Source organism: Lissotriton helveticus, chromosome 10 (genome assembly GCF_964261635.1).
Source record: "Lissotriton helveticus chromosome 10, aLisHel1.1, whole genome shotgun sequence".
Lineage (NCBI taxonomy): Eukaryota > Metazoa > Chordata > Amphibia > Caudata > Salamandridae > Lissotriton > Lissotriton helveticus.
Window position 1 is genome coordinate 854,949,546 of NC_136071.1, and position 72,089 is coordinate 855,021,634.

Sequence of the window (72,089 nt, forward strand, 5' to 3'; positions counted from 1 at the left end):
TTGAGATAGCAGCGCGTCTCTCAGCGCGTCAGGAAGGCGGGGCTGCTGCCAGCGGGGTCTGCTTCTGCTCTCGGCTTCGGCAAGTATGGCTGCTCCGTCTTGTCACCACGCGTGTGTTTGCATAGGGCAAGGTCGGCAATATTTATACCTTAAAGGTGCCGAGATTGACGTAAGGATGGACATAGATACGTCAATAAAGATGTCATACGACTTGCTCGTTAGCACATTCTTTACTAAAGTTCTCTGTGAAATCAAAACAATGGCCGCACGGATTTTCCAGGTTGTCATAGGTTTGATTTGTTATGAGAACGTCGTATGCCTTATCAGGGGCTGGAGGAATGTCGCTTGTCTAATTAGATCTCAAGCGTTATGACCTAATCAGATAACACGTTCCTGTGCCGGAGTGTGACTGCGTCAGATAACGGTATCTGCATCATGGGGGTTTTCTTGCCTCATGGGCTGACTGTTAGTTAACTTGATAGTTAGTTTAACCAGAATAGGGTCAGGAATAGGGGGACTGATTCAGAACCTATAGAAATACACGACAGTATGACATTGTTCTGCATTCTGTCCATCAACTGTTGTTTTTGCATTTGTCACCCCGAGTGGGACGGGTATGCTCAGACGTGAGTCCCGTGCTCTCCACACCACTGGAGTCAAGCTATCCTGGCTGAAGACGGCTGATAGCCAGAAACCGGTCCTAGGATGCTTGATTCCGGTCCAAGGAAGACATGGCTTGGCAGTTCGGGCTGGACTGTTCCCCTGAGGCACAGGGTCAAGGCTGATTTGCATATGGCATGTCTGAATTGGGGTGGTGTGGTGAGCAAAAAAACGATGGATTTAGGCCCAGATCTCTGTACTGGGGTGAATGTATGACATTGTTCTGCATTCTGTCCATCAACTGTTGTTTTTGAATTTGCCACCCCGAGTGGGACGGGTATGCTCAGACGTGAGTCCCGTGCTCTCCACACCAATGGAGTCAAGCTATCCTGGCTGAAGATGGCTGATAGCCAGAAACCGGTCCTAGGATGCTTGATTCCGGTCCAAGGAAGACATGGCTTGGCAGTTCGGGCTGGACTGTTCCCCTGAGGCACAGGGTCAAGGCTGATTTGCATATGGCATGTCTGAATTGGGGTGGTGTGGTGAGCAAAAAAACGATGGATTTAGGCCCAGATCTCTGTACTGGGGTGAATGTATGACATTGTTCTGCATTCTGTCCATCAACTGTTGTTTTTGCATTTGTCACCCCGAGTGGGACGGGTATGCTCAGACGTGAGTCCCGTGGTCTCCACACCACTGGAGTCAAGCTATCCTGGCTGAAGACGGCTGATAGCCAGAAACCGGTCTTAGGATGCTTGATTCCGGTCCAAGGAAGACATGGCTTGGCAGTTCGGGCTGGACTGTTCCCTTGAGGCACAGGGTCAAGGCTGATTTGCATATGGCATGTCTGAATTGGGGTGGTGTGGTGAGCAAAAAAACGATGGATTCAGGCCCAGATCTCTGTAATGGGGTGAATGTATGACATTGTTCTGCATTCTGTCCATCAACTGTTGTTTTTGCATTTGTCACCCCGAGTGGGACGGGTATGCTCAGACGTGAGTCCCGTGCTCTCCACACCACTGGAGTCAAGCTATCCTGGCTGAAGACGGCTGATAGCCAGAAACCGGTCCTAGGATGCTTGATTCCGGTCCAAGGAAGACATGGCTTGGCAGTTCGGGCTGGACTGTTCCCCTGAGGCACAGGGTCAAGGCTGATTTGCATATGGCATGTCTGAATTGGGGTGATGTGGTGAGCAAAAAAACGATGGATTTAGGCCCAGATCTCTGTACTGGGGTGAATGTATGACATTGTTCTGCATTCTGTCCATCAACTGTTGTTTTTGCATTTGTCACCCCGAGTGGGACGGGTATGCTCAGACGTGAGTCCCGTGCTCTCCACACCACTGGAGCCAAGCTATCCTGGCTGAAGACGGCTGATAGCCAGAAACCGGTCCTAGGATGCTTGATTCCGGTCCAAGGAAGACACGTCTTGGCAGTTCGGGCTGGACTGTTCCCCTGAGGCACAGGGTCAAGGCTGATTTGCATATGGCATGTCTGAATTGGGGTGGTGTGGTGAGCAAAAAAACGATGGATTTAGGCCCAGATCTCTGTACTGGGGTGAATGTATGACATTGTTCTGCATTCTGTCCATCAACTGTTGTTTTTGCATTTGTCACTCGTAAGAGTCAGGCAGAGAAATTAAAGGAAGTGTAAAGCACAGAGGCGGCTAGTATTTACCAGTGGGGGGAATGATTTTAACATAAAAATACACTTAACAGTCTGCCGCTGCCGCCACCTCCTTCTCTCGGTCCTCTTTGCCTACAGGGCAGGAAGCACCCAGCTCCCAGCCTCTCCATAGCCAATCACAACGCTGCAATTGGCCTGAGCGCCGTGGATCGGTGCTTAGCCAGAGAATGGGAGGCTGGGTATGTTCTCCATGCAGACTGTAATGCAGCCTGCATGGAGAACAAGCAAAGAGTGCATGACCATTTCAGCAACCCAAAGCATCATGTGCACTAGGAGTGGGCAAACCACTCCTCCACTGCCCTGCTCTGTGAGCAGAGCAGCCCCTCACCACAGCTGAGCAAGGATCGACCGTGTCTCGACCCTGGGGATTAACCACTTGGCTAAGGACCTTCTTGCTTCCTTCCTGGCTAACCGCACCCAGTCTGTGAAACTGGGCGCTTTTTACTCGCCCATTTTCACTCTCCCGTGCGGGGTGCCCCAGGGATCATCGCTGAGTCCGACACTATTCAACATTTATGTGTCAGACTTGGCGAGGGTCATCAAAGCACATGGGCTGAGTTTAACCACCTATGCAGACGACACCCAGTTGGTTTGGCCGTGCATAAGGACGGGGCAGCGGTTGCTTCTAGATTCCAGGAGGGTATGCTGGCCATAAACTCCTGGATGTCGAATAACTGCCTAAAATTAAACTCGGACAAAACCGAGGTCATGACCTTTGGCAACCTTTCCCCTGGATGGTCTTCCACCTGGTGGCCAAGCGAAATTGCCCCCCCCCCCACCAGAACCTGTTGCCAAGGTCAGAAACCTCGGGGTCATGTTCGATGACAAACTGCTATTCCATCATCGCGTGAACACAGTGGTCTCCTCCTCCTTTTACATGCTAGGGAAAATTAAGAAGTTACTCCCATATCTACCAGCATCTGCAGGAAAAACCCTCATAACCACCCTCATTTTTTCCAAATTGGATTACTGCAATGCCCTTTTTCTTAATGCACAAGAACTGGTCTTAAATAAACTTCAATCCATTCAAAATGCGGCAGCCAGAGTCCTACTCGCCATTCCTAAATACAACTCCACCACTGCAGCCATACGTCAACTTCATTGGCTGCGGGTCAGAAGTAGGATTAAATTCAAAGCACTCTGCATTGCCTACAAAGCCATTCACAACTCAGGACCACGGTTCTTGAGGAATGCTTTTCTTATTTACACCCCCAACAGACCCCTCCGTTCATCTTCTACCTGCCTCTTACCAGTCCCACGCACCAGAACCTCGTCCTGGGGAGACAAACGTTTCCTACTGGCTACTCCCAATCTCTGGAACACCCTTCCTCTGTCCATCAAATCTAGTCCCACACTCACTATCTTCTGAAAACATCTGAAAACTTGGCTTTTCAATCAATGACCGCCCTTCGGCGTTTGTCTGTCCAACTAACAATCCTATGCGCCGAGACACCTCAGGGTATTTGCGCGCAATACAAATCACCTAAACATTAACATAAAATTAAAATGATAATAATAATGAGTTATCATTTTATTTTTACCTTTTTGACTTTCTCAGTTGGGCAATGTGCCACCGCCATAGTGTAGGAGCCGCCACTAGTAAAGCGTTGAAGAGAGAAATAGAGAGAGAGAGAATACTTTATTGTTTAAAGTTTACATAAAACTATATACAATAAATACTTTAAATAAAAGACATCACAAAATACTGATTAAAAAGCACCATTAAAAATCAACACATTTTTTAAGAATTCAACACAAAGTTAAGCATTTTTCTCCCAGAGCTTAAACGCCTGCCTCAAAGAACTTTACAATGTTACCCACCACTTTTAGAGAAACACCTTTAAAACACAATAATAGAGCCTCTGGGATTGTTCTCATTTCCGCAGTAATAAGCATTGGTTTTAAATATATTTTCTTCACGTCTAGTAGGGCTGGGCATAGGCACATTATATGTTTAATGGACTTTTCGGCTAACTTGCATGTCCCACATGACTTATCAGTGTAGCCCTTTAATTTTCATGAACCATCAAAAGCCTTGAAGGGGAGGTAAAAATCTGAATCTCAGAAATGCTGTCTTGTCCTGAGCTCGTACATTAAAATCAAAGTAAGCTTTCCTTAAGCTAGAAAATGTGTCTATAATGTACCTGCTATGCTTATATCGGGAGGGTTCATCAATGTCCCTTCTCAAGGTTAGGCTTTTCACTCCCTTTTTTCAAACAAATTTGTGTGTGAATCTAGGCATGGATGCTAGTGTCGCTATTGAGGGAAGCTTATATTCTTCCAGTAGCTCTTCTGTGGATTTAGGAGACAGAACTAGTAGGAAACGGGACAAACCTGGGCCACAGGAAAGATGGATGTAAGAGAGATAGAATACAGAAGGGAAGAGTCAGAGGGAAAGATGAGTAAATAAGTAGGGCTTTGAGAGGCGGTGGATTTAAGAGGGTCGGTATTAACAAGACAAAGTAAGATGCTCTGGGAGGATGGGTGGGGAGGTGGATGTAAATGAAGCAAAACAACGAAAGGAGTTATGAGGCTGGGGGAGAGATGAGAGTTGAAGGGGAGTGTACGGATAAGATGTGTGTATATATGAGAGACAGAACCAGTAAGGGAACATAAGCATAGTGGAGGCAGAAGTAATGGTAAGAGGTGGATGGATGAAAGAAGAACCTCCTCAAAGATGGTAAGAGGTAGGGCGGAGGGAGATGGGAGGGGGGAGGTGGAAGTTAGATAAGCAGAACCAGCAAGAGAAAGCTGAAGCATAAAAGTAAAAGCCTGAAGGGGAGGAAAAAAATACTTTAAAAATGTTCAGCCGACTCAAAATGTATCAGCATCTTTGTTGTTGCCCCTTTCTTGAAAATCCTAGCAGAAAAGAAGTCAACTTCTAAGGGGCCGATTCCGATCTGGGTCAGAAAGCTCTCCGACCAAGCCGGAATCGGAGTGTTTTTCGACCGAGCCGGACTACTGCAGTACGACCGAGCGAGTACGATGCGGCCGCATGCTGGCGGACTCGGTTCGGTCGGACTCCCATAGAAGTCAATGGGAGCAGGTTCCCTAAGACGTGTACATGGGCTCACATTGACTGAACGGGTACGTCTCGCACAATGGCGCCCCCTGCAGTGGGTACGTGTTGGTGCTATCCGCACCGTACATGCCGGTGTTGGGGAGACCCTTGGGTCTCCCCCTGTGTCCGATTCGTAAGACTGCGGGTGACGGGGGGTCTGACGCAGACCCCCAAAGGAAGCTTCCCGTACATTTTACGAGCTGGAAACTTCAGCTCGATCCGGCTGTCCGATGGGTGCATCGTACTGGTCCAGTCGGAAATCGCCTCCATTGCACGACACGGTTTGCTTACGGACGAGCCGAAAGGAGCGGTTCGGACCCAGAAACGATTCGGACTGTGATTTTGTGTTTATCGCATCGTACTTGCTCGCTCGTACAGCTGTACGAGTCGGGCGGAGAACACGCGTACGGCTCTTACTTTTTCTGGCCGGATCGCGTTCAGAGCCCTTCCGAGCAAGATCAGAATCGGCCCCATAATCTTTCATAAAAGGTAATATGCTCATTCACAATCAGCCGGTTGGGGTCTGACAAGGTTTGAAGCGATACAAAAGGGGATGATGGACGGAGCATTTGAGCAAATCAAACACTCACCCCCAGTAAACTGATCTGGGTTTAATCCATCACCATGCTTTAGCCCACTCAGCCACCCCAGTTTAGACATGGCCATATGCAAATCAGTCTGACCCTGTGCTTCATGGGAACAGTCCAGCCCGAACTGCCAAGCCATGTCTTCCCTGGACCAGAAACAAGCATCCTGGGACCGGTTTCGGATTCATAATCCTCATCAGCCAGGCTATCTTGAATCCAGTGGCCAAGTGAGCAAGGGACTCACGTCTGAGCATACCTTGCCACACTTAGGGCGAACAAAGCGATACAAAAGGGGATGATGGACATGTCTGAACTGGGGTGGCAGAGTGGGCTAAAGAACGGTGATTGATTAAACCCAGATCTGTTGACTGGGTGTGAGTGTTTGATTGGTTCAGATGCTCCGTCCATCACCACCCCCTTTTGTACCACTTTGACAAGGTTTGAAGCAGCATCTTGTGTTGTGTCTGATGCTTTTTGGATGACTCTTGATCATGAAGTTAGAGCTGCCTTATAATTACTAAACCTTAGTACCACATTTGAGGCTATTTCCCAACTAGTGCTTATAAATCAACTAGTACAACCTAGAATTTAAGGTATTCCTCCGGTGTGGCATACCTCCATCCTATTTGGGATATCTGATACAATCCACTCACCGCCTATTTCTGTTTCATACTAAACCTCTGACTTGTGGAATTTATTGGGTCTGCACTCTTTAATCTTTTTCATTTCCACTTAGCCTTACTCATACAGTTCTTTGGTTTCTTGTTGATATCTTGTGCATATTGATACCCAAACATCATTTCCTTGAACTGCAATCTAGTCTCTACCCAAGAATGTGTTTGGACTTGTATACTAGCAGTTGATTTCTGAATGAAGACTAATTCATTAAAACCTTACAGTGACAAATCAAGGGTCCTTTTTTCTACAGGATCTCATTTCATATGGTGTTCTCTTTAGTGGCTGGTGGAGCTGGGTCAACTGCCCACATTGGAGGAGTCAGCAAAAAAATCTTGGATTTATTTTCCAGCATCTTCTCTTTTTTCAGAACAGATTAAAAATGTTTTAACCACTTGCTTTTACTACATCCATAAGCAACACAAAATCATCCAATGTTCCCCTCTCACTACAGGGAGGCTGTTGTACAGTCAATTATCTTCTCACTAGATTATGAAAATAACCTCTCTCTTGCAGAAGAGTGCTAAGCTCCTCATCTGAGCCTGCCCTAACGCAATTTCATTTCTTCTCACCTTTCTGCTGGGTTTTTGGTTTGGAACTCTTTATTTGCTTGGCACTATCCATTTGTCACTGTGCACTGAGCTAAAATGGTTCTCGCTTTCTACAGCACTCCGTACGCTCATTTACAGAATCTTATACTCTTTCCCAACCAAACTCCTGTGCAATCCTAAAATTTAGATGGCATTTGAGGCAGATCCTTCTCCTTTCCAGTTGTGCGAGAATGGAACTCTCTCCCTCTTGAGGTATAGTGTAACACCAATCTTTTGGAAAAACACTTTTAACTGTCCTTTCTCCACATTAGTAAAGTCTCCACCTCTCCTCTGGACATCTCTTACTGTCAGGTTAGCATATCTTTTTCATTCATACCATTCAATAAAACAATAAAACAATAACTAAGTTTAAGTCATTTAATGTATTTCCACTTAATAGGAATTTAAAAAATATGTACGTATTTTATTAGGATTGATTATTCAATTTGTAACCGTGTTACTGATATCCAATGCAAAGCGGCTTCAACAGTGCCATATAATTAAAGGCTATTTGCTATTACTTCCTATGATGTCCTTTAAGGGTAAATCTAATGCAAATTATAGGGGCCTCGCATGTTCCTATTATGCCTGGGGCCCCACAAATCCCATGACTGGCCCTGTTAATTAAACTCTCTAGATTCTGAACTGCTTTAAATCACCCGCAAGAGAAATGAAACCGTTCTTTTTCATGTCTTGCTGTAAACTTCTGTGCCCTTCCTAAAGGAAGACTGGCGTAAATGGTATCTGCAAGGCTGCCCTTTTATAGCTTCAAGTACCTGCAGAGACCCTTTTTATCCCGAAGTGCGCCCTAGCCTCCAGCAGGTATTTCTCCCCTCTGCATGTCTCGTGCGTGCCTGAACCGAGTTGCTGTTTTTGCTTCCCTGACTCCTGCTGAGAGGACCTTCCACACACTCACTGCCCTGCCGGATGCATGTTCTCATAAAACCCACTACAGCCGGACACCCTCTTGGTTATTGGTTCGTTAAATTTCTCAGCTCGGCTGCTGCAGTCTCCCAGCTAATGACGCCATCACGTAAACGCGTGAGAGTGACGTCAGGGAAACCCTCGAGTAAACTTTGGCGTCGCGTGTATGAAGGAAGCACTGACAAACTAAACGCCATTTTCAGTAAGCAGCAAGTTAGTCATTTAAAGTTAGGATTTTAATTTTAAAATGATATGAAGCAGCAAACAGGTTCAGTATACCACAGATTCTGTAAACTTTGCTTAGACAACTCTGCCTGGTGTAATAGTTGATAAGACGGTGTTCTGACATGATTTTTATACAATAAATGAAAATGTCCGTAACACATTCTAGAAAAGTCAAGAAGACGAGGGGGACTTAGAACACTGGCATGCATTTGTGTTAATTTTAAACGAAACACGCCAGAGAACCTGAGCTGGCATTGGTGTAGCTAGAGGGCTATTTTAGTGGTTACATGTCCTTTCACCACTTCTGGCGTCTTGTCCAACAGCACTGTCTGTGTGCAAATACGTGGGTTATAACTGAAACTGCAAGCCCCAGAATGCATGAAAACAGTCAGCTAACATGCCCGGGCAGGTAGATGTCACTCATAAAACGAGACCTCTTAGTAGGTGTGTTGCCACTCTTTAGATTGGATACAAAGTTCTACAACGTGTCCGATGCTCCTGGTAAATGAAGCGCGCGCGGATATATTGACCTCCACTGTGAATTGTTCGTGAGAGCTGTTTTGCAACACTGTTTACCAGTGAACATATGTACGTTTCACTGTTTGCATTGCAGGACCCCAAACAACAGTTTGCCTCTGTTTGTTTAGCTACTTGCCATTGTAATAACCACCACCCGTTGTATATTTTCCTAGAGTGAATTTGCAACTTGTATGTATGCAAATCTAAGCACCTAGTATCTGTAGACTTCTGTTCTTGCTACCATTCGTATGTGAATTTAGAGTTTTTCTGTTTTTCATCTTGTATGTAACTCATGTACTATGAAGTCTTTATGTAATGTAACTGGTCCTTTTGTTAAGCGCTCTGGCACATTCGGGTAAAGTTCACGCTATATAAAATTTCAATAAATAAACTTGTGCTACGTGACACAGCCTTTGAACAGAATGGCTCTGGGTACTGCCACGCAGTTTTACTTGAAGGTGGAAGCCAACGTGCCACATAACATTGTATTCTTGTCTCGTTCGTACTCGTGTAGCTGCTGCGACAGGCATGCTTTGGTACAATGAAATACTGTGGGTTTGATCAAGGAAGGTTACCGGAATAAACCGAGATTATATTACATCAATTATTGTGTATTCGCGCAAAGTAGGCGGCACTCGCAGGCTGTGCAGTGGGTGTAGAGTGTACATCAACATATTTACTGTCCTTCTGTCTCTCCATCGCATGTAAACCATCATTGCATTCGTCACCCAATCTCTCAGTATACCCTATGTGTCTCTATGCAGTATGCATGACGTAGACCGCTGTGCAATAAGTCTTAGCATGATCGTGTTTCAATCAACCCACCTTTTATTTTGTTAAAACGCAACTCGCAAAGCCTTCTTCTAATGAATGAAACGTCCTGCAATAAATACTTTCCCATGCACGTTTTAAACACAGCCCCCTTTCAAGAGCCAGACATCAAACGCTACGCAGAATTTCATTATCACTGCTCACAACAACGGGAGGCCGCCCTCGCAGACTTTACAAGAGCTGCCAGCCCGTGCACACTCGGTGCCCGTTCCTAACAGTGGCTACCGGCTATGCACATGTTGGCTTCTAGTTCTAACAATCACCTGCCCGGCCCTCTCTTAAATGCACTGAACCTATGAGTTATTGCAGAAAGATCCGGACCGTTAATACTCTCCCCAAAATTACGTTACTTACTATACCTCGTTCACTCAGGGAAACATAGCGCCAATAAATACATTGTAAAAACAATATATATATATATATATATATATATATATATATAGAATCGTTGGAGTTTTAAGTACCGCCTTCACCAGCCTTTTTCTGAAGTGACAAGGCTGAAGAACAGTGGGAACTGTAAGAATTCTTCAGGGGAAGTGCATGCCAACTATTATGTTAGCCGATATGTGTATAGCGCTGTATTGCGTGTATGGCTTCGTGGTGCTATTGAGAACCTGTTTTGGAGGGTTCATCGTAAACTGGAGTCTGTTTTCATGTTTAAGTAGCAGTACCCGTAGTGTTGGCCCGTTAAGATTTTGTGCACATGCTTGGCTGTGTGTTACCAAAGCCAGAGACGTTTTAAGGCATGGACAAAGTAGTCAGTTTCCCAGGTCCGCCCATCTTCCAAGGGACTCCCTGGAAAAGTGAACATTCTGCGTATTTGGCCTCTGTCTTTTATGTCTGTCTCACTGTCTAAACCACCCCCACTCTGCCTGTCTGTATCCATTATCCTATCTCTCACTACACCGTGCCATTTTAAGGATTTTTCTGGTTGCCGGCAAGACATATTTCAATGATTTTTGGGTAAAGTTTAACATGTACATTAGCATAAATTGGGATTACGGAAGCTTGAATCAGCAGGAAATGCATAACACATTTCAGTGTTGTTCTGAAAAGGGGGCCCCCTAGCATATGTTTTGTCAGAGCCCCCTAAATTAAAATCATGTGACACTGGCCCAGACATCCCTTAATAACTTCATTAACCCAATTTAACGTCGTCACCCCATAATCATCTGTGACCCAACCCCATCCAAAATGTCTCTCAAGCGTTCGAATTAACTTTTTTCCGGCAACGTCGACTCTCACGAAGCCAGAAAGAAAAGGCAACATATTACCTGCAGTCTAGTGGCGCTGCCTCGCCCTTTCATTTTTCTGAGGTCGATAACTGAGAACGACTTCGTTGGTTAATGATGCGTAATATTAAGCGCTATACGTCAGTTCGGTTTGACATGTACGCAATATAAATGGTCCTTATTGTGATTTAATTATTGTTTTTATTGCTACCACAAAGCACCGACAGGATGTCTGTTCTCAAATTACTGCCTTGTCACCAGGACTATAGAGCAAGACTCTGCAACGGGGGTAAGTACGAGGTAGTGCACACCTAATGACATTTGGTCATAAACTACACCTCACGTTTTAATTCTAGGCTGTGAAATACGCTGAGTGGCGGGACGATGGGAAGGCAATGTTCCCTATAATTTTAAAATATGTCAGAGACTGGGGCGAGTCCCCGTATACGAAGCTGACCTGAAGACGTATATAATGCAGCATCCGATGCGCATCAAAAAGGAAGTGCTGCATTATTTGCCATGGTAAACATGCGGATTGGAGCGCTACTCGGTCTGCTCATGGGCTTGAAGCGCTATAATCCTTCTATAATCAAGTGTAATGCAAACTAAAGATGAGCATAGACCGCATTAAAAACTCAAAGCAGATGGGAAATAAAAATTGGGTCCTTTTATACACAAAATGTATTTGTGACGCCGATCTAGTGATCTTTTAAAAATAACAAAACTTCGTTGATGTACCCTACGAATTCTATTTAATTTTGACGAGCAAAATGACGTGACCACCTTGAAGCTAATGTTCACATGCGAGCATATTGTAGAATTGAGTGTGAATCTCACTCGAACTGAGTGCGAGCTCTTCAGTGCGGTGGCGTCGGAGTGTATTTTCCCCTCAAAAGCAGGCAAAGATGAATCGTGCAAATTGTCAACTGTTTCTGTGAAAGGGACGCACTTTCGTGCCTGGTAAGTACTTGCACTTTTTCGCGGGTGAATTGCCGTTGCCCTGAGGATAAAAGAAGAGTTCTATATCTTGCCACGGCGGAAGCCAAGTGTAATCCAAAAAGTTGAACTTGACCTTGAATGTGACCACAGACAAAACACCCCTGACGCAAAACGGCTGCACGGGGTCGCTGCACACGAGCCAAGACTGTGGGGTGGTGGCTCACCTTTCACAGCATAGTGACACGCAGAAAAAAGCCTACACTTGTGAAAGAAGAGCTACTGGGGAAGCCTTGGGTCTGCCCAACCGGACAATGACGTAACAAGGTGGGGGGAGTACATGGGCTCTAATGCAAGCAAGAAAGATGGATGGACCCACATCTGCTAATTCTGCAGTGCAAACAGTGGCGTAACAAAACTTGGGGACTGCGGCTGAAAAGTACATAGAGGGAGCCCCCCCTGCCCGGCCCACCACTTATCACTTTTGCTGGGGTGGCCCCCTGGGGCTACCATCCTCACATCCCCGCTGGGGCTTATGTTACGCCATTGAGGGCAAAACAACGATAATTGGAGCGTAGTGGGCGCACCTCATGCCCCCCGAGCCTCGGTGCCACAATACCTCCTGCCCTAATGATTGCTGTGCCCCTGTGACCAGAGAGAGGCCGGCCCCACACATCTGGGATGGCACGCTGCCGCCCTCAGGTCAAGAGGTCAGTTATATGGGGACTGGCCGCGGAAACAGGAGCCCGGCGGGTGAGTGACAGCGTCATATGCTGATTACTGACAACATCCAATTTAGGTCATTGGCAGCAACGAGAACACGACCAACGCTCATAGCATTTTAGCAGGCATCCGGAAGTCCCACCCCCGCCCTGATATATGTGGCGGATGTCGTATCATCGGCAAGTGCAAGCGGACAGACCTGTCAATCATCGTCCAGTCTGAACAAGCTATTCCCATATGTAGTTGGAAAGCAGGTTATTCCGGGGATTACTTCCCGCAGAACAGCAGCCATTTATAGCTCCTCGATTTAACACCACTGAAGCCTGCTAGATTTGCACCTGAAACCGCAATGGTCAAACACGCACCCTGCAGTGCACACATTAGTCCACCGGCGCACTCGTGTGCCCGTCACCAGAGACGGCATGGCCAAGTGGCCAGTTGCCAAGGGCCCCACTCTCCAAGGGGCCACGAGGGAAGGTGATCTTTCTGTCTCTGTCTCACCCTTGTCTATTTATCTCAATCTCTCACCTTTTCTATTGCAAGTGCACATCTCGGAGGAAACTGGAATGTGTTTGTAACTTCAAAGGGGAGGTTGCCAAAGAAAACAAAAGTTAGGAACTTTACTCCTTTCAGGGGCGTAGCTATCACTGGTGCAGCAGGTGCAGTGACACCGAGGCCCGAGGAGGGCACTGAACCCTTATTGTTGCTGTATTTCACAGTTCAGGCTGGGCCCAGAGTGGCCATTTCCAACCTAGCACTAGGGTCACATGACACGCCGGCAATGCCAGTGACCACTTTACCATAGCGAGGCAGGTCTGCCATGGGGTTTGACGTGTGTCAAATTTGCAGGTTTTTCTTTTTAAAGTGTTTACACTTATGAAGTCCAGCTACCAATCCAGTATCGTGAATGCAAATCAGAGCAGATCTCGCTGTAAAAGCCTTCGGACATGTTCGTTCTGTTGTGCAGTGACATAAACACGTCAATTTCCATCCTCGACGAACACCATGCCGCCCCAGGGAGACTTTTTCCTTGATGCCAGTTAAGGGCCTTTCAGTGCAAAGAAAAGAAACGTTGTCGTTCTCTCGACCCAGCGCTGTAGCTCCGTCTCTAAGGACACCCGAAGACCCCTTTGTTGATTGTGGCTGGTGGAGTTTTTCAGATATTTTACCAGGTGACAAAAACACATTCCTTTTGCCTAACACTGCATAGTCAGCAAGCACCAGCAGTATGGGCGATCCGTGGCCCCCTTCGTGTGATGCCCCTCGATTGTTTATCAGGCGGACGTCCTCCGCAAAGTCGCATCAATCAGGGTTCAGAATGCCCCTTTGAGTAATGACACCTGGCTGAGACATTGGACATATCGCGACATCCTCACTTCAGCGTCCCTCTATAGGAGCCATGTAGTAAAAGTAAAGCATGTTTCCATCAGCCTAATCGGCATTCCCCCAAATCACTTACACCAGGTTCAAACCACGCCCCTTTGATGTTATCTGGTTGGGTTGGTAGAGGATGTTGACATCATTTTCCAGATGGATCCTTTCACGAGGCCTCCAGTGAAAGAAAACTATGTTCTCTGTGCCCAACACGGCATCACCAACACACGCCGCCAACAAGAAGGATTCTAGAATGTTCCTTTGATGATTGATGTCTGATTCGGTTTTGAAACCATTGATGACATCATTCACTGTACTGACCCTTAATAGGTATGTATCTCCCCGCCCACCCTTAAGAAACGGTAGAGATATTATTTCTTGTGACTAATCTGGCAAACATGTTTAAGTAATGAAAGACATACTAAAATAAATAATATATACATATGATGTCATCTATAGCAGCAGCAGCCCCTCTTATGAAACAAGTATGCAAAGAAGAGATCTGTCACCACCATACACAGTTTCTATGTTTATTATTTTCTTGCCGTCACCAATTGAACCGGAAACCAAAAATAACACCATGACGTAACGTTAACGGAGCTAGAGGCCGGCACAGAAGTGCCCGGTGACCCCCACTTGGTGGTCTGGGGGTTGCAGCAGCTTGAAGCGCGAAGTTTCGGGTAATAGTCCCAAGGTCGGACTGGCCTACAAGGCATCGGCAGTGCCCGATGGGTCTGACGGATCAGTGAGTGGGGCGCTTTTTTTGGGGCTGTTTGGAGGTCTGTTTAATGGTCTGGCGAGCCGGTTTTGATTTGCTTTCTCTGATATTAAAACAAACATTGCCTGCAACCAAGGTCAAATCCACGGTGTCTCCCATACACAGCGTGCCTTTACAAGTTCAAAACTACTGCAAACGTTCCACTTTTTTTTTTTTTTTTTTGCTAATTGACGAATGCAGGGCCTTTTTATTTTGGTGCCGGGACATATTTTCTCTCCCTGCCCCACCCACCTCCTGTGTGTGTCTGAAGGTCAGTCCCATTCACCTGACCAAGATAGCGTACCAGTGGAATTACTTAAATCGCCTCCCCCGCCCCACGAATGTGGTAGAGGGCACTTGAGACTACTATATTGTATTTATATAGCGCTTACTACCCCAGACGAGGCACTGTATCTCAAATACAGTAAAAGGGCTCGGGTGAATGGGGCACCTAGAAGGAGGGCGGTGCCAGTGTCGCAGGGGCCGAAGGGGCCTACGTTATGTCCCTGAGAAGAGGGATCTTGCAGCACTCTGGCAGGGGAAGCCACCCCGCCCACCCTCCACCTTGCAGGAGAAGACCGTGGTGCAGTGGCAGGACGCTCCCGCTAGAGGTCTTCAGAGTTAATTGATTTGAGCGCAGCTTCACTTCCGCGAATTTCTAGGGCGGCCTTGGACTTGCTTACTTAACTCCCGCCGAAGTTGTGCAGGCGGCTGTGAAAAGGAAGTAGGGAAAAAGACAGTAAAAAAAAATACACTGTTTTGCGCAGGACCACAATCTCTCCGGAGTATTGCTCATGCACGAGGAATCCTTTTATTGCCCTCGACGTGTTTAAATAAGGCAGCCGAGCTGTGCACACACACCTCGCACTGCACTTTAATCAGCAGCAGCCAAGGACGTCTAGGCCGTAAACAGAGATGCGTCCAGTCTCTGCTTTAGAGCCGTCTCTGGGTCAAGGATCAACACGTGCAGCGAAGCACAGCGCGAGCCACCCGGATTGAACCTTAAACAGGAAGCAGGAACAGAGAACAACAGGCCATCTTTGCGGAACCCCATACGCCTCATCTGTAGGTATGTGGGTGTATTGGTACATATGACCACACACGGCCTTATACGTGTATATATTATTGTGTGGCAATGAGATAATACTTTTCTTTTAGTTATCAATCCACAAGTATACAATACATTTGTTCGCCGACATATTACCAGTTACATTAATTTCACACACAAGTAGGTGGGGCCGCACGACGAAATTCTGTTTATCATACCCAGGGCCGGCTTTCGGGCAGTGCAGTCGCACAGGGCGCTGGCCTCATGGGGAGGCACTGTGTTTAGCAATAACTTCTGATTGGAGAGATGAGGGGCATTTATGCCCGGTGGTAGTGAGGGAATCCGAGGAGGTGGTCATTGGGTGTGTCTGCGCCAGAAATAAATATCTCACTCGGCGCCACCAGTACTAAAGCCGGCCCTGATCATATCTACAGCTAAGGGGTGTCCCACAATAAATATGATGTGATAGCATGTGTATGTTTGAGGATATATGATCCATATGTAAGTATAATAAGATGTATACATGTGCTTATGTACCTCTTTGAAAAGTTTACACACACAAACAGACACACTCTTATGCCATGAGAGTGAAAATAAATGTGGCCCAGTGACAGTTTGTATTTAGTGCAACGGTACTAAAAAAACACACATTCACACATTTCTTAAAACAGTGCAAAGTTCCAATTCAAGTTTATTTCCAGAGTATATTGACAGGGAAACACACTTTTTACTGCCTACAGATTGCATGCAACAGTTACTTTCCACAGGGAATACACTCTTAATACTCATAGAATCTCTTCAAGTGATTTTACCTTAGTGCACATATTTAACCCCTTGGATCCTAGTTTTGGTGAAATACTTTTTGTTAGAAATAACTACATTAAAAATGCCATGGCTCAAACCATTTATGCAAAGGCGCAGAGTGTGCTATGGTATTTATTACCTCTGTTAAGGGAGGGGCCTCTCGGCCCACTTGAGGCGTACGCTCCTTTGCATCATGGCTTGTCCCCACACCCAACTCAACGGTTGTAATAAACAGCATATCACACTCCATGCATCAATATGTATGTATGTATGTATGTATGTATATATATATATATATATGTGTGTGTGTGTGTATGTGTATGTGTATATATATATATATATATATATATATATATATATATATATATATATATCCCATAACAAAGCGCTCCTTCCGGGAAGCCGGTCCTGTGGGAGGTGGCATGTAACACTGGCGGAGAAACCAGCAATCAATCCAGACTACGTAAGCAAATAGCCACGCACTCAGGAAGCCAGGCAGATTCGATACCAAAGTTGATTTATTCCTTCATAAATCCATACGTTAGATTTATGCAGGAATAAATCAACTTTGGTATCGAATCTACCTGGCTTCCTGAGTGCGTGAATATTTGCTTACATTATATTTATATATATATATATATATATATATAAACGCACGTTTCTGTGTCCAATCTTATGGGTTGCAGAAATAAGAAGGCAGGCACACTGGTATCCGGTTTCAAAATTTAATAGCACCAACCCCCCTCACCCCTTACAGACGCGTTTCGCCTTCGCAGGCTTCGTCAGTGTAACACAGTGTATGGTTAAAGTCGCCATTTATAAAGCCAATTGTCCTATTCACATTAATAAACATAAAAGAAGGACAACAACTCTGCAAAATTACAGTGGCCATCTTGTAACGTGCAAATTGCATTCACATTGTCGGCTTGAAAGTGGCGAGTGCAGTGAAAAGTGCATAGTGCGTGATTAAAAACATATGGATTAACCATTCTATGTACAAGAATTCATTTTGTGTATATGATATACCCAGCGAGAATAACTTTTTGCTATATTGAGTTTAGTAGCACTGAGAGGATATATTTCTTTCATTTTCGATTTTTTCCTCATTCATTAAAGTGCAGCAGTGTCTTTATCACGCCCTGAATGGGCAATTCAATAAGCAATACAGACAGTTCTAGTAAGGACAAATTCGCTTCTGTTTGAAAACACTTTTTCTCTATATACAGATTGGCAAAGCAAGTAGATGTTTTTCACTGATACCTGAAGTACCGGACTTACAAGTGGACCCAAAGTTCTTCATTGTTATTTAGCCCCCAAGGAGTCATGGTTTTAAGACTGATAATATACTTTGACTCTAGTACTCGAAGGGATTTTTCCCTGTCCCCTCCTCGTTCTAATTTGGGTACCTGATCCATGCAATAAAAACTAAGTTTTTCCCATTTACTTTGATGGTGCTCAGCAAAGTGGCGGGCAACGGGATAAGATTTATCTTTATTTGTAATAGCCCGCATGTGCTCAAGAATTCTTAGTTTTGCTGGTTTTATTGTGCTGCCGATGTATCGCAGCTTGCAGGGACAGGTTAGGCAATATACAGTATACTCAGAGTTACAATTGAGCAACTGTTTGATTTTGATGTTGGGTCTTTTTTCCCCTGTTCTATTGGGATACTCCTGTGCTTTGCTACTGAATTTGCAAGCCTTACATTTAAGACACGGAAAGAAACCAACTATGTTTGTCACCTTGATGGGTTGGACCGATGATTTAAAATGGCTGTGGACCAGGTGGTCTGCCAACGAAGGACACCTCCTGTAAGTTATCAGGGGTCTCTTTGGCAGACTGTTTTTCAGCGTTTTGTCAGCAGTTAGTATGTGCCAGTGTTTTTGGAAGATGTTAACCACATCTGACGATTTGGTGCTGAATTCTGTAATCATTCGCACCTCGTCGGGTGCCTTCTCTTTCACCTTCGGAGTTAGGAGATCCCTCCTATTGACCCCAGAGGCTTTAGTTTTTGCTTGTTTGAGGAGTTCCTTGTTGTACCCTCTATCCTCAAACCTCTCTTGTGCTTCCCTTATGGCGAGGCTGTAATCACGGTCCAGAGAACAATTTCTCTTTAGACGTAGGAACTCGCCATAAGGTACATTTCTCACTAGACTTTTGGGGTGATAATAAAAAAAAAAAAAAAAAAAAAAAAAAAAATATATATATATAGATATATATATAGATAATCCAGTATGGCGCAGGCTTACTCGAGGCTGCAGATACGGATACGAACCCAAATTTTAGTGCAAAAAGGTGATTTATTCAGCTATGGTGTTCCCAGTCATCACAACGTGTTTCGCGCTTCACAGAGCGCTTGATCACATGTTATATATATATGTTATTACACAAAAAATAATTGTCGCGGAACTCCTTTTGGTTAGTTAGATGTTTTTATTTCAGATCGTGTCTTTCTCCTACGCGTTTTGAACCGAAGTTCCTGATCACTGCAGTATTTTACATTTGTCCCTTTTCAATTTTTACTATATATACCTGTGCTGTGCACCTAAATACCTCTCATGGTGCATTGTGGGCAAGGTAGTGTTATTTACCATTGCTTCAACAAACTTTATTTAGGCAGGAAACTGTTTTATTAAACTCGCGTATCCATAAACAGTGATGTCACGCCGCAGAGGCCATTTAAAGTATTACAATCATATTGCGTGGATATTTGCTTACGTAATATATATATATAGACACACACATGTATATTAACACTTCTCACTAAAGCTCTCTGTGTGAGCGAAACGTGTAACTGTAATTAAAACAGCTGCTGTAGTCAAATCCTTCGAGTGATCGCATTATTTTTGATTGGATTCGGACATTTGGCCGGCACATTCCGCCGGATGTTGCGATCCTCTGCACTGGCGTGGAGGGACAGAAGGAGCATAACACGGAAGGATACATATCTGCGCAAGTGGAGCAATGGAGCGTGCCCAGGTATGGGCTATCAGGCAGCCCACCAACTGAGCGCCGGCACGCGAGGGACACTGCTGATATGCAGACCGTGACTTCATGGGAGTGTTGGTGCAATCTCGCCAACCTATGACCCAGCGATTCGGCGTCCTGCGGGTTGGAACGTTATGCAGGGACTCGAGGGGCCAGGACTTGAAAAAGCGACCTCATCAAGTTTGCCGAGCCCCACAACGCCTACAAACGATGAGAAATAACTGCAGTTTCCCACATCACGCCATCCCAGACATACAGCATTCTGGGTGTTGGAGTTCTTTATCATCTGCAACAGGGCGGATGATCACATGGCTGGGGAGGCGTTTGTGAGCATACCGCTTTAAAAGCTGCGGACATTCAATTTCGGCAACACGGACATGAGGCGCGGCAGCAAGAGGTGTCTGAAGAAGGAGCAATCCGAAATGCATTATACCTACGCTGTCCAGTTGCCATTAAACAGCCTCACCTGTAATTCCCTGCTTGTGGCTCTTTCCTTTCACACTGCTGGAGGGCGGATGCTGATATATATATATATACACACACACACACACACACATATATTAACATTTCACACTACATTTTGGTCCTTTAATTGCACAAAATGCAGTGTTATAAAAACCCATGTTCGACAGGAACCATGAAATATTGAAAAAACATAGGGGGTCAGTGTGAAATATGCCCCTACACCACACTGCAGCGCTGTACCATTGTCAAGGCCACTAGAATTACAAAGGCATGGGGAACCGCCATTTGTGGCAAAGCTATCTAAATTATGCAGCAACACAAATGTTAATTATATAGCACATTCTCTGAAAGATTTAATTTCAAACGTTTTATCAAGAAACAACATTTTGGTTGAAAACTGCAAATTATGGAAATTATATTGCAACTTATGTGCCAAATGAAACATAGCAAATCATGCAGAATGCAGTAAACTCTGCAGCCACATAATCACATAAATTCACTGATCCTCACTATTGCATACTGTTTTACTAACAATTTATTAAAGAAAGGTAAACAAATCATAAACATACTAAATCCAATCAATTCCCACTGTAAACTACATTTTGAAAAAAAGAGATTGTTTCATGCTAACTCCCTCAAAATAAATATGTAATATAAAAAACTAAAATACCAATGGATAGTGTGTAATATGGTCCTTTATTGACATCTCAGGGTTCTGGTTACATTTACAAATCTCTTGGTCTCATGATTTATAATGACACCAGAATCACGCAAATGAAATACTGGACAATATTACCCAGTTACACATTATGTGTCATCTAAATGTTATTCAATGGCAAAAGCCAGAGTGTAGTCATGGTTAGCTCAAAGTTTAAATTATAAAATCATTTTTTGTTTTTAATATAAAGTTGGCACCTATTTTCTAAAAAACGTTTGTACCATTCTAGGCATGTGCCTGAAACGTTAAAAAAAGTCAATCTGATTTGTTTTCAACATGTAAAAATTTTTTCAGTTCCATCAAGTGTAGGAGATAAAGATGCAGGGGAAAAAAGCGACACTTACAATTTGAACTCCCATAAGATTATTTACTTTTCTCTGAAGAAAACACGGTTGAGCGGAATTTCACTAAACGTATCAGAAAAGTAGAATTTCACGTAAAAAAGTGCCTTTTCGTATTTTGTTGTAAATCAGTTCAGTTGTTTTCCACTGAGGCGGTTCAAATCCAATTAAAAAACAAAAGTATGCTATGGGAATAAGGACATTTTTTCTTCCGTTGTTCATTTCAGATTTATGCATTCAGATGTGGATTTGTGGATCTGCCGTGCTCTGATTGGCTGACCATCACAGAAAACATTTGTTGATGCCGCCATTACCCATCATGTTGTACTGAGCACAGTTTTGGGAAAAATAGCAACAGAGAGCATAAGGAGCCAGGGTGAGTTCCCCCCCCTGATTTCAAGGTCGTGTGCAAGTGGTCCCAAAATAACTCCTGGCATTAAAATTAATATTTAAAACATGATTTTTAATGCAGTTTTCACAAATCCAGAGCCCAATTTATGAACCTCCCTGAGCCACACCCTAGATGTAACAGATGCAATTACAAATTACATAAATTATTTTTCAGGTCAGATTACCTATCACATTAATATCAACATTATGAATGAAACCAGTATGAATATAGAGTTATTTATTGATCTGAGCATTTGTTGTTATTTAAGGACATTATTTTTGTGTCGTTACTGATGGGTATAAATATTGTGAGGTCATAAGCATTGCATGAGGAGTGTTATGGATTACAGAACTAACTTTAACTTGTGAATTTCAGTGGTATTTTGATTTAATTTGTAACCACAATTGTACTTTAACTTTGTTTCATAAAATGCATATATGTATGTACACATCTCACAGAACTTGTCTATTGCAATATAGGATCATATTGCACACAATTACACATTATCTATCTCTATCTATCTACCTATCTATCTACCTATCTATCTATCTCCACTCAGTGAAAATAAATATGACCCAGTAACCTGGTACGCAAAACAACTATACCACTAAACCAATATTAACACAGTTATCACCACAATGCAAAGATCAAACGCAAAGTTATTACCACAGTATAGCGGAAATTACTGAGGAAAAACGCAGTTTAATACCTCACAGGTTGCAGGTAACAAACGTTTTGCCCAGGTAAACAACTTGCTAACAGACAAATGCCCTGTTCAAAGGGATTTTACCTTACTGCACAGATTGTACATCTTTTTTTTCCGGGTTTGTTTAAATACATTTTTCAAAATAAGTATATAAGAAAAAATGGCATGGCATAAATTATATATGAAGATGTGCATAGTGTAATATGATGCTATTTATTACTATTGTTGATAGAGGGGAACAGTTTCACTTTATACATATATGTGTGTGTGTGTGTGTATATATATATATATATATATTTTATACATATCTCTCTCTCTCTCTCTCGCTCTCTCTCGCTCTCTCTCTCTCTCTCTATATATATATATATATATATATATATATATATATATATATATATATATATATACACACATATTTACACATATTAAACACACCCGACTTGGCGTGCTTAAGCCTCTCGTTGCGGCGGGCTCCTGGCGGGATCGCCACCCCCTCAAAATGTACCGCTCCTGGTATCACACAATGCTCGTTCCACAAGAACCACAACCGGGCCCCAAATAGTGTGCAATGCGGTATTTATTAGGCACACGAAAAACAAACCCTACGCGTTTCGAAGTATAAACGACTTCCTCACGGGTGCAAGAAGTTTATACTTTGAAACGCCTAATAAATACCGCATTGAGCACTATTTGGGCCCGGTTCTGGTTCTTGTGGAACAAGCATTGTGTGATACCAGGAGCGGTACATACATTATATATATATATATACACATATATATATATATATATATATATATATATATATATATATATATATACATACACATATATATATATATATATATATATATATATATATATATATATATATATATATATATATATATATATATATATTCCACTCATATATATATTCCAAATGAAATCCTCCCGCCTGCTACTCCTGGAGGAAACAGCCACACCAACACGGCAAGATTTTGGGTATTCTTTTTATTCAAGAAACAAAACTGACGCGCTTCGATCTTACGATCTTTGTCACACATATATATATATATATATCTAACACGTATATAGTGAGATAGTGTGCCTACCAACATATTAACATGGAGAGCCGAACCAGGAGCCTGGTTTGGCTCTAAGAGCCCATGCACAAGCTAAGTCTTGAAAATATTTGGTTTGTGAATCAAGCAACAAGTATGTGAAACTATAATAAAGTCTGTTCAAAATTAAGGAAACGTATTTCTTTAAAACGTGCCTAGCATTTTACTTTAGTACATCAGATGTCTTACCAGTTTAGGTGCTTTTATTGTATGATCTGCAAAGTTATAAAAGCCTATATTTCAAGGGGACCCAGGAATTATGATAAACAGTTTACAGATTAATGCAAAGAGATATATTCACAATGACAATTTGTCCTTCGTCCATTGTTTAATGAACTGCCAGTACTTTAATGTAATCAAAACTTGAATATTTTAATTCCAATATTAGTTGCACACTACAGAGAATCACTTCAGCAATCCCTCCCTTCTACAGCCACAATGTGTTTTTTAAAAAGCAAAGGGCTTTTTTTTTCTTCTAAACCTCCATAAACGTACCTACATGATTGAGACTTTTCTGGTCTTTTTTCTGCCGAAAACTAAACTGTGCGGTCTGTTACTTCACATACTGTTTTCTTTTTTTTAAATTAAATTTTTTATTTTATATACCCATAAAATCAATTACTATACATCGATTCGTTATTTCATACAGTGTAAGGTAGTGCTTTGAAATTTCCTTAAATATATACATATAATATCTCTTAAAATGGGTGTTATGATCAGGTGTAGGGTAAAACTTATCATACATATTGTAACCCGAGGGGGATAACAAATATCCTGCTTACAATACAATAGAGGAAAATTGTTACGTTCAAGTTTACGGGAAGACCGATCATGTATAGTATAGTGAAGAGGAGCATAATAAATATAATACATTATAGAATTTAAATAAGATGTAAAATAGCACATGCATAAATAAGCACATACTGTTTTCAATAGACATTTCCCTTCTTTAAATAGATTACTTTTACATACATGCTAACTGCCACAAAATAAACATGTTATATCTGAAATACTTAAGGGGTAACCAGCGTAGTATGATCCAATATTATCATTTTGGTGTCAGGTGACAATTAAAAAACACTCTGCTTTAGGCCACGTAGTTTTATGATGTTATAAGAAACCCTTGATGGCAACAGCGGACCATGTGACACTTTTACCCATTATGTATTGTGTGTGCATTGGTTTACCTTCTTTTTTTAACTTGGTTTAGTAGACGACTAATGAACATTTTTTTTCAACCTGAAAAAATATTTATCAAGCACATTAAGTTGAATACTGTACTGTACTATTCGTTTCTCTGTGATAAAAAGAATAGAACATTTTATTTGCATGTATTACTGACAGGGTTTTAGTGGAGACAATTTCAGCTGTTTATAAAGCATCTTCTGTCCTCAGGTGATGGGTTTGTTTTCTTCTACTCTTTGCAGTGTTCAAGTACCAAATGGCTGGCTGGGTGCTGGTAGGATTTTTGGCTTTTGGTTATCTTTGTGGAGAATGTGATTGGACAAAGGGCAGTCATTAAGCCGGGCCTCTGGCTTGAGTGTTTAGTGTAGTGTCATGCTTAGAGACTAGTTAACAGGTTGATAAAAACTTGGCCTAATTTTGCTCTCCCTATAGGTTTAAATTCACAAGACACTGAAACTATGTAATTCTTATGGGAAATGCGTCTTTGGTATGAAATCATTCCTGCAGCGTGTGAATTTCAAATTAGTGAAAATGCTGCGATTTGTGAAATAATGTTTTGTCTCCGATTTTGGCAGTTAAATTTGAATTTTCGTGAAAAACGGTCAAGGATTTCTGGTGCAGAACGTGTAGTTCTACAAGCACATTTAAAAACAAGATTCTCTCTAGAGCGCAACAAAGTGAATTTAATGCTGTTACTTCTTCCTCTCCATTTAAAAAAAAATATTAGTAGAATAAATAACCTACACTTGCAAGTGGACTTGAGTAACAATGGATGAAAACTGAAATGCAAATTAAAGCGTGACACATATTGAAATACATCAGGTTTACATTTCCTAAAAATACTACTAAAAAAAAATTAACTGTACCTTAAATCACCACCTCAGCACAACACGATGCATTATTAAGAAGTACTCAGTGGCTTTGCTCTAAGTGATGTTGTTTAGTACTTTTGGGATTTTATCCTTTGTAAAATTGTTGTGGTCTTTTGTTTTAATATATACAGAGGTGTGAGGGTATATATATGTATATAAATATAGTTAGATTATTATTTTAAGTGACTGATATATCCAAACCAGGGGTCTCCAACTTTTTCTGTAATAAAAGATCCTTATATTCAGTGAAAATCATCCTGAGCTACCAATACTAGTGTTGTAATTGTGACAACATCGGACAAGGTTACATTAGTGGTTAGCAAATATAAGATTACAAGAAGTATTCACCCTAGTACATTATGGGTAATACAAAATAGCTAGAGCTGCAACACCCCCTGGCACCAATGAAATAATGTTAGTAATGCGCACACCCAGCGCTGCATGATTTATCACTCAAATATGAAGCGTGGCTCAGTGGTTAGAGGCGGCAGACCCGGAAGCTGAGATCAGCCGTGGACCAGGGTTCGATTCCCCGCCTCGGCGGGTCTCGGGCTCAAAATTCCACGAACTCGACAATTCTCGCTCCGGTGCCTACTCGACTCACGGGGTCACACTCTGCGACTCTGGGCAATAGCTTGCTTAATCTCCACTACGGCCCCTCGCGGCGGGATGCCTGGCTTTCACCTTGTGGATACCCTGCCGGGGTATCTCACAGGGGAATACCAGGACGGGTTCCCTAAGCAAGCGCCTTGATACCTTCGGGTGATACGTGCGCTATATAAGTCGCAATACATTTACATTTACAAATATCAGCTTTAAATATACCTTTGGAAATTTACCAATTTGTCACCCAACATCACCATATGAGTTCTGAAAATATACACATTTTCTTCTGCCCTACACACTTTTAAATTTTGACATAAATATATTAGTTTGACACAGGAGAGCTACTTACAGTTAACTTAAGAGCTACCAATAGCTCACAAGCTAACACACGACCCAGGTATTTAAAGTCAGCTGCTATTTTCAAACAATTTTTAAATGAAAGTAAGCCTGCCACCCTTCTAGTTTTCAGTTTAATACACTTTGAAGTTGATGGTTATTATTAATATCTTTGTCCACTCTAAAATGTTAGTTAGATCATCTCAATATTACCATTCTGCTCAGCTCTCCTGTGTCTATCTATTGCATCAGTCAGGTCTGCTGCACGTCCTGTCTTACAACATGGCGTACCTGCACATGTGGAGTGACACAAAAAAAGCCTGCGAGCCTGAGTGAAAAGATTTTGCATCAAACCAGAGTGTGCCTTTGCAATACTGCAATGTAGTGCATACGTTCAGATGAGTGTATATTGTTGGGTTAATGATTAGTTTGAAATACAATATTTTGTACTATGATATTTTGCATAAAGTGCCTTGAAGTGCTTACTGTTATGTAACATACATTATAGTACGTGCCGGTGTTTGTCTCCATATCCTTTAGGCTTTCAGGACAAATGTAACTGGGATGGAGAAGAAGAACCACAGTAAAACTGTTAAAAAACACACAATTTGTCTATTAACCAGAACCTTCCGCGATAGGAAGTTTTTAAAATTTGGAGCAGATGCGGACATTTCATTTGTATTTTTAAGCAGAATCAAAAAATAATCACTATTAATGCTCACCCTCTGACACACATACATATACAAACACATAAACATCACATACTTCACAAGACACATAGGTAACAAACAAAAATTTGTTGAGAGAAACATAGGAATACACACATGCAACCACCCAAATATAGATAGCAGCCCACAAATACATACAAATGTGGCACACACATGCACAACCACACACACACAAATATTTCCAAAGTCCCTCACATGCGGGCGCACACAGTAACTTAAAACATGCAACATACGGGGAGACACCTAAATATATGCACACAGTACTTACTCATGTAAAGATATACACGCAGACATAAGCACATTCGCACAAACTCACAAACTTACGAGTACCAAAAACACAAGCACACATGTAAGAGTGTACATACGAACACAAATTCATACACAGACAGGCACATATGCATGCAAGCAGCAAATGCACATATAAACCACACACATACAAGTACTCACTCACAATTGAACTCCCCAGGAACAGCTTGAAAGTGCATCTGTTTCTGTGAACATTTATAAAGGAACAGGCGATGAGGGGTTTACGACCAATATCCATTTGAAACATAGTTTCCTTTGATGCCCTATATAAATCATGGATTCAATGTGTTTTGACCTGTATTGTGAATATTTGTGTGTGTTTGCATGTACACACACACGAATAAAACTACACAATGCGTTAATTACGTTACAAATCATTTAAATACATTTTATTTTTCCAAATGCATTCATTGCATGCCTAAAATGTATTTATTGCCACACTTTATAATTGTTAGATCATTATTGATGTTCTAGGGTAGCTATAAAATCTAGGACAGATAACTCTTTGAACAAATAATCAGTATCTGGTGATTATTTTTTTTCATTTAAAACCACCAATAGAATATGGTGGCGCTATTATCCTAGTGTGGTTATATTTGTCACATAAAAAACAGGAGGTGAAGATAGCCTATGTGGTTTATATAAAGCTGGTGTCGATTTTTTAAACATTTATATGTAACGCAAGACCGTGGGGTGCACTTTCACGGCAAGGGCCTCATATTAGATGTGCTTTTTTAATTTCACTTTTTGAAATCTGGTATTATTAGTTGATAAAATAGTGAATAATTGTCCGTTAAATAAAAAAGAAAAGAATTTAACTCGTTACCTACCATTTTGAATACTTTTAATCTCTCCCTCTATAAATCCACAATCAAAATCCACCGAAAATAAACCGTTATATACCCAAAAATGCAACCAACAGACCTCATGTGCAGGGTTAGATTGGTCTATAAGGCAATCCGGCAGGGCCCCGCGGACCGGGCTGAAAGGTCAGCGCGTGGGCCGGCATTTTGGCTGTTCCTGATCCTGCTTTACGGTCTGCGGCGCCGTTTTATACTGTTGATTTTCCTGATATTAAAACAAATATTTCCTGCAGCAAGGTCAAATACATGCAGCCTCCCTCGCATATCTTACAAAACGTTGACCTGCAATGTGTCTTTACACGATCAAAACTGTTACAATTCCCAAATGTCAGCCACTTTCTTAGCTATCTGATTCGCTAATGAGGGCCACTTTCATTTTGGTGCCGAGGCCTTTCTGTCCCAGCCCGACCCTGCTCACGTATAGATTGCGTAACATCTTAGTTTAAAAGTTCATGCTTCTCCGTAAAATAAAATAAACCGGCCCGACGACTTTTCCGTCTCTTCTCTCCTTTTGCTTAGTCTCAACAGACCCATAAAGCGGGGTAAACAACTGAACTCTGGTCCTGCTGTTCTCTGCCTACCAGACGCATGTCTCTCCACCCAGAGGGTCCCCGCCGTCAGTTGTCTGTGTGCTTCGGGGGTATGGAGGAACCCCAAGGAACCTCTTGCTAATTACCGAGCCTGGACTCCTATTAGAAGTGTAAGCGCGGTTTATTGTCGTCTGCCCGCGGTAATCACGCACATGCCCTGCCCAGCCCCCGCGAGCAGGCCTGCTGCCGCCTTTCATGCAGTCTGGGCCTGGCCTATTACCTGTGCAGCCTCCGTTATGAAACGGCAACGAGAGCGCCAGTAAAACCTGCAGATAATTAACTGCTACCACTCGGATCCGTGTAATGGGCACAGGCCTTACTGTAAACGTGCCCTTTACACCTCCCTTACTGTACCGAACGTTAATAAAAGGGGGCGGGAGCGTGAATTGAAAGGTTTGTCTGGGGCCGCCTTTATGCATTTAATAAGATCCCCTCAGCATAATCCTGCCTTTTACATCTGCGCCGCCTCCCTTTTAAACCGGAGCCCTATAGAGCGTTTGTAGAAAAGCATCAAAACAATGTGCATTGCCCCGGTGTGGGTGAGGGGCCAGGCTGGTGAGTGCAAAATGGAGAGATTTTATTCATGTTGCTGCTTTGCGGAATGAAGCATTTGAAGGAGTAGGTACTGATGCTACAGCTGAAGCATACATTATAAAAAATAAATAAATAAAGGACCTCTGCGTTATTATTTGACATCAACTTCGTGTGGTTATGATCACATTTACTATTACCAAACCATCTCAGGGCATATCACAAGGCAGATGATACAGCTGGTGGTAATTCGTAATTTCCGGGCAAGTGGAAGATACCACTCTTTTCAAAATGAGAAACTACCGCAAAATTTACTTTGCTAGGTTACCAGCGAGAGAAAAGTTACTGTTGACTGAAAATGCACTGCAATCAATCAATCGGGGGAATTGTAAATGTAAATGTAAATGTAGTTGAGCTTATATAGCGCACAGCTACCCGCAGTGGGTTTCCCGGCGCTTGCTTAGGGAACCCTTCCTGGTATTCCCCTGTGAGATAGCAGGGTATCCACAAGGTGAAAGTCAGGCATCCCGCCGCGAGGGGCCGTTGTGGAGATTAAGCAAGCTATTGCCCAGAGTCGCAGAGTGTGAACCCGTGGGTCGAGGAGGCACCGGGGCGAGAATTATCGAGTCCGTGGAATTTTTAGCCCAAGACCCACCGAGGCGGGGAATTGAACCCTGGTCCAGGACCGATCTCAGCTTCCGGGTCTGCTGCCTCTAACCCCTGAGCCACACTTCTCCTATAGGGGTTAGAGGCAGCAGACCCGGAAGCGGATAAAGGAGGGAACGTAGTGGTCATGAATAGAATAGACTACAATACAGAAATTTTCTCTCAACTTTCTGACAATTCTTGTTATGAAGCTATTCCCAGTAATCCCATGGGTCCTGTAACAATACTAATCAACAACCATCTGAGAGATTGGAAGGAGGCAGGTTTGATAAATGATGCGGAATACATGTTCCTAAAAGTCACACGTCCATCTTATCCGTGGCTTTATACCCTGCCGAAAGTCCATAAAACCGCTTCTTTTCCCCCTGGGAGACCAATTGTATCGGGGATTGGGGGTCCGACAGAAAGACTTTCCCAATACGTGGACAAATTCCTGAATCCACTGGTGAAAAATTTGCCATCCTATATACAGGATGCCAAACATATCTTGAGTATTTTAACAGACATCACATGGCAACCTGGATTGATACTGGCGACCCTTGATGTGGTCTCGCTTTATACCTCCATTGAACCAGACCTAGGATTAAGAGCTGTTACTAAAGCATTAAACACTAGACCAATCACACTGCTTGAACACACCAAAATGCTGATAACAATGATGGACATCATTTTAAATCAAAATTTCTTTGTATTTGATAAAAAATGGTACAGACAAACTAGGGGAGTAGCCATGGGCTCAAGGTTTTCCCCATCTTTTGCTAACATCTATATGGGAGCTCTTGAAGCTGATATGATCTGGAGCATTAAGGGCAGTAAATGGATTGACAATATATTGTACTGGGGTCGCTACATAGACGATTGCCTCTTAATATGGTCAGGATCAGAAACCACACTTGAGGAATTCTGCTTATATTTGAATGACAATGAGATGAACATGCGATTCACCACACATATCAGCACTTCTAAGGTGTCCTTTCTAGACTTAGAACTATACATTAAGGATGGTATTCTACATAGTAGATTATTCCGCAAAGAAACAGCATGTAACTCAATACTTCATAGCAACAGTTGTCATCCTAGTCATCAGATAAACGGAATCCCTTATGGAGAATTCATACGAGCAAGACGGAATTGTAGCGAAGAAAAGGAATTTGAAATTTGTTTACAAGATATGCAGTCCAGGTTTTCGAATAGAGGTTATAATCCTCAAATCATTTCTAAAGCTGACAAAAAGATCAAAAAAACAAGCAGGGAATCAACATTAGCAGCCAGACGCCCAAGAACGAACAACAGTCAGCAACCGGTGAGACTCGTCACAGACTTCAATGAATTGAGTCCTGTAGTACGAAAAAGTTTCCAAAAACATTGGGGGATCCTTAGTGCAGACAGAACATTAACTGATGTTATAGGAAATCATCCTCAAATAACCTTTCGCAGAGGGAGGAATCTTAAGAACAGACTAAGCCCAACTGTGCCCAAAGTTACAAGGACTTGTGATTGGCTGACTCAAAAATCTAAAGGTTTCTTCAAATGCGGCATGTGCTCAATGTGCAGATGGGCTAACCATGGAACCAAGACATTCCGAGATCACAGATCGAAACAATATACAATCAACACAAACATTAACTGTGATACTAAGTTTACGGTGTACATCATTGAATGTGCCTGCAAAAGCAGATATGTGGGAAGCTCGATTAGGGCACTCAAAGAACGCATCAGAGAACACGCAAGAGCATATGCCACCAAGGACCCAAGATACCCCATGGCTATACATATGGCCTCGTGTCCTTTACAAGGAGAGATCAAATCTTTTACCTTCTATGGCATTGATGTGGTACAACCTTCAGTAAGAGGTGGGAACAGGGAACTGCGCCTTAGAAGGCAAGAAGCACTATGGATCATGCGTCTAGATACAACAAACAGAGGCCAAAATACGGATGACGAACTGCATTTCTTCTTGGGTTCTGATTAATAGGATGATCCCTTATCAGACATGAAGTATCTATATTGTATATAAAGAAATTGCTCAGCTGAAATTTCAATGAGAAATACTATGTTATTATTTTTGAACTGAATTCAGTTTAATTTTCAGTCTACAAGGACATGTATAACTGGAAGTTGATGATGAATATGTAAAGCAATGTAGAAGTAATGACCTTGTTAATGATGCCAATATATCTTACCAAAGGGGCTTCCATCGCTAATAATTATCCCAGATTTTGACGGTTCTGTTTTCTTTTCCTCCCATCTGGGAGTTGTTTTTCAATTTTCTGCCAATGTTCATCCACACCAAGTTGAATTACTTTCAAATTATCATGTTGGACTTCAAGGGTAGTCCAACACCCTATAGGGGTCACTCTCACCAATTGATTATAACCTTAGCCAGCTGCAAAATAAATTATAAAAATTTTATATGACCATTCGATTTAGCCTTAAAACACAAATCTTGGCGAGTTTGGGGACACCTCTAATCATGAAACCATTTTTGAGAAATTAGAAACTACTTTAATACCGCTTTCTTTCAGGAGTTTAAGCGCTCGAACTATACGCTAAACCATTCCCTGATGCATCTGACACAAATGCGATTATTCTGGACCTCAAACCATGTAAAAAATTATTTTCCCCAAAAAAATCCCCATCATGTAAACCCCCCTCCCCCCGCCCTTTATATTTTATTAGTTTTGATTAATTTTCATTGTGCTGACCCGTTTTATATTATAACTTATATTTCCTCTTCTACTTTCCGTTCTCTTGAGCTGTCAATATGATTCCGCTCAAGAAAAGAGCCATGTGTGTAATGGCAGTAACTCTTCTATTTCTTGCCAGCAACTCCACAAACTGAGCACTCTAGTCCTTTTGGAAACTGCCCTTTAAAAATGGGCGGGATCCGCGGTTTGTTTGTTCCCGTACTTGGAAACTGAAGCTGCACCAAGCTCAAACCACGGGCAACAAACGGGTAAGATTTTTAACGATCTCCGCGGAGATCACTGCCTCTCATCATACGCCTAGTTAAATTATGTAAACCACCTTGGAACATACTCTTTTTGTTTGAATTCCAGCCCTAAATTATTGATGCTGTGTAACACTACACGCTTCCCCTTTTTGACTAACGGCAACCGAACACCATCGGTACCGCTCTCGTTTCTACAGAAACTACCCGATAAGGACCGGGTCGGAATTATCACCGGTCACCCGGTGAGTCTATTTTAGAGTGCTTCAGGAAATACTCTCATGTCTGTTAAACGTTTTCAGTGTACCAACAATCACCGTTTCCTTTTTCTGATTGCGGTTTATTTATTTTTACTTCCAGACAACGCGCCTCGATCATTAAGATCAGGTAAACAATACCCTTCCCCCCACCTCCCCTTTTCCTCGCTTTCTTTTGCAGCTGCCTGATTGTAGCCCGTTCCTTTTTTTTAAAGTCTGTGCATAGATTGTAATGAACAAACCTTTTAATTATAGTTACCCATATTGATAGAAATAGGTGACACGGCTTTGACTGTTCGTATGCTTTGAATCAAACGATAATTTGTACTAATTAGTTAGGGGAAATATACAAAGAATAATGTTGTAAATCCGGGCTTCAAAACAACACTTGCTTAGTGACTGTGCGAGTTATCATTTATGATATTGGATTTTTCAAACAAATGATGTAGGAATGAGTAAACATACGATATTAATTTCAAAGAGTATAAATGTAATTTACATAGTGAAAACGACAATGCAATGATAATTAGAGATTATGGTCTATTAATGAATGAAGTAATGGAAGATGTTCTTTTCATGTTATATGACTAATTTTCTACATTTCCCCGTGGGCCATCCTTGTCTATGCTTATTTAATATAATGCCGAAATGCAGTATAAGTGGTTATTTAAACTTTGATTCTCAGGCAAGATGATATTACGTTTTTGAATTCTAGACCACTTAAAGTGAAACACTTAAGAATGACAAGTCACCTCACAACACAATTTGTTTGATTAGTTAGGATTGGAACTAATGTTCACTGACTAGAGGATCCCCCAACCGTATACACGCCGGATGTCACTTTACACAATCTATTGCACAGTTATATAGTTGAGAACACACAAATATAAGAACCCGTATGTGAACAAACATTTCAAAAGTCACTATTTGTCTTTCTCCTACCCTCCTTTTTTTTGGTATCCACGTCACTGGTGTCCCTTCCCTCCACACATACTGTTTGTATGGTTTTCATTTTCATTTTGTTTATAATTTTCTTTTATTATCGTTTGTTTCTTTATACATCCTTTTTAGCCCTGAAGATTCACAGCCACATGCTGTGATGAAACACGTGTAGGCTAGAGTGACAGGCACAGTGATTCTGAGAAGAGAACACTGTTGAGCAATAAAACTTTTGAAAACTTATGTTTGGTCTGATCTATCCCATATGTATGACCATTTGAAGATTGAAATTCAATTTGATACGCATAGTGTGCTCTGGATTCCTATACAATTGCATTAAGAGGGAGGTCCCTGATCCTCTTCTCTTACAGAGGTTAAGGTTTTCCTCTGCCAAGAAGCACCTAACTTGAAGCTACGACACTCTGAAACCTTACCGTGAGAAGTAGAGCGCCAGATTTCTGAACACTAAAAAACCTGTTCACAGATTGTACAAAGACCCGGAAGCTGAGATCGGTCCTGGACCAGGGTTCAATATATATATATTCTATAGGGCTCCGGTTTAAAAGGGAGGCGGCGCAGATGTCAAAGGCAGGATTATGCTGAGGGGATCTTATTAAATGCATTGTAAATAAATAAATTGTAAACTATTCACCCGTGAGGGTCTCAAGGTGCTGGGAGGGGGGGTTAAGCAGCTCCGTTCAGTCGAAGAGCCAGGTCTTGAGCATCTTCTGAAGATGTTCAGAGAGGGGGCGCGCCTGATTTTGAGCGGGAGCTCGTTCCAGTTCTTGACTGCAATGTAGGAGAAGGTTCTTCCACCTGTTCTGACTCTGCGGATGCCCGGGATTTCGACGAGGTCGGCGGATCGGAGGTTTCTCTTGGGTACGTGGAGGGAGATTCTCTCGTTGAGGTATTGGGGTGCAGAGTTGTGGATGCATTTGTAGGCATGAAGGTGACTCTCTTGTCAACGGGGATCCAGTGGAGGTTCCGTAGGTGTTGGGTGGTGCGCTCATGTCGAGGAATGTCGAGGATGAGTCCGACTGCGGTGTTATGTATGGTCTGGAGCTTGCAGATCAGAGACGTGTTGAGCCCGGCGTAGAGGGCGTTTCCGTAGTCCAGTCTGATGAGCGCATGGGTGACGGCCTTCCTTGATTCGTGGGGGTACCACTTGAAGGTCACTGTCAGCGCCAGGACATCCCCGATAACGTGTGCTCTATAAATATAATTAACATAACAAGGTGTTTCGAGGATTCGGAGGGTGTTAAAGCAGCTGGAGGCGACGGCGTTGACCTGTCGGGTCATGGAGAGGTAGGTGTCGAGCACAATGCTGAGGTTTCGGGCGTGGTTCATGGGTGTGGGTGGGCTGCAGAGGGCAGTAGACCACCAGGTGTTTTCCCATGCCGAGGGGGAGGGTCCGAGGATGATGACTTCTGTCTTCTCCGAGATGAGCTTCAGGCAGTTTCTGCTCATCCAGGATGCAATGTCCTTCATTCCTTCCTGGAAGTTGAGTCTGGTGGTGATTGGGTCATTGGTAAGGGAGAGGATGAGCTGGGTGTCGTCGGCATAGGATACTATGCTGATTCCGTGCTGTCTGACAATGGCGGAGAGGGGGGCCATGTAGATGTTGAAGAGCGCGGGGCTGAGCGATGATCCTTGGGGCACTCTGCAGTTGATTTCCGTGGGTTCGGAGAGGAAGGGTGGTAGCCTGATTCTTTGGGTTCTGCCGGTGAGGAACGTGCGGATCCAGTTGAGGACGGTTCCTTGTATGCCGGCATTGTGGAGTCTGGAGGTGAGTGTGCGGTGGGAGATGGTGTCGAAAGCTGCAGAGAGATCGAGTAGGATCATGGCTGTGGTGTGTCCTTGGTCGAGGAGGGTGCGGATGTCATCTGTGGCGACGAGTAGGGCGGTTTCGGTGCTGTGGTTGCTGCGGAATCCGGATTGGGAGGGGTCGAGGATGGAGTTTTCTTTGATGAATTTGGTTAGTTGTGCATTGACGGTTTTCTCTGTGACTTTGGCCACGAAGATGAGGAGGGAGATGGGTCTGTAGTTCTTGAAGTCGGTGGGGTCTGCTGAGGGCTTCTTGAGCAGGGGTCTAGCTTCTGTGCGTTTCCAGTTGTCAGGAAAGGTGCCGGTCTTGAATGTGGTGTTGATGGTGTTGTAAGTTTTTCTTGCTAAAGTTGGATACCCTTGTGTCCCACTTAAAAATGCTTCTTGTTTACTCTATGTAAATATTGAATTGATTGCATATTAATTATCTGTCCGGCTGGACAGATTTCTACGGCATAGAACTGATTGGGTCTATATTTATTGTCTTTCAACTATTTTTTGTCTGGGGACCACTGTCTTTAAAAAAAGTTCAATTACCCAAAGGTTCCTGACCAATTACGAATTGGCTCTCCTTGTCCTTTTACAATATATCCACACTGGACTTATGCATTCCCACGTACTATGTCCACTAACCTACTTTTTGTGATATCTCCTGGTTGTCACCTCGACCAGAGACTCTACTACCTGCCACTCCTGTTCCAGTAGCATTGATGTTACACAGCCGGTCTCTTCATCCGGCATAGTTTTTTCGCTGGGCCCCGCAATGACAGGCTGTTGACGGGCTAGTATACTCACATGGCTCTTTATCACTGAATTTTCAACCTTTCACAGACTTCTTACGCCTCTTGGTTTATTAATCCAGTATGGCTATGTCTATCACCACCTTCCTGGATGGCCGCCTTATGTTCCATTTGTTTTGAAACTTCTATCGCCACCTTCCAAGATGGCCGCCATATGTTCCCTGCATTTTGAAATGTACCAGTGCACACACGCGCACCCGTTACCCGAGCTCTTCCGGGTCAGTTGCTCCGCCAACTAGGAGCGGGTTACTTAAGCCTACCGGCTTCACTTGCCTTCCTTCCTCATGACCAGGAAAAGCGAGGGGTAGGTTCACGGTACCTGCTTTCCTGGAACACTGTAAGTAAGGGAACCCTGTCTCCCCCACCGGCCTTAATGACCCTTGTCACTCAGCTTTGGCAAAACGTCCCATGCGGGTAGATCGTTGCTGTCTCCTGGACCCATTGTGTGTTTTTATCTTCCCCTTTCCTCCTCAAACTAGCATGACGTTAACTCGTTAGTAAAGTTTGTTGCTCTGCAGAATAATTGATGAGGCGTGACTTGAACCCAAATTGGGTGAGTTTTTCGCTTCATTTTGTGGGTGAGGGGGAAACCGAGAAATTAGCCAGAATATACCTAGATTTTGAGTTTTTGTGGAAAATTAGGATAAAGGTGCTCTGAATAAAAGTGTCTGTTTAAAAAAAATAAAAATGGCATCAACAAATGGTTTGATGCGCTAAAGTCACCATCTTCCCAGCCTTCTGGAATATGCAGAGTTTAATCAAAAACATTTTTTTTCCACAGTTTTGGAATTTTTCAAAGAGGTAGCCCATTTACCTATTTTTTGAGGTGTAAACCAGTGTAAAACCCACGGGGGATCCAGGAAAGATATATATATTTCTGAAAAGTAGCCAAAATTCCAAATTCAGTATGGGGTCATATATGTAGATCCCTTAAGATATTCCCAAAGAAACTAACTGTCGAAATAAAGAAATATTGAAAACGAACAGGTAAAAACAGCCATTTGTGACAGTGTTTTCATATGTAACTTTTTGTCACAATGGCTGATTTGCAGAAGCAGTGTCCCACTATGTTTGCTAGACCTTTTTGTGGAGATATATAGGGTTTGTAGGTTCTCTAAGAACCCGAGGGACCCGGAGCCCACAACTGAGCTGACCGAAGAGGTGTGGCGCCGCGGCCAGGGCGACTGACGCTGGAATCTGGGGACCACGGTTCGATCCCCAGCTCCGGCGGCAGGTCAGCCCAGCACCATGTGACTCTGGGCAATAGCTCGCTTAATCTTCCCGACGGCCCCCCAGCGCCTAGAGACCCTTACGGGTGATTGTGCGCTTTACAAATGTGGACTTTATTGTGTACTGAATATAGACCAATTCATATGGTGAAATATGTAGAGTGAACAATAGGGGGCCGATTCCGATCCGGTAAAATCACCGTCCGTACGACTCGCATCCGGAGCCGTTTCCGTACGACTCGTACAGACGCCGTATGACCCGACGAGTACGATCCCGACCGGGGTACCAGGACGAGAGTCGTACGGTCCACGTCAGGTAAGGGCGATTCGTACGGAAAAGCGCACAATCACATACACACCGTACGGCGCGTACACCCCATGATCGCAGGGGTACGCGCAGTACCCCTACGATCATGGGGGGTTCGTGCCGTACACGGGGTACGCACCGTACACCCAGCGTACATAGGGTATGGTGCGTACCCCATGTATGCTGGGTGTACGGCACGTACCCCCCATGATCGCAGGGGTACGGCGCGTACCCCTGCGATCATGGGGTGTACGCGCCATACCCGGGGTGGGCCGTTCCGTACCTGTTTCGGGGCGAACTCTGCTTTTACGGCTGTTTTCAGCTCCCATAGGAAAAGGGTCGTACGGTGCGTACCCAACATGAATTGTACTTGCCGGTTCGGAAAAATCGGCCGCGAAACGTACAGATGTCGCGTACAGCGGGTTCCGAGGGAGAGTCGTACGGGGATTTCATTCGTACGGTCCCTGTACGATTCGTACGGAGTACGGCTCCCGGTACGGATCGTACTTCGTCGTTCGTACGGGGGACGTTGCAGGGTACGATTCGTACGGGAAAAACGCTCCGAACGGCAATTCGGAGCGCTTATTACCGGATCGGAATCGACCCCTAAGTATCAAGGTAACCTATGCATTTCAGAAATGGACACAAGCTATGGAGTTTAGTTGCAGTGGTTATTTGTGCATCTCTGAATTTGTGGGCTCCAATACGAGTATTTAATTTAGAGGGTATTTTTCAAAATTTCTAATTTCTTACACACTGGCTTACATTTGGAAGGCTCAAATGCAGGGAAATCCAACTGGTAGTAATAAATATCCTACTGCTCTATGCTCCCACATGTCTTCTGATAAAAATGGTCCCTCACTTATGCAGGTAGGTCTTGTTGCAGTGACGAGAAACAGACCAAAATGCAACATGGATATATCATATTTTTCCACTCAAAACAGACCTGTTTTTTGCTTAGTGCGTAGCTGTGAATTTTAAACCTTATCTCAGTCGGCACCTAGGGAAACCTAGCAAACCTGTACATTTATAAAAACTATACAACTAGGGAAATCCAGGATGGGGTGACTTGCGTGGCTCCCACAAGGTTGTTTTACCCAGAATCCCTTGCACACCTCAAACTTTGACTCAAAAACAAATGTTCTCACATTTCTGTGATGGAAAGTACTGGAATCTGCAAGAAGCCACTAATTTGCGACCACCTACCATTCCCCCACTTGTCCCGATAAACATGCTACCCCACTTGTGTGGCTGGGCCTAGTGCACGTGACAGACTGGCATCAAACTAAGGTCATTGGGAGTCTCACGGAGCAATTCCCATTGACCCTCGTTTGATTTGTGCCTGTTGGGAGCACACGGCCAAGTCACGCAAGTGGGGTAAGATTGTTATTGGGACAAGTTGAGGAAAGCTGGGTAGCAACATTCTTGTGGATTCCTACAGATTCTGTAAGTTTACATCACAGAAATGCAAGGGAAACATGCAATTTTAGGCATAGTTTGAGGTTTGCAGGGCATTGTGGGTAAGAAAACTTTAAGGGATCCATGCAAGGTATACCACAGTGGACACCCCAGGATGTTTAGTTTTCCGAAGTGTCTGGGTTTAGTAGGTGTCTCCTGGTGGCAGCTGACTCGAGCCCAAAAAGTGCAGCCATTCAGCAAAGGACAATATTAGGACTTAGCCTACCTCTGCTACCCGTAGGTATATCAAAAAAGCTTTGAAAATCAAAATTACCCTTCTTGCAAAAAAGATGGGGATGCTTTAGTCCCCGAGGAGGGGCCATATTGGACGTGGAGATGAGTGGGCGGGTGGGCAGGTCACCCCACACCTTGTAGCCATATAAAAAATTCCCTGGTGTCGAGTGGGCTTCATGCCCCTCCCGCTTGGGCAGATTGGAGTTAAAGACCTCTTATCTGCCTCCAGGAGGGTAGTAAAACGGTTGCAGGTCATTTGAGGGGTGGAATTAGGCCCAATGCCTAGGTGGGCCACCCAACCTATTTCTCCACAAAACAATCATCCCTAGTGTCTAGTGTGCTTTCTGCCCCCCAGGCAGAATTGATGTAACAACCTCCAATATGCCCCCAGAGCCTGGTGGTAGAGGGGAGCATTAGCCCATTTCCAGGGGGGTACTTCTCTGTCCTAATATAATCCTAATATAATCCCTGGTGGTCTGGTGGACTTTCCGCCCCCATGGGGGGCACATTAGAGGAAAACACCTCCCATCTGCCCCCAACAGGGTGCAGAAAGAATGGTGGGATTATTTAAAAAGGGTGGGGCTAGACCCGATGCCTGGGTGGGCCACCCCACCCATTAATGCACTTTTTAAAAATACCCTGTGTCTTGTGGGCCTTCTGCCTTCCCCCAGGTGGCAGATTAGAGGTTAGAACCTCCAATCTGCTCAAAGGGGGAGGAGAAAGAGTTTTGGGCCAGGGGAGGGTGGAAGGGGGAGCAGTAGCCCATTGTTGGGGGGAGCTACTCCCCCTCCAAATATTGTGCCTGGTGGTCTAGTGGGAATCTGCCCCCTGCCGGGGGCAAACTGGAGGAAGATACGTCCAATCTGCCCAGATGAGGGAATATAAAGACTGCTGGGGTTGTTTAAAAAGGGTGGGGGCTAGGCCCGATGCCTGAGTGGGCTGCCCCACCAACTTCTGACCCTATAAAAATTCTCTGGAGTCTAGGGGCTTTCTACCCCCATGGGCAGATTGGAGGTTAGAACCTTCAATCTGTGCCTGGGGGACAGGAAGGCTTTTGGGCCCAGGGAGGTGGGAGCACTAGCCCATTGAGGGGGGCTGCTTCCCCTCCAAATATAGTCTGTGGTGGTCTAGTGGGCTTTCTGCCCCCGCCAGGGGCAGTTTGGAGGAAGACATTTTCAATATGCCCCCAATGGGGGCAGTTAGGCTCCTGGGATTATTTAAAAAGGGTGGTGGCTAGGCCAAATGCCTGGTTGGGCTGTCCCCAACCATTTCTGACACTATTAAAATTCCTTGGAGTCTAGGGCTTTTACCAACCCGGGGGCAGATTGGAGGTTAGACCTTCCAATCTGTGCCTGGGGGGCAGAAAAGCTTTTGGGCCCGGGGAGGTGGTGGCTTGGCCCAATGCCTGGGTGGGCCACCCGGTCCCATTTATGCCCCATTAACCCCTTCGATGCACGCGCCGGCCAACAGCCATCGCGAGCACTTCCTCGGTAGTGCTGCGCACGTCTGATGGCCGACACGGCCCCACCCACTCATTCAAACCGCCGCACCGCGGCGGAATTCGTGCAGCGGTTAAGCGGTTTAAATATCCCTTGTGTCTAGTGGGCTTTTTGCCCGCTGGGGGGGCAGAAATGCTTTTGGGCCTGGGGGAGGGGGAGAGCACTAGCCAATTGCAAGGGGGCAGCTCCTCCCTCAAAAAAGAGTCCCTATTGTCTTGTGAAGTGTATTCCTGCTGAGGGATTGCCCTCCTGCGGTGATCCCCAAGCAGGGATGCACTAGAGAAAGGTACTTTTAGATTCTCCCCTTTCCAACAATACCTCTCCTGCATGCTTTGGTGCTTGAGGACTCAGATATGCCCCGAGCACCAAAGTAGTGAAAGTGAAAAGAGACGATTGGCTCAGTTGAGTTTCACTTTCTCTGAAATGACTGCAGCGCACCACGCATGTCATTTCAGAAAAAATAATAAAACAGAGACTAAAATAAATAAATGGAAATCCCTTGGTGCTCGCACAAGAAGAATTTAATGACACACGTGCGAGGATGGCCTGGAGCCGTCCTCAGCACCAAACCAGTTAAATGTAATGTATAATTTCTTTTGCAAATTAGTTGTATACAGCATTTTTTAAACACAAGGTATAAATGTCCCTACCAAGATGGTGGACCAGCAGTCTTGATAAGGGCATGATTAAAAGCTCAAAATTCACACACCACTTAAATTATAGGTTTAAGCATTTTTTTTATGAGAAAATAATCAACCTTTACAGCACATATTGTGAAATTAATTCAGGTTTTACCACAAAAACAGAATATAAACTTGTGTCCACCATCTTGTAATCAGTGTGTCATTAACCACAGAGGTGAAAACACATACTACAGTGAATAGCAGCAAGAGCCTCACTCTCTTCGCAATCACAGTGCCACCTATAGACAAATCTAATAATTATTTATCACAATAATGATTAGTCAACTAAAACTCATTTCTACAGATCATTTTAAATACGGTTTAAATATTATTTTTTGTGTGATTTTCAGAATGTTTCAAAGAATTAATTTGTCAGAATTCAATCAATAAACCTATTTTTGAAAAAGCAAACTTGGAAACCATTGTTGTTAATAAAGTAAATGTGTTTTGTAAAATGTTCTTAAACCATTTGAAATAGTAAGGTAACCAAAATCAGAGAACTGAGAAAAGATGCTGATCACTCATTGGGGCACAGAATTACTATTCCATCTCCACCCTGTGCCATCTTGGGTAAGGTACTTGACAAATACTGGGGGCAGCATTACTATTTCAGCTCCTCCCTGTGTCAATTTGGGAAAGGTGTTGGACACTGGTGAGGGGGAAAAATTACTATTCCAAATCTGCCCTGTACCAACTCGGTGAAAGTGCCGGACACTCACTGGGTAGCAACTCTGCCCTGTGCCAACTCATGGCAGGTGCTGGACACTGGTTGGGGAGCAGAGTTCCTATTCCAACTCCACCCTCTGTGAACTTGGGGAAGATGCTGGGCACAGGTTGGGAAGCAGATTTACTATTCTAACCCTGATCTGGGCAAACTTGGGAAAGGTGCTGGACACTGGCTGGGGGCAGATTTACTATTCCAACTCCACCCTGTGCCAAATCGGGAAAGATGCTGGAGACTTACTTGGGGACAATATTACTATTCCATCTTCACCCTGTGCCAACTCAGAGAAGGTAACGTAAAAAGTAAAAAAGAATTAAAAGACATAATAACCATCCACCATGAAAGAAGAATACCAGTTTTGAAAAGAAAATACATTTGCAACAAAGTTCTGCAGCTGTTGGACTAACACTAATAATCATTTTCTTACTAACAATTTACAGGAAAAAGAAAATTAAATATCTTAAGCAAAAGTGGAAACCAAACATTTAAAGTAATCATTTGTAAAGTATGTTTCAAATACATAACTTCGCTTTTCTATGACAGCATGAACCAACATTTTTGAAACATATGTTAGCATTTTATCTACCTTTTTTGATTGATTTCAGTGTTAAATCCTGAGAAGAAAAATCGAAAAATCTACCACCAACTTCATTGGAGGTCCTCAAAAATAGTCAACTAAAGGCCACACCCCATCTCTAAAGGTCTCTATAATCACATTCAGATGCAAATTAAAATATTTTCTCCTTCAAACAAAAAAATAACCTTTTAAATCTCTCACCCAAAATAATTCACAGAACTAACCTATTTACTTGACACCATGGATAAAGTAACCATTTGTATTCCATTTCACAATATAAACAAAAGCTTTTTAACCACTTAAAATTCATAAAACCTCTCCATCAGCAGATTTCCAGGAAAGAAAAGGTTTTCCTTCAAAAGAAGAGCTTGACAATCAGAAGTCCTTTTGTAAACCATTTTTGCAGGAAAATGATTATGATTATAAATATTTCCATAACATATTCTGAACATTCTTTTCCCTTTCAGAACTGGAAGATGGAACATTCAAGATAAGACAAAGACATACTCTCCAAGAGGGGCAATACACTCCTAAAATAGGGTGGTTACCTTTATTGTAAGGAGAGACTTACTGATCCCAGGAGCCATTGGAGGTGTGAGGAGTACTTCTCAACCCATTGCAAAGGCAGAGTGGTTGATCTTGGTGACACAGTTGAAAGAGCAACTGAGCATAACCACTCTGCCCCTACAATAGAGTTGGGAGCACATGAGAATGTACAGCACATTAAAGCACGTGGTGCCACATCCAATAAAACCTGTGGCTTAATATTGAGGGAGGTAACCCAGAACATCCCCATGCATGATGTTGCTAGTGGTATTCCAACATTTCCTAATCTTGGAGATTAGTGCAATTTCAAAAACAGGCGAGTAATCCCCAACATACAACTCCTTATTCCTACTCTGATATTAACATTCCTCCAGAATTAACAGAGTCTTTCAACCATGAACATTTCCTTCTTTATGATAACCAACACCATCAAAAGCCTATTTTATCTTGGCAACCTTTCATAAGATAGGTACACTAAAAAACTGTGACATTTGGATGAAGGATGGCACATTTAAATCTACACCCCATCCATTCACTCAAATGTACATAATACATGCTAACATTCCTCACACTACTGCCCCACTAAGTTACAGTTTCCTCCCTGACAAGCAATCCTCAACCTGTACAATTGTTTTTGTCCGTTATCAAATTTAAATCAGTGAACAGAAATACTAGGAAAATAAGTTATCCAAATTCAAGGATGTTTTTCAGTTTCCCCATGCATATTGGAAACATTTTTTAAAAACATTCTTAGCTAAGGATTACAAGTCAAATATTAAATTACGGTTTGAACTTCGAAAACTAACAGCTTTGTGTTTTGTGCCTTCTGAATGTGTGGATGACGTCTACACATCAATTGTACAATTGGATTTCTTCACTCAAAAATAGGAAAATTGGCAACCCTTTTAAATTATTGTGAAGATACATGTATTGGTCATTTAAGCAGGTTGAATCACAGGAGGTAACCACTCTTTCCTATTCAATGGTGGAACTGCTACTCAACCTGCTTAGAGGGTGGTGCAAAAACAAATAATGCCATTAAGGATTGGCATACCTCATTTAACAGATCAATTGGCAAATAGCACCCCAACCGGTGTTATTTCCTGAAATAAAAAAAAAATCAGCTTTCACAAAATGAGACAGGCGCCATCTTTCATAGGCAGTCTGAATCCTCGAGGTTCTAAAAAAAAGCAATAAATATCTGAATGACTACTGGCCAAAATCCAACATTTTTCTATGTTGGAATGTTCAAACTACCTGGAAAACATTGCTTATATCCCACACTATTAATCATACCCCATTTTATAGTGCATTACTCTCCTGCTTTTATGGAATCTTTTAATTAAATTGCCCTTTTTGAAATTGTACATTACCATTTAAAAAAAAAGTCTTTCCTGTAGAGGTCTCCCTTTTTTTCAACTGTTGGTGATATACTTAACGAGCCACACAGCATCTGTCTCTGCCAATCTGACAATCCAGTTGAGGTAATCACTGCCCATACTGCAAAATCCATCTTTTTTTTCCCAAAATTAATTTTCTTTTAAATCCTCATTTGCCGTCTCGCCACCCATATCTTCTAACTTAGTCCACCACTGGGCTTTTTATCTCATAAGCTGGTTAAAGTATCGAGGCATAAACTCCACCTATTTTGAGTCTGGCCATACATCGAGCGATCTTTCTTAGCCACCTGACTCACCAAGTGTGTCTTCCTCTTACTCTGTTTCCGACCTGGAATCTCATATAATAAATACCAGTGAGATAGGCGCGGGCTTAATCATCGGAGAATCATACCAAATAATATTATTCAACCAAAACATGCAAGGAAAGGTACCCAAAATCCCCGATTTCTCTTGGTGTGATCTGAAGTGTCAAGCTTAGCCATATACCTCATGGCTAAAATCCAGTCCATTAAATTTGTGCTAGATGGTGAAAGTAAGTCTTACATTATCATTCATACTTTTATTTTCTAAATCATATCTTCCCGTAATTATTAACTCAGGGCTTGCCTCAATCCGCAGATTCAGAGTTTTAGATAGACCGTTACTTACATCCAGCCAGAATTGTCTTATATTTGGACAGAAGACGAACATGTGTAGATCATCCACATTTGGGGTCTTGCATTTCGGACACTCCACAACTCTGCCAATTTTGAATTTAGATAATCTACAAGGGGACCAGTATGCCCTATGGATAGTGAATAAAAGATGTGGCCGTAAATTTGCGGGTTTAACAATACTGTAAAGCATAGACAATGTTACTTGCCATTGGTTCTCTGTCGCGATCTTCGGCAAGCATTCCATCCACAGAGCCTCCGGAAGCATAAATGGTCCATCTTCCATTTCCAGTATCATCCAATACCATGTGGCCACTTCCTTTTTAAAGGTCCCTATCTGCAGCTTCAACTCAAAATCGTTCTGGGTCCCAATTACATTTTCTGGATCATTTACCCAACTCTGAATCTGTAAATACTTATATCTCGAAAAGACCTGGCCCCAACGTTGTTGGCAGAGGCCCCAAGGCAGCAGTTTACCACCCTGGAACAAATCCTTCCATCTCTGCAAAGCATCATCTTTCTTCAACTGAAAGGCCAAAGCATCTTTTGTCCAAAGTGGAGCTCCAGGAGAGTCCCATATTGGAGCCATATAACTAAAATAAGGCAATTTCAATATTCTTCTTATTTTGTACCATACCTCCGCCAAGTCCCACAAAACCTTAAGTCTCACCTTTTTGAAAAATTTAGGATCTGCAAACTTATACAAAAAAAACAAAATCGTCATATCCACAACTTTTCAGCAACACACCAAATATTTCTCCAATCGATGATTTAGTTAGGGTACCAAACAACATCCTGCAAAATCCATCTTTGTTGCACCAAAAAATAACCCATCCATCCAAAAGAAGGAAACCTGAAAATTGTTTAAAACTTTTTTCTAAAAAATGTGTTACACAGTGTCCACACTCCAAAATCTATCTTCATTGCACCAAAAAAGAAACATCCATTTAAAACCAAGGAAACCTCAACATTTTTAACCTTTTCTAAAAAACTTCTTCAGTTATCTCCAAAATTAAATAAAATCCATGTTACTTGAAAGTCTCTGCTGTCTTTCTTGTTGAAAGTTAAACACTGATTAAAAAAACACGAAGTAAAAATTTCAAAAATGGTTGTTATTTCTAAATCTATGTTTAAGAAAAGTACTTTCAATTTTAAGTTCCTTTTTTTTAAACCTAACATGGGCTTAGAGACACAATATGTATGGAGATGAAAATTGGTTAAAAGTAACTTATAAATATAAGCATCATTTTACTAAACCAATTAAACCAATCTTACTCGATCTAAGCTCCTCCATGCTACTGATCATAACTGCCCGACTGTAGAAACAGAAGCACAAAAGAAAGTCAACCTGCAAAGTAAAAACTGAAAAAGGAACATTCTCCCCATTGAAATCAATGGGAAACCATGAGAAAATTATCAGAAAATGTTTTATAATGTTACATTAAAATGTACAATTTCTAATTCATTTTGCTTAGTAAAAATATATTTGTATATCAATAACAAATTATTTATATATATATATATATATATACTTTTTTTATTTATATATATATATATATATATATATATATATATATATATATATATATATATATATACCTCCGATATAGTTAGTAGTACTAACTATATCTCGCACGCTCGCAATCCACTGCTCATGATGTCACATATTACATAAGTCATGACATGGTAAGTGACATCACTGATGACATCTCAAATGACACCACTGATGACATTATCCAGTGAATGTGGTTTGCTTCGTTATTTAAATATGTATTATATGTATAGCAATTTGCATTGAAGAAAGAGTGGATATATAAATATCTGGATGGAGGATTTAGTAGCAGTGTGATTGACTGTTTACTTGACTAATTTAAAGTGTCTCACTAAATATATTGGATAGTGACTAAACTGTGTGAACATCTGCATCACTTTGTCAGTTGTTGTGTAAACTACTTCTCCAGTTGGTTACTAGCTATTTGAAAGTTTATATTAGTTATTGAATAGTTAACTGAGTATTTGTATGGGAGGGTGAATGTGTGTGTGGTTCGGTGGGAGGTGTGTGACTGCCCAAAGATGTGTGAATAGTTGATTTAGTAGGTAAATGACGTTAAGACTACATGTTATAACAGTTGTTTGGGAGAGTGAATATCTTTATGGGTTTTGGTGGTGAGCAAATATATCTCTCAATGGTACATGTCCAACAAACTAGAAAAATAAAAGGCAGTGTATATGACAGTTGTATATAAATAAGTATATATAAGACTCAGTGATTGTATGCATGACTGTATGGATAACTGTATAATTGTAATAGTGATTTTATAACACACTAATATGAATAAATAAAGTGGTGTTTGTATAAGTGTATAGCTAAGTAAATGTAAGTATGATCCATTGTTTGCATGAGTGAATAGGATGACTTCATAAGTGAATAGGATGTGTGCTGGTGTGTAATGTCGATATAGGTGTATAAGTATATTTGATAGTGTTCTATTGATCATTGACTGCATGTATGAGTGAATCTGTAGGTAAGTGATTAAATGTGTGTATAGATCTAGGAATCACTAAGTGGGTTTTTAGAAACTTGTATTGATGTGTCAATGGATTCAAATATGGTACTCTGTATTTTACAGTGAGTGATGAATGGATATACTAGTGTATGATGAGGTGTATCTGATTGTCATGTGGATGATGTCATCAGTGATGTCATTTGAGATGTCATCAGTGATGTCACTGACCATGTCATGAATGATGTAATATGTGACATCATCAGCAGTGGATTGCGGGCGCGCGAGATATTGTTAGTACAACTAACTATATCGGAGGAATTTCAATGGTTTTGTACGAGTGAAATGTCCAGCTAACTATAACACCCCTAAAACCTATGTTTTTTTCAGTAAATTTCTAAGGTTTTTTTAAATGCTAATTCCTAACTATATCAGGCCTGAAATCTATGTTTTTTTCAGTGAATTTCAAAGGTTTTTTAAATGCTAATTCCTAACTATATCATGCCTGAAACCTATGTTTTTTTCAGTGAATTTCAAAGGTTTTTAAAATGCTAATTCCTAACTATATCAGGCCTGAAACCTATGTTTTTTCAGTGAATTTTGAAGGTTATGTAAATGACAATTTTCAAATGTATTAATTGTTATATATATTTTTTTATACTGATTTACTAAATTTTTTAAATTATGTTAAACTGTTTATTTTTAGATATTTTTTTTATTTTGTTATTACATTGTAATTACATTATACATTACATAACAAAATATACTTTCTCAGAATGAATTACTATAGTTAAAATACTTTGCCAATAGGCAATAGACTTTTAAGTACAGTAGTTACAGTTGTTGCAATGGGCAACATGATTTCAAACACAATGCAACATTGACCTCAAAGTGTTTTTCTAGTTAAATGCAATTAGTTACTTTGTGGATTACTTTTCTAACCACAGGACTGGATCCTACATTCAGTCCTTGGACATCTCCTGTAAACGGTTGAGTAAAAGTGTTTTAGTTACAATGGTGATTTTTAAGGAATATTATTGTATTTTAAAAGTTGACACTTCGAAATGTTTTCACATAGAATCACCAATGTTATCCTATGAGAGGAAATTCACTTAGCAGGTAAGTAGTGTTATCATTATTTTTTCTTACTCAGTGATGGATCCTGGATCCAGCACTGGTGCATCTCCTGTAAACAGTTGAAAGAATGCGTTTAAGTCATACAGGCGATTTATAAGGAATATTTTTAGTTTGTGAAAATAGTTACTTCAAAACTTTTCTTGTGAAAACCAGACAATGGATTCCTATGGAAGGAAATACAAGTTACTGGTAAGTACGGTTAGAATTTCTTTTCAGGGTCAGTGCTGGGCTAAAAGATGCAGCACTGGGTTCTCTCCTGATAACAGGTGAGTAAATCGGGAATCGTAGTTCGGATGATTTTAGGGGAATATTTTAAAGTTCCAAAACTCTATACTTATAAGAATTTCCAAATGAAACCAGTCAATGTTAGCCTGTGGAAGAAAATTCAAGTTACTGTAAGTACGGTTAGAATTACTTTTCAGGATCAGTAGTGGGCTGAAAGATGCAGCACTGAGGTTTCTCCTTATAACAGGTGAGTACATCGGAATTTGTAGTACATCTGATTTTAGAGGAATTTTTTAAAGCTCCAAAACTTCACACTTAGAAGAATTTCCAAGTGAAACCAGTCAGTGTTAGCCTGTGGAAGGAAATAGAAGTTACTGTAAGTATGGTTAGAATTACTTTACAGGATCAGTAGTAGGCTGAAAGATGCAGCACTGAGGTCTCTCCTGATGACAGATGAGTAAATCGGAATTCGTAGTTCGGCTGATTTTAGAGGAATATTTGTACGTTTCAAAAATAGACAGAAACTTTTCTAGTGAAAACCACACAATAGATTCCTATGGAAGGAAATACAAGTTACTGGTAAGTACACTTAGATTTACTTTTCAGGGTCCGTACTGGGCTCAAAGATGCAGCACTGAGGTCTCTTGTGATAACAGGTGAGTAAATCGGAATTCGTAGTTTGGCTGATTTTAGAGGAATATTTTGCGCAATAGTGAAAGAAGGGGGCGGGGCCTGAGGGGACATGTGTGCAAACACGCCCTGTGGCAAGTTTTAAGTTGAGGAATTAATTCCTCTTCAATCCTGAGGTCCCCTGTGGGCCAACTAGCCCACCAGGTACCTCCAATATGCGCCAGGGAGCTGCGTTACAGAGAGGTGTTCAGAGGCCACTCCCCCTTTTTACAACACTCTGCAACGCAGCTCCGTGGCACTTACTTGGAGGTACCTGGTCGGCTAGTTGGCCCCTAGGGGGCTCTGGATTGAGGAGGAATTAATTCCCAAACTTAAAACGCGCCACAGGGCATGTTTGCACACATATCACCTCAAGCCCCGCCCCCTACCTTCACCACTGTGCAAACACGCTCCGTAGCACGTTCTAAGTTGGTGGATTAAGTCCCCTTGCATACTGGGGGTCCTTGGGGGCCAACTAGCCCACCAGGAACCTCCAGTATGCGCCAGGGGGCTGCGTTGCCGAGAGGAGTAAAAAGGGGCGTGGCCTCATTACACCTCTTTGCAACGCAGCCCCCTGGCACGTTTCCAGAGTAGGAACTAAATCCCCTTGAATACTGGGGGTCCCTGGGGGCCAACTAGCCCACCAGGAACCTTCAGTATGCGCCAAGGGGCTGCGTTGCAGAGAGGTGTAAAAAGGGACGTGGCCTCATTACACCTCTCTGCAACGCAGCCCCCTGGCGCGTTTCCAGAGGGGGAACTAAATCCCCTTGAATACTGGTGGTCCCTGGGGGCCAACTAGCCCACCAGGAACCTCCAGTATGCGCCAGGGGCCTGCGTTTCAGAGAGGTGTAAATATGGGCGTGGCCTCATTACACCTCTCTGCAACGCAGCCCCCTGGCAATTCACTGACATTAATGTCATAATGGTCTTGACCTTCTATTTCTCACCAAGACTTGATTTACTGACACATCCCATAATATGTGGAACTTCTAAACCCAAATGACTGTTCCACCATATGGACCAATCGTAATAGAAGATACTGTGGAAGCTTTACAGTTAAACCCTATGGGCCCGATTCACAATGGTAAACTTAGACGTTTGGTCTAAATGTAGGGGCCGATTCCGATGTCGGACGGACCGGAGTCTGTCCGACATCGGTCAGGAACTGGAACTGAACAACCTCTTGGTGTCAGTTCCAGACCTGCAAGTAGGATGCGACCGAACCCTGTTCGGTCGCAATCCTATACTTAACAATGGGAGCATGCATTCCAAACGGAATGCATGCTTGCATCGCTAAGTGCAGAGGTGCTGTTCATCCCTGCACCCGGCGGCAGGCACCCCTATGTGCCTGCCACCAGGTGCAGGGATCAACAGGGGTGCACCATCGGTACCCCTGAGGTTGCCATTCAGCGGCCTTGCACTCATGGGGGCACTGCTGGGGGCCCCCAAAGACAGTTTCCCAATGCTTTTCTGTGTCGGAAAGGCCAGCACAGTGGGAAACTGCCATCGTACTCCCTTGGCCGGAAAGAGCTGACCGGGGGAGTATTGAAGGGTTTCCGGATGGCAGACAGGCCCTCCGAGCCCGTTGGAAGCCATCCGGAAAAACGAGTTGAATTCCTTTCCGATCGAGCCCATCGGAATGGCTCGGTCGGAAAGGAATCCGAACGGGCAAGTTCGATGCAGTTAGTATGGCTCCGACCGAGGGTCGGAGCCATTCCTAACTACATCAGAATCGGGCCCTTGGTGTGGACATAAAAATAGTAGTCCTAAATGCCCTTTGTGTATTCCCAAAGTCGTAAACTTAGATATTTGGTCTAAATTTAGACCGAACATCTAAGTCTACCTTTGTGACACGGACCCAAGAATTCTGTTCATAGTAGTTAGATGTATACCGGCCCCGCCCATCCTCTTTCTTCTAGTGCTTGATGGTAGAAATTAAATTGCCTCATCTTTAAAATTAGGGCCTGACTACGAGTTTTGGGGGTGCGAGAGCAGGCGGCACGCCACCGCCATGCTCCTGCACCACCAAAACACTGCTGCCCGCCAGATTACAAGTATTTTTGTGGTCTGCTGGGCGGGCAGCACAGCGGCCCCATGGCGGTGCAGTTTAAAGGATTATAGTGAGTCTTAAACTGCACCGCTGCAGGACCACCAGAGCACGTTCCAGCCCTGGAAGGAATGCACCATGCTGTGCGTTCCTTCCTGAGCAGGAACAGGTGGTGCACAAATACTGGGGAGCACATCATGTGCTCCCCTTCACCCCTTCATGAACTCCCATGCACAGGGGCAAGAGGGGACCCTGTAGGGCCCCCTTTCTTTCCTCTCTGCCAGCAGTTTGGAGGAAGAACATCCATGAGACTGATGGTGGTAAGGAAAGTTGTAATATACTTGGCGGTGCCTCAGGGCACCATCAAGCATATTGCGGCCCTTGGACCTCCACGCCACTGCCAGGAATGTGTGATTCCTAGCGGTTGTGGCAGTACACCCTAGTCGTAATGGGACGGTCGGACTGCCGGTGCGGTAGTGGCTGGACCTCCATTGCTGCACCACCAGGCCAAAGACCAATTAACTCATTATATCTGATGCTATCATCTTGCTAGTTGATTTCAACCTTTATTGTGCGTATCTTGGTGACAACGACGTCGGCATATTCTCAACACTCTTCTTGGAAATTGATTACACTCAAAACTGTCATAAACCAAATTAGCTGATAGTCTACTCATGTGCCATTATCGCTAAGGAGGAGATGATCTTTTCTATTTACCTAATTCCTGTAGACTGCTCCCATCATTGCTTGATATTCTTTTGAATGGTCTCCGAACAAATTTCAATCTGTGAACTTACCTGGTTCTGAGACACAGAAAAAATGTGATCCAGCTGCACAGGGTCCAAATAACATCACACTAATCAATCTTAATGACAATGTCAATGCTTCCAAAGTTAATCTTAATGGCCATTTGTCTGAAGGGTGTGGAAGGATCTGGTCCCTCCTAAAAACAAAAGGAAAAGGCGCAAACATATTGCTTCCCAGTTTCCCGATGGTATCTCTGAGAAAAGTAAAATAATTAAAGGATAGGATGGAATAGACTTTATAGAGCACATTAAAACCCGAATGTGTCAAAGTGCTGTAGTGGAACAGATGAGTCTGCAGGAGCAACACAGCCAAGATAAAGTATTCTAAGAGGAGAAGAGCCAGGTTTTCAGGTGTTTTTTAAAGGGCAAAAAAGAGGCTGCTTCTGAGATGTAGGTAGACAGAGTGTTCCATAGTTTGGTGCGTGATACCGAAAAGGAGCGCCCACCCCATCTCGTCTTCCGAGATCTGGGGATACTACAATTTTAACAGCATGAGGATCTAAGTGGTCTGCCCGGAGTATACCAATGAACAAAGGCATTAATTTGAGTGGGGCCCTTAGTTGGAAACCAAGTGTAAAACAATCACCCTCTCTCACCTTGATTATCTTAGGATCTCCAGATGGTGCTACAAGGGTAATATTTGTAAGGCCAAAGCCACCTATATTAAATCCTTGATTCATACCATGAACAACTACCAGAACCAGCTCTTTGATGTATTCAAAGCACTAATAATACCCCCTTCTTTAGCTTTAAGGATCCTGTTGCCAAATCTGAGAAGTTCACCAAGTTGGCCTGCTGAAATTTACCTGGGGAAACAGGGGTTTGCACAGGGATTGGATTTTTCAGCTAATTTGTAATCTCTTTTTAGGACATGGCATTTAGTCATGCTCTGAAACCACTGCAGTTATTGTCACAGGGAATATAGGACATGGCCCGTGGCCAAGCCCTGTATGTAGTGTACTAGGAACATGGGCTTTGAATGTGCCCTGTGGGCTCCACTAGAACCGATATAGATGACACTTTTATTTCCGCTATCCATATGCAGTCATTTTTAAGTTATCCCACTTTAATTCACGATTTTCATGACCAGCATATTGTGTCTTTAAAGCTTGATTCCACCTCTTGTAGGTAGTCACAAGGACGTAGTAGAGCACAGTCACTCATTTGAGTGATTCTGTCACAGGAAGTACTTGATTGTCTGAGAATCAGCACAATTTTCATAAACATAATTTGCACCCAACACCAGGGTTGGACTGGTAATGCGGGCACTCGGGCAATGGGCCGTTATGTGAGCTGCAATGTGGGCTGCTTTTTTGGCCAGCATGGTGGCCGATTTGGGCTGTAGCTGTGCTGTTCAGTTGCCTCCAGCGGCCCAGTGGGGGCCTGACGGGCCTTTCCAGAGGCAGATGGGCCTCTATTACCTCCCTTTTATGAGGCACTGGTGTAATTCACGGTCTCTTGCTGGGTTGCCCATTAATGTATGCAGATTGAGCAGAGGTAGGGGGCCTGAGCAGAAGTAGTCTCATTTATATTTAGGTGTGGTTCACCATTGTGAACTAATCCATACACAAAGATATCTGGCAACATATGCATTTTTTTTTATCTCAGTGAAGTTATGAAAACATGCCTCCTTTTGAGAAATCCACCCCCTTCTTTTTATAATAACACTGAAGAAGAGTTTTGCGAAAAGGCACAATCCACAAATGTGAGCCACTTTGTTTTAGGGTACTGAGCCTATTTGTTATCCCTACCCAACCCTGCCCAAGACCTAGCCAAATTTAGTCAAACAAACAAATTCTCGTCTAGTGTAAATTGTATTGAGTATATCAGTCTATAACGTACTAAATAACCAATAACACTGTGGTCCTCATTTAACGAATGTCACATCCGGATATATTGTGTCAAATGCAATTTTATTTTTTTTGATAATCAAATTTTTATTGAAAGTTTCGAAACACAAAAGTTCATTGGTAGCATATTACATAGTAACGTTAAAATCCTTTCCCCCCTTTGGCGGCAACACTGGCACAGTACATTAGCAACCAAAAAACATATAGCATATTGAGGCAGAGTCTCTCAAGAGGGCAGCAGGCCGAACCATTTGCCCCACACCTTGGTAAACATTTTGGGACAACCCCGGGCATCAAAAAGGGATTCTTCCTGGACCCCACACCAGTCCACACCCCTCCTCCATTTCCTCAGCGTCTGAGCCGCAGCTTGGGACCAACCTGCCGCTATGTCTCGCTTCGCCACCGCCAGATCGGTCCCCAGGAAACGCTTGTCAACCCTGGAGCCATCTTGGCCATCAAACACCCCTAACAGGAGACACTTTGGGTCATGGGGAACCTCCCACCCCAGGGTCTGCGTTAGCTCGTGCTCCACCCCCTTCCAGAAGGACTCTAGGGCCGGACATAGCCACACCACATGATAGAAGTCTGCAGGGGCAGAGTCGCAGCGGGAACATGCCGGGGAGGCTTTCAGGCCGGCCCTGAAGAGACGCGCTGGGGTAAGGTACGTTGCGTGGAGGTAATAAAGTTGGATCAGGCGTAACTTAGAAGAGGTTGCCAGGGTTTTGGGTGCCATGAGGGCGTCACGCCAGTCCGCATCATCTAGAGGACCAACCCACCCCTCCCAGCACACCTTAAGCCGGTCCAGGGAAGTGGGGCTATTGTTTACCAGGGCTCAATATATACGGGACACACCTCCTCGACCCAGGTTGCCCATCATTACCTGAGCTTCCAGGGGACTAAATTCCGGGAGGGCGGCAGGTGTTGGGAGATGCGTGTGGAGGGCATGACGGAGTTGTAGGTATTTGTAGAACTGGGAGTGGGAGAGAGCATGTGTGCGTTGCAAGTCCGAAAAGGATCGCATATGGTCACCCACCCACACATCCCGAGGAGCGAGATCCCCACTAGATCCCAGCGATGGAAACCTCCCAGGGACGAGACCTCCCGCAGCCAGGCGCCATGCCATACCAGTGTCTGTCTAGTTAGCCTCCGGTCCCATCTCACTTGTCTAAGGGCTGCGCGCCAGGCCGTAATCACTGTCCTGGCAACTGGGGGCAAGGCCTGAGGCACCGGGGAGCCATAGAGGAAGCCCTGGAGCTGTGCAAAATCAAGGGTACTGAGTTCCACCCGGTAGGCCGGGTCGGACCAGCCGCCCGCGAACCAGTCATGGATCACAATGAGCCTCGTGGCCAAATAGTAGAGGTGAAGGTTGGTAACACCCATGCCCCCATCAAAGGGGGGAACCCGACAATGGGACAGGGACAAACGCGGGCGTCTACCGCCCCACAGGAATCAGGTGAGTGAGCTGTCCAATTCCCAAAACCAACCCCCGAGAGATGTACTGTGGTGTTCTGTAAAATGTAGAGAAAGCGGGGGAGAACCATCATTTTGAAAAGGGCGCTCCTACCCAGCGGGTTGAGGGGGAGGGATTGCCAGCTCCTGAGGTCGGTTTTCATCCGGGCAACCAGGGGAGGGGGGGTGATATTGAGGACCCGTTCCATTTCTGGGAGGAGGGTCACCCAGACACCCAGGTATTTGAATGATTGCCTCTGGAGGGGGATCACCGCCTGCCACTCAAAACATGCCCGGGAGGGATGCAGGGGGACCAGGGTGGATTTCGTCGGGTTAAGACGAAGCCCTGAGACCTGTCCGAACGCCGCGAGGGCCGCTAGAGCCCTAGGGCCGGAGTGTCTCAGGTCCTCCAGGTAGAGCAAGACATCGTCCGCGTATAGGGCGATTTTATCCACCTGTCTCCGGTCCCAGGCCCAACTCTTGATAAGGGGGCTCTGTCGGATGAGCGCCGCAAGGGGCTCCATCACTAGAGCGAATAAAAGTGGTGAGAGTGGACAGCCCTGACGGGTGCCTCTCCGAATCGGGAACCGTTCCGACAGCTCACCATTGACAAGTACCCGGGCTCTGGGGCTACGTTAAAGAGCTCCAATCAGGCGGCGGAAGGGGAGGCCAAAACCCATTCTCTCCAGGACGTCGCCCAGATACCCCCAGTTCATCGTATCAAAGGCTTTCTTGAAATCCACGAGAAGCAGCGCAAGGTAGGGGGACAGCCGATGATGGTAGACCAACGCCAGATGGAGGCGACGAATACAGTGGCGGGTGCCCCTGGCGGGCATGAAGCCACACTGATCAGGGTGGACCAAATCGTGCAGGAATGGTCGAAGTCGCTGGGCTATCGCGGTGGCGAAAATTTTAATTTCCGTGTTGATCAGTGAGATCGGGCGGTAATCCAAGCATTCTAGGGAGGGAGGCCGTGTCTTGGGGATGACCATGATGGTGGCCACGTCCGATTCAGCTGGAAAGGAACCCACCTCGGCCACTTGGTGGAAAAGCTCCGTCAAATGGGAAACAAGGTCGTCCCGGAAGATAGCATAGTATTCCTGAGGGAACCCGTCAGGTCCAGGCGTCTTGCCGGGATGCAGCAGGGAGATAGCCCCATGAATTTCTTCTGGGGAGAGAGGGCCGTCCAGAGCCTCTGCGGCTTCTCGGGAGAGACACGGTAGGTGGATTCCAGATTCCTCCATTAGACCAGCTAAGGAGGAACTGGGGGGATGCGAAGCATACAGGGCCTCGTAGTAGTGCGCGAAGGTTTGTGCGATGGCTGTCGAGGTCACTCGGTGGGCCCCTGTGACCGTCCGGATCTCCGGGATAATACGGTCGGCCTTGGGGTAGGACACCAGGTTATGGAGGAGTTTACCATTCTTATCCCCCCAGCCATAGATGCGTGCCACTGAGGAGCACCAGAGAATTTTGGCCTACTCCAGGGAGATCTGACGAATCTCGTCTCGGACCAGCGCCAGTTGCCTAGAGGAGTCGCCGGTACCATCAGCTAGCTGGGCGAGTTCCAGCTGCACCGCCCGGGATTCCAACTGTACCAGTTGGGCGACCTGGTCTGCACATTTGGCGTGTACCAATCCTCTGGCCACCCCTCGAACCACCGCCTTACCGGCCTCCAGAGCGTTCCCTGTGAAGGGACGAGCCCCTGTTGGTGGAGAAATAGTGGCGCAATTCCTGGCCCAGGGACTCCACTAATGTGGGGTCCTGCAGGAACCAGGCGTTCAGCCTCCGACCGCCTTGGGACCCATAGTGGGGGATCCTATACGGAGAGAGACGGGGGAATGGTCGGAAATTCCCCGGGGAAGGATGTCCACCCCGATACCAGTTGACAGTCCGTGGCGGGCATGAGGACCAGATCTATGAAGGAGTGGGTATGGTGAGCAGCTGATGTGGGCGTGTACTGCTCCTTACGGGGGTGCCATATCCTTCAAACGTCGCAAAGACCCACAGCTGAGGTCCACCTCTCAAGGTTCCTCACAGAGGCCAACCACTGCGCCGACGGAGTGTCCGTCACATCGTGGGAGGGCTGCAAGACCGCATTGAAGTCTCCCCCGATGACAGCGAATCCCTGGGGAAGAGAGGAGATCACCTGCGTCAGGCGTCGAAGAGTGGGTGTCATGAGAGCTGGAGGGACATAGGTGCATAGAAAGTTTACGGGGTTCCCCTCAATCAACCCAGAAAGGGCTACGTATGTCCCGTGCGCGTCTGATTCGGCCGTGACTAGGGTAAAGGGAAGTCCCCGCCGAAGGAGAATTGCCACCCCCCGGGAACCTCGGGCAAAGCCGGAGTGCCATACTCGGTCAAAACCAAAACGGGCCAAGAACTGACAGTGGGAGCCCAGAAGATGCGTCTCCTGGAGAAGCAAGGCGCCAGGCATGTGACGGTGGGCCGCCCGAAGCACTGCAGTACGTTTAATACGGTCCAGTAGGCCATTTACATTCCAGGAGAGAATGTGGAGAAGTCTGTTATAGGCGGGATACATGTATGAAAATGAGTAGTGGATATCGCGGATGCACGTGGAGGGCCTTATCGGGCCGAAGAGGAAGTCCCACCCAGGATTGGGGCCCTTGGATAGGGATTGAGGAGATGACTGTGTGTGTGCCAGCTGACGAAGAAGGAAAGATCAGTGTGCTACCAATGGGAACAGAGCACAGCGGCTCGTAGGCGGCCAAAAACAACAAACATCTGAGAGACAATGGTCTCCACCCCCTGCCTCGCCCCCCAACTCCCCCCACCCTATACTTCGTGAAGTGAAGCATCTGTCGCCCTGAACAATTCCTAAGACTAACACCTCCCAAGGAGGTAAAGAGTTAAACTAAAACGGTTAGCAACCACTAAAGTGGGACATGGGTGGGTCGGACCCCCCTCCATCGGCTGCCTTTTCCAACATGGCTGCCCCCAGGCAGCGCGGATCGAGGCCCGGTCGTTCGCGCCCCTGCGGGCTTGTGCGTTGCTTCCTTTGCCTGGAGAGGAGAGCCGGCGGACCGGTGGGGACGGCCTTTGCCGCGGGAGCCGGAGGCCGTGGGGGGAGAGGACGCCCGGGATCCCGAGCCGGGCGCGGGAGGTGGCTGGGCCGACGCGCGATCCCGGAGCCAGAGGCGGAGTGGCTGCTGACAGGGCGATGCTGCCGCCGAAAGCGAGGAGGCCGGAGGGGCTGTGAGAGCTGCCGGCGAGTGCCCTGACCAGTGCCGTCGCGGGAGTGGCGAGCGGCGGAGTGCACCCGACGGTGAGGAGCGCCTGGAGGGGGAGGTGCGGCTGGGGCCTGGGAGGTCGATCCTGTGGCCCGGTCCTGCCCAGCTTGGCGACGTTGCACCCCGTGGGGAGGCCCCCTGCCCCTGCGGACTCCGACCACATAGATCCTCCTTCTTCCCTGGGCGGTGAGGTCTCGCCTCCCCCGCTGGACTGGTGGGGTGAGGGCCTGCGGCTCGGCGGAGGCAGAGGTGGCCTTGGTTCGCCCGGAGGCCCGACGGCGAAACGGGAGCGCTGAGGGGCTTGGGTGCGTCGCCCCGCCGCGGCGCTCCCTCCCTGCTCGACCTGGTGGCTGGGTCGCGGGTTCGGCCATCCTCCCCTCCCTCGTGAGAAACATTGCATGGAGACCTGGGTGGGGATAGGTCGGCCATCTTGTCGGGTGTCATTTCCCCCCTTCTTTCCTCCCCCTCCCTGATATATTGGGCTGGGAGTCCAGGGAGCGGACGGGCCTGGTGTGGGAGCGTGAATCGGCCGCAGTGTCGGGTGGTGGGGGACGCTGACCAGACAGCCCTTCTGTTCCTTCCCTAGCACGGACTGGCCTGCCTCTCTGGAGATCATGGGGAAGCCCCTTGCCCTTCCGGTCCCCGTCCCCTCGGCACAAACGACGATGGAACAATTTGCGAAGTCTGACCGAGGCCCCGGCGGCGGACCATTGACGGGCCCTAGCCTAGCCGGGGGTGACTTCTCGACCATCTTGCAGGCAATCACCACGTCCCAGGCATCCGTGGAGAACAAGATCGGAGAAGTGCGTGTAGACGTGGCTTTAATCCGACAAGACCTTCGCAAGACCACAGAACGCATCACCGAGGTGGAGTCCCGTACCTCCACGCTGGAGGATGACGTGAACACCCTCAAGTCCCATGTGGCCTGCCTCCAGTCACCAACCTCGGAGGTACACCGGAGAGCCGAGGATGCCGAAAACAGGGCGCTCCGCAACAATCTGCGCCTCCTGGGTTTCCCTGAAAGGGTTGAGACGGTCCATGTTGCCACCTTTATGTGGAGAAGCGTGGCTCAGTGGATGTGGAGAAGCGTGGCTCAGTGGTTAGAGGCGGCAGACCCGGAAGCTGAGATCAGCCGTGGACTAGGGTTCGATTCCCCGCCTCGGCGGGTCTCGGGCACAAAAAAAATTCCGCGGACTCAACAATTCTCGCTCCGGTGCCTACTCGACTCACGGGGTCACACTCTGCGACTCTGGGCAATAGCTTGCTTAATCTCCACTACGGCCCCTCGCGTCGGGATGCCTGGCTTTCACCTTGTGAATACCCTGCCAGGGTATCTCACAGGGGAATACCAGGACGGGTTCCCTAAGCAAGCGCCTTGAGACCCCTGGGTGATTAGTGCGCTATATAAAATCGAAACACATTTATTGAGACCTGGATTCGCTCCTGGATGCCTAAGGAGAAACTCTACCCCTAGTTCGCGGTGGAGCGGGCCCACCGTTCCCTTGCCCCAAAGCCGCCACCCGGCGCCCATGCGTGCCCTATCATTCTCCGGATCCTCAACTTTTGCTACAGGGACGCCATACTGGGGGCGGCCCGGGAGCTGGGGCCCCTGCACCATCAGGACTCTAAAATATTGGTGTTTCCGGACTACTCCAGGGAGGTCCAGACACAGCCTCACTCCTACGACGAAGTCAAACAGAAACTCAGAGCGATGGGTGTTCGATATGGACTCCTCTTTCCGGCCTGCCTCAAAGTCATCTTTCAAGACAAGTCCTTCTTCTTCGACTGACCCGAGGCGGCGTGGACCTGGCTCACGGGGAGCGGCCCCTCATGCCTGAGGGGTCCCATTCTCCTTCCTGGAGGGCCCCGGGCGGCAGGGCCAGCCTGCCCCGAAGCCTCGGCGACATAGGACCGGATCCCGGAGGAAGGGCGGCCGTCGAGCCGAGGGCTCCCGGTCGCCGGGGACACAGCCCCGGGGCTCGCAGACTCGGGCCCAGGGGCAGGGACCCGACCCTCCACCACTGGCCTCATCCTTGATTGACCTGGGCAGCATCCCTGGCCTCAGTCCAACCCTGCGACGTGCGGTGTCCGACTCGGACCTGTCGGGGAGCCCAGTAATCCACGACTCAGATGGCGAGTCCTGGTCGTGAATGACACTGCCTCAGATGCCTGGGGTTCCACCCATGGACTCTTCGTCACTGTGACTGCCCAGGAACCCACACACCAACTCTAGCGGAGTTCATTTGACTGCTTTGCTGGGACACCTATTTTGGTTCTATTCCTGGGTTTTGGCACTCTAACTAAATCATGTCTGGTCTTGCTGTTAGCATCTTATCTGATCACATGGAGCCCATTGGGGAGGCAGTTGGAATTGTATCCCTTGCATGGCGGCAGTGCCTGTGCAGGCACCGTCGTAGCTAATGCAATGTCTGTTTCCGACAGTCTTTTCATGGCAATCTGACTGCCATGAAAAGGCTGTTGGAAACATACTTTGTGGGCACCAAGCAGGGTTCCCATCCCTTATGGGCCACGGCAAAGTGTGCCAGGCACCAAATGCACGTTCTGACCTCCAGCATGGCGGTCGTATCATAATTGGCTGGTTGGACCACCGCCTGCTTGTCGAACGATCTCCTGACAGCCGTGATATCATAATCAGGGCCTGAGTGAGGTAACACAGTTACTGAGTCATAGTGTTACTGAGAATTCTCGCTTGCACTCCAAATGATAGTTTGCTTCATGCCTCAAATATATCAACGATATAAAAATATATTTCGGTCTCTTTAAAATACACACACTCATAGGCATATACCCATGTATATTCACTGAAAAAATAAGGTTAAAGTGAAGTAATGGTTAGCTTTTGTTAAAAAATGTAACAAATGTTAAAAAAAAAACTAAATTCAAGTACCATGCCGAAAGTTAAAGTACAGTTATAGTCATGTATTAATCAAAAACCAACAGAAATTCACAAGGTATAGTTAATTGCTCAATCCATTCCTCACACAATAGCTATGCAAACCATACCTCACTCACCAATACGGAATGTTCATGACATTAACCTTTTTTTGTTTGAATATCTTTTATTCGTATTTTATACATAATTACAGTACAGCTCTGTATGTAAGTAAGGCTTTTCAACATATGATCGCATTTCCATGCAACAGCGATAAGGAATTATAACGGGTCATCACTGTAAACAGAAAAGGAGAAAGTAAAAGATGTTACAGTTGTACATTGTCATGTCCAATAACCAGAACTATCACAAAAGGTACAGTGTTTACAAGAATTAACCCAGGTGTGCATCATAGGTGTGATGGCCTTTTGTCTGAAGAACTCGTGTTATGAACAATAGGGGAGCATAATGTGTCCTTATGCTCAACCCTTGCGAACATATGCAGGGTATGTGGCATGATCGCGGCCCGGGAAGCGCATAGCCGCGCCGTCTGTCAGTAGCAAGTCGTATTATATGTGTCTGCGTCATAGTATGGCTGAGCCACCCGGATGTGGGACTCAACCATATCTCCCACCCTGCCGTAGGCGCGTGTCTGCGTCTACAAAAATTAAATAAAAGGAGGTACGTCCACTAATGGACATTTCGAAACAGGAGCAACTGACATTTGAGGCGATATTCAGCTTATCTCAATCTAATGCGTATGGGCGGAGAAACCGTCTCGGCCCTCAACTATTACCTACAAACTAGTTAAACAAAAGAGAGAAGAGAAGAAAAGAAGAAAATGGGGGAGAGGAGAATGGCTAAAAGCAATACTGCGTGTACTCATGAGCATTCGTCTCTAGTTCCTAAGGGTGGCTAGTGCGGATGTCCAAAAGGCAGGAGGTCCACCACATCGCGGGGCTCTCCAGGCGGGGGGAGCCAGGTAAGCATAATAAAAAAAGGGGGTGTCAGGCATGTCGTGTTAGGGGGGAACCGGGGGGGGGGAAAGGGGGGGAGGGTCTTTTGGGATATGAGTGAGATGTGCCATCACTGCGTACCATCTAGGTGTAAGGCACACTATTGTCAATCAAGTAACCCCTCTTTCCAGACAAACTCGATGGAAATCCCTCAGAGTGTCATCCCAAGATTGCGCAATGGGGAATTTCCTCAATCCCGCCGTTTCTTCTCTATGTAGCGTGGCACTCTCTGCCTGTGCCCAGTTGTCAAAAGAGGCACGCCAGTGTTTTACATGCGGGGGCACACTGCTTTTCCAATGTTTCGTAAGGAATCTCTTCGCCGTGATTAGCCCTAGATCCCAGAACCTAGAGACAACTTTGTTCTGTTTCATTCTCTTCCACAGCCCCAATATGCACGCCTCCCACGTACACTGCAAATCTTCATCCACACTCCCGACCAAGATGGCCCTCACTTCTTGCCAATACGTTTGTATTGTATGTTGGGGCAGGACCATAGCATGTGAAGGAGATCTGCACCATGTAACAAGCATCTCGGGCAATCAGACGTGGTCACCGCAAAGTATTTATTAAGTTTATCAGGGGATAGATATGCACGATGTAATATATAGAATTGTATAAGTTTAAAGCGGGAGTTGCGTGGGACATTGGGGGGGTCCGGTCAGTACTACCGCCCACTCCTTGTCGGTCCATACCCTACCTCTGTCTTCTGCCCATCTCTCCCGTAGCGGTTGGAGGGAGCAATGTGTGCGTTCTAATAGGGCTTGTGCTAGCCAATGGATCACATGGGATCCATTTCCCATGACATGCAAGTATTGTATCAATGCGTGCGTGGGCAATTCCTCAGAGATGTCTCCCCATCTCTGCATAAGGGTGCGTTTGAGGGATGCGTGTAAGAGAAACAGGCCGGGTGGGAGTCCCGTGTCTGCGGCTAACGCCTCAAAGGGGAGCAGGGCACCATCCACGTATAGGTCCCCTAGTGTGTCCAATCCAACCCGTGTCCATTGTTCCAGCGTGGCCTCCATCACAACCCATCCGTCTCGAGGTGTTCCCAGTAGTGGGAGCGCCGGGGCATATGGCGTCACAGCCCGGGTGATTTTCAGGCTGCAGACATAGCATTTGCGGGCCACCGCCAAATGCAACTGAGGCGGGCAGGGGATCTTCGTTAAAGGGTGGAATAGTGTGTGAATCTGTACCTGAGACCAGATAGTGTCGTTTGTGGCTGTATCACACAAGTTGTTTCCACTCAGCCAACCAGTCACCCATTGCAGCTGTGATGCCAGATAATATAATTCCTGATTAGGGACTGCTAGGCCTCCGGCGTCTGCCGCCGCATACAGTTTATGTAGCGCTACTCGGGGCCTCCCTGCATTCCATATAAGATTCCTGATCATAGTTTCTAGCTCTCGAAACATGCGGGTCGGGACATACACCGGGATATTGGCGTAATATTATAATAGTCTGGGTAGGACTATCATTTTTGTCAATGTGACACGGCTGGGCACATTAAGTGGGAGGGTCTTCCAGAAGGTCATCTGTGCCTGCAAAGAGGAGATTGCCCGCACCAAGTTGCCCTCCAGCACGTCTGCTGCGTCTCTGTAAATATTGATTCCGAGGTATCGGAACGTTGTGGGATACCAGGTGAGTCTTTCCTTGTTGATGCGGACCTCACATTCCCGTGTGTCTGAGCTGAAGGAGTACACTCCTGACTTGGCCCAGTTGACTCTAAGGCCCGACATTTTCTCGAAGGTACGAAATGTATCCGATAGCGTCTGTGGCACAGGGGTCAGATCGCTGATATATAGGAGCAGGCCGTCTGCATATAAAAAGACCGCGTGTAGTCCATCCGCCAACGGGATCCCCCAGTCTGCACCCTGTATCCTCAGCAAGCGGCTCCATCACCAACGAGAAGAGAAGCGGGGAAATGGAGCATCCCTGCCTGGTGCCTCTCCTCACTCTGATCGTGTTCGACAGTAGCTTACCGGTGCGCACTCGCAGCGTGGGTTTCTGGTACAACAAACTCACCATATCGACGTAGTCATCACCTAGATCATATTTTCTCAACACCACCACCAAATAAGGCCACTCTACAGAGTCAAACGCTTTCTCTAGATCCAGTACCAGGCATCCAGAGTTGGGCCAGTGCGATGTGGCATATCTTTGCACCCTGAATAATCGGCGGATATTATAGGAGGTGCTGCGCTTGGGCACAAAACCATTCTGATCTCTGTGCACCAGGGCGGGCACCTAAATCTGTGTTTAGGAGAGCTAGTGGTCTGTAAGAGCCTAAGTGCATGTGGTCTCTTCCCGGTTTCGGGAGAGAGATGAGGGTAGCTTCATTCAGCGAGGGTGGGAGAGAGGAGTCCGAAATAGCCGCCGCATATATCCTCAGAAGCTCAGGGATCAGGATGTCGGAGTAAAATTCAGCTGGTAGCCCGTCCGGGCCGGGGGACTTGCCGTTGGAGAGGACGAAAATGACCGTTCGTAATTCATCGGGCGCAAGTGGAGTTGCTAACTCATCCCGCTGCGTGTCATCGAGTTCGGGCAGTTGTATATCTGAGAGGCAAGCTGCTAATTCAACAGGGGAAGCCTGTAAGCGGGAGCCATATAACGTTTGATAGTGTTCAACAAAAGCCGCGTGTATTCTGTTTTGTGTATAGACCACCTCACCCTGACCAGTGCGTATCGCAGCTACGGACGCCGTCCGGTCCTCTTGCTGAATCAGCCAGGCCAAGAGCTTGCCGGGTTTGTCGCCAATGTGGTGTGTGCGCACTGAGTGGGCTGCATAATTAAGATGGCGTAACCTCTCCAATGTGCGCGCGTGATCTGCCCGGGACTCTAACAATGGCGCCTCTTCACCCACCAATGCTTCCCGTTTCCTTTCAAGCAGTCCAGCCTCGATATGTGTCAGCTCCCCATCCAGCTTTTTCCGCATGTTAGCTTGTGTGCCTAGGCATATGCCTCAAGTCATTACTTTAAAGGCATCCCATTCAATTTGCGGGGTGGACTCCGTGCCAGTGTTTTCCTCAAAATAGCTGACTGTCTGTGCATACAATGAGTTACGAAAAGGGGCATCTAGTAGCAAGTCCGGTTGTAACCTCCAGGTGGGGGCGGGGGGGCGCGGACAGTCCCGCATCATTTCTAAGATATGCGGGTTATGGTCAGAGTGTGTGCGACCCATATAGTACGTGTCTGTGACGTGGGGGAGTAAATCATTGGAGAGCATGTACCTGTCTAGCCTAACATGCAGCATGTGTGCCCCTGAGTAAAAGGAGTATACCTTTGCGGCGGGGTTTCTACTCCGCCAAGTGTCGCTTAGGTTCCACTGCGTGGCCCAGGTGTTGAGGGCCCTCATTGCCCCTAATGCTGGGGCGCTGGGAAGGGGCGGGAAAGATCAATCCAGCGCCACAGCTAAGATGCTAGTATAGTCACCTCCCAGCACCCAAGGAATCCCATGCCAGGGCGCCAATTCCGTCGAGAGCTTAGTAAAGAACCCTCCCTGGTCCGTGTTAGGGGTCTAGATTGAGGCCAGGACTACCGGCTGTCCATCTAATTTGCCTTGTGCAACCACGTATCTACCTTCCGGATCTATGCGGGTATGTGTGATATCAAAGGGGGTCCCAGGTCTCACCCATAGTAGAGTCCCACGGGCAAAGGAGGAGTAGCTCGTAGCATGCAGTTGCCCGTGCCATCTGCGGCCTAGCGCTTGCACCTCCGTGCCATTGAGGTACGTCTCCTGTAAGAGCGCAATGTGCACCTGGTGTCGCTTGAGGTAGGAATACATTTGGTATCTGCGTGATGGCGTGTGTATACCCCTCGCATTCCATGTGCATATTTTCACCTTAGACATCGTGTGACTTTGAAATTATCCTTCTAGCCGCTCCCCTCCACAGTCCCGCAACCGACCGCCAAACTCCCCCCCCAACATCTCCCCACAAGGTATCGCCAAAGACATGTCCATGAGTATTGCTAAAATAAAAGTGCTCCACAGTGTAAAAACAGGGGAGGAGAATAAAGGGAGAAAAAAACATTCCGTACGTGACAAACCATCATATAAACAATACAGGCTAATAATACCAAAAGGATGACTGCGAAACTCGCCACCATCCAAACTCTCTAATGAGTTATTAAACTGTGAACTTCAAGGGGGGTAGCTGCGCACTGTGGGCAGCTTGTACTATACTGTGGGTAAAGCGAACCTTCCCCTTCACCAGGCAGTCAAATCCATCGCAGCTAATGTCGTGTCTACCACCAGGGATCGCGTGGCTCACTTGGACGCAGTTCCCTCAAGCTAAGGTTCTGCCTTGTGAGGTTCCGCAGGCCCCATCTCCTCCCGCCAAGGCAGAGCAACAACAGCAGGTTTGTGGGAGTCTCCCTTGCCAGTATGTGCTCGTCCCCAGTGCCGCAGATCAGTGATACCCACCACCACACAAATAGTACTCACAGCGCCTTGCTCCAGCACCCAAGTGGATCGTGAGGACCCAAGTCTCTAGCTACACCAGAGGCGGGGTCAAAGAAGTGCCTGGAGGGGTGGTGGTATCGGCGTTGCATGGGGCGGATAGGTCATGACGTCGACTGCGGCGTCTGTTTAATGAACCAAATCTGCTGCTTGGGGGGTCACATCTGGCGGGTCTACAGACATCTGGGAGTCTGGCAATCCATATATTAGCATTGACCTACTTTGAGGCTCACGTATGGGGCTGCACTGTAGACACCTCCTGACCAGGCTCCTAGCGGTTAATAATAATTATTATTATTTCCAGATAACCCACACATTACTTGGTAGACACCGCTGCCCCCAGTGGCTCCTACTTCCACTAACTCAATCGTCACCTTTGGCCCTTTGTTCAAAGCTTTTGCGTAACACACCAGCTTACCGCGAGCTTATATTCTTATGCCACACCAATCTATGTTTAAGTGACTGTACCATTAGCTTGCTTTACGAGGCACAGGGGCTTATATCTTTTTAAGGATGAAATTTACATAGTTGGTTTCCTTAGTTCAACCACGCTTACGCCACGTATGCAACTAACGCCACCGCTAAGCCTTTTGAACTTAAGGTCCCTCCGACTAAGAGATCATTCGGCGACCACTCCCAAATACTCAACATTGAGTCTCTTAACAGTGCCACTTTGATTGTTCCCTCTATAGCCATAAATCTTATTGGTTCCCCCTTGATGTCAGACCTACCGGGTACTGTTGACACCTGCACACTTTAAACATTAGGTGAGTGACAGACTATCCGTGCTCAACAGGTTTTGCATTTGTGTTCCAGAATGCTGCGTCTTTACATGTTTTTAATATGCGTTTTATTGAACTGCATACTAGTCACACAATTTTACTAGTATGTCACTATGTTCACTTCAGCACTGTGTGCTCACGGTCACCTGAGGATCACTTGTTGTCTCCTTTCTGTGGTAACGATCTGCTTTGTCTTTCTCCAGGCAGAAGCAGTGCCGTCCAGGTAGTACAACTGATGATGTTTTAATAACTGACACTATGATAGGTCATGTTTTTGTGATAGTAGTCGTTAATAGGTCCTGAAGAATCGCAGCGAAATATGCTTAGGCGAGAAACATGTTGACCACATGAACTGCACGTTAGTCTTGTATCGTGACTTGGAATCCTAATTTCCAGCGATTATAGACTACCCCTAGTTTTTAATTGTGACAGAGGACCACCAGAATAAATTGATCTCCGGTACCTTCTGCCACATTTTATCCTCACTCACACTATCCTCTTCCTCCTGGCCCCTCACCCACACTTCACCCATAGGCAGTTGGACAAAAGATCTCCGTCAAAGAGCCCCTCTTTGAGGTGAGCCCGTTGGACATTGCACCGCCTGTCCAACGAGGAGCATTGCCGATGATGAAGCATGACACTCGCAAGGGTGTGTGAGGCCATTATATCCAACACATTGGATACCCCGGGTAGTCCTCCATTGAGAACTAGCCCTATCACTCCCGTGACCGTTTTCTCCTCACTTTCTTTCCTTTAGGAACAGCTCAGTCACTTTTGCTATCCAATCCATATATTGCCTCATCATCGCTGGGCAAGCTTCGTAGGCTGGCATCCAAAGCTGTGTCTGTGGTAGGGGAGCAGCTGATTTCAGCCACTACACGAATGGCATTTTGTCGTTCAGTCTGTATGAGATCCTCAGACGGGCCGGCGCTCGCTGTCTCTTGCGTCCGTCGGGCTGACGACGACCTCCGCCTGCGGCGCCGCCTTGATCCACGTGGGCGCCGTGCCGTCGGGGGTCCATGTGGCTGTCGAGTCGTCCCAGCCGCCCCTCCGTCCAACCACGCCTCAACCTCCTCCGGGGTGGAAAATAAATGTGTTTTATCTTGCGCTACCACTCTCAAACTGGCTGGGAATAGCAAGGAATACTTAAGCTCTAACTGGCGCAGGCGCTGTTTGACCGCTAGGAAGGAATGCCTCTGGCGCTGCACCTGAATTGTATAGTCAGGGGAGAGCATTATCTTAGAGTTATCAATACGAATGTACGAATGTCCGGCAGTTGCCGGGTTTCACGCAAGATGGAGTCGCGGTCACGATAGTTTAGCACCCTGATGAGCAGCGGTCGGGGATTAGAGCCAGTGGGAAGTGGCCTCGTCAGCACTCGGTGCGCCCTCTCCACTACGAAGTGCTGCGATAATGCGCCCTCCGGTAGCAATTCTCTCAGCCAGTTCTCCATGTGTGTCGCAGGCTCTCTTCCTTCCCATCTTTCAGGCACCCCAACGATCCTCACGTTGTTTCTCCGTGCCCGCCCTTCCGCGTCCTCTGCACGGTCTTCTAAGAAGTCCACCCTGTCAAGCAAGTCCTGCAGCCGCTTATCAGTTTGTGCGACTCTGGGCGTAAGATCCGCCATTGCTCCCTCCAAGGTGGTGGTGCGTTCTGCTAGCTTCTTGTGGTCCACTCGTAGATGCGTTAGGTCGATCGCCACGCTATCTATTTTGGTTTCTAGGGAGGTGCGGGTGAGCGGACGGATTACTCGAGTCTTTCCATTGCAGCCAACATGGTGTCTAGCTTGGCCGTGGTTTGGTCTGTTTCCGCTTGTTTCCCAGACTTTTCCATTTTCCCTTTCTGTTGCACGCCTCCGGTGCCAGTCCGTGCCCTGGTGCCCCCAGACATGAGCGGCGCGGCAGATGAGGGAGGTGGTATTTATGGTCACTGTGTGTGCCAGTGGATCTTCCGGCAGCCACGCCTGCAGCGTTGAGAAGTGACCACGTGTGTCCCAAGCAGCAGTCGGGGCGGGGGGATTCCCTGCTAGTTACGTGCCCTTCCCCTCACTCTGGTTGTCCCTCCTTGGCCCACAGGGAATCCAACAGGGGGGGGTCCCTGTAACCGGCGCTGGGGCTGGGCTGCCCTTATGTCACCGTTCTGGGCAGCACCCAGTTTTCACTGCGTCATGGGCCCTCACAACAATCCCCAGGCAGGGTCCTGTGGGCAGGCTTAACGACACCCGGTCCCCTACTGTGTCATGAACGTCTCACCAGCTTGAGTGCCTAGTCCCTCCACTGTTCAGTGTCCTTCCCACAGCAAGTCTGGTGTGTGGTGGGCTCCGTCTGCTTCCCCCAGTGCATCTCTCACTTCAGGGCTCTGCTTTGTCGGGGTTCAGTAGCTGCAAGACAGGGGGTCTCACCTGGGCCTCACGCCTCTCCAGAGAGCAGCGACAGCTCCCTCCACCCGGCTGCCACTACGCAGCTATCGCACTGCTGCACAAGCCGACCCGCACCCCAGGGCCCAGCCCAGCGTCCCAGCTCCCGGCTTTGTGGAGCGTGGCGCACCGCGTGCCTTCCGTCTGCCCAGGTGGGTGCTCCTCTCCGGGGCCCAGTGTCTTGATGTCTCCCGGCGCCTCCGGATGGGTGGGTGTTGGGAGTGTGGGCCGGTCGCGCTCCGCTTCCTCTACTTAGCGGCGATGACCCCCTTCCGATTTTCACGCCCTCAGCAAGGCGCGGCAGTCCCTCACCACAGTCGGCGCTCCGGGGCCTAACAGGGAAACTGAAGCCGCGGTCTCCCGTTATCAGGCCCGCCGGGCCGGGGTGAGCCAGGGCGGGCGCGCTGCCACCAGAGTCCACGGTGCGGTCGGAATGCTCCGCTTAGCCCCAAACTCGGTAAGGGTGTTGCGGGTCGCCCGATGTCTCCTCACTGCAATTTACAGCCGCTGAATTGGAAGATTAGCAGATAATTGGCCTGGTGAAGGGGAGC